The sequence below is a fragment of the Nilaparvata lugens genome, chromosome 6, assembly GCF_014356525.2.
Source record: "Nilaparvata lugens isolate BPH chromosome 6, ASM1435652v1, whole genome shotgun sequence".
Classification (NCBI taxonomy): Eukaryota; Metazoa; Arthropoda; class Insecta; order Hemiptera; family Delphacidae; genus Nilaparvata; species Nilaparvata lugens.
The window spans coordinates 29477682-29549770 of record NC_052509.1 but is presented as its reverse complement, the minus strand read 5'-3'; the positions used below and the strand labels follow the sequence as shown (position 1 = coordinate 29549770).

Here is a 72089-nt window from a genome sequence, read left to right as displayed (position 1 = left end):
AGAAGTAGCTGATTGGATAGAATGTAAATGTTCTATCAGTTCTTCACAACTGGAAATCGAAGATACTGCCAGTGTCATACGAACGTTGAAAGGAAGCTTTTTTGATAAGATGTGGACCAGTGATGAATCAGTTAGAGATTCGTCCAACTGATCGTTTCTGCTCATCAGATCTGTTATAAAATCAGTGTAGGATTGTCTATTTCTACTATCGTAAGTGCATAAAATAATTTCTGACAATGCGTCCATCTGTTTACATTTACTCCAATACTGTTGCAGGAACTGGGAGATGAAGTCCTCCAGGCTGTTGATATCTCGCATCCGGCTCTGGAAAAACATCAGTGGCTCGCCAAGTAGTAGACTGGACAGTTGGAAACGCCACATTAACCAAGAGGTGGGTATCAATTCCTGAATAGCTTTTATTTGATCTATGAATGGTCGGGGTTGCATATGACGGTAGGAATTATCAAATTTTCCAAGACTTTGAAAAAGTTGAGTGCCGTTTACCACTTCATTCGGTGTATACTGCATTCGACTGACTGGGATATTTTCCATGCGTGTTTCTATTCTGGAGACTCGTTCTTCATTTGCGATCCATTTATCATTCATAATTTTCTTATGTGTATTCACTTCATCATACAATCCGGTTAGCTTCAACTGCTGTCCGCCTATAGCATTCTCCAACATGCCGTATCTCTCACTTGATTTTGCCCCCTCCTCCGCTAAATTTGCCATACATGCCTGCACGTTACTTTGTTCCTTGACTATCTCTATTATTTTCTTATTATTTTCCTCCACTTTCGACTCTATCTCGCCCTTATTTTCTAACACCTTTCCCATGACAGTTCCCATGATAGCGGTGCCCAGCTCCTTACCCAATACGTCCACCTGTTTTTCAACTTCCTTTGGTACGTCATCCAACCGTTCATTTATTTGACAGGTGACGTCATCTATACGAGTTTCTAATTTTTTGATGACTGCAGATTGCGTATCTATTTTGGTATCTATTATATTTCTCACTTCCTCCCTGAAGCTAGAAAATTTTTCATCCATAGCTTTGACATCCTGTCTGACTGTTTTGATCTCTTCTTGTAGGACTTTGGCATTTTCTTCCAATTTGTCCTGGATTATTTTGATAGTTTTGCTGTTTTCCCGGGCTGTTTCCGCTCCTTTAGCTTGTCCTGCTAAGAGTTGACTGAACATGAGTTGTATTTCGTTTGTAGACTCATTTGCCATAAGATTGGTAACATAACCGACTGAAGAGTCTAATGTTGTATTGCGTTTTTCCAGGTTGGTGGCGGCTGGCGGTTGACTGGTCACGTCGGATGGCGACTGGGTGGCGGCACTCTCCGTTCCCTCGGCGATGCTTGGAGCGATCTGCGAAGACGCCGGTACCGGGTTGGACGCCCTCACTCCCTCATCTCCCTCAGCCGGACTCTCATCGGAATTAATCGCATCGACGACGTTATCAATCTTCGTAGAAGACAATTGGGCCAAGTTTTGCGGGTCGAAACTGATGGAGCATATGCTGCCTCCCTCTCTCTCTCGTGGGGTCTCCGCGACATTGTCCTGTGGTTGTTGATTGGCCGGTGTCGTAGCTACATAGTTTTGGGGGTGGTCGCTGAAGTAGGAGATTTGCGAGTTAGCTGGTGACTGGTTCATGGTGACGTTATTATGGAATACTTCGAGTAAATAGCCAAGTGTGTTGCCAAGTCTCAGGAATATTAAAATGGATTCAGTGATAGTGCCTATTCTGGATAAAATTGTGTGGTGTTAAAGTTTCAAGTGTCATGTACATATATTACGAAAAGACCTTCGAGTGCTACAGGTACGCTTATCAACATAGACAGATTACGCTAATATAGTTCCTAAAATTTTAGGTAGGGTTTTATCTTCCTTACTAGTAGCTATGCGATTATATTTCAAATAATCTATACCCCTGGTCAGCATACAATATCTAGATTCAAAAATCAAAATCAAAATTTTACTATAGACTTTTATGGAAATTTCCATCCAATTTTTCTCTATTATGAGAATTATGTTATCAAACTCGTGTGATACAGTTTGTCTGTATTTATGCAGCTTGAAAAATTTTAATTTGAAGAGCAACTCAATTATTTTAGCCAGAACTTATAATAGATTATCAGATATATCTTGTTGAATCAACTTCAGATTATACTTCTTGCAGTTTTCAGTTTTATCAATAATTTCATTAATCATTGATAGTGAGATTGAGTAGGTAAGCTTTTCATCACGCTCCACTGGTTGGGTGCCATTGTGTGAAGTTGTGCTCCTTGGAGGGTTTATCTCTTATGATAGAGTCCCACGTTGTGAAGCTATTATGTGAAGTTGTGAATTGTAAATCCTTCACAGATGATACGATGTTTCTGATATTTATAAGAGCAGTCTCTAAATTCCCTCTTTTGCGAATAAATTCACAAAAAATTAAGGCCGTCCGGCTCGCAAAATTACTGGGTTCAAACCTCAGCTCTAGCTCAGTGGTAGAAACATGAATTTTATAAATACAAATAATCACCATAAGGTTCAGTGACCGGTGATTGGTAATTCTTACCGCTGCTTCTATGAAGTTCTTGAAGAATACCAATACGGAAAATAAAAGAATATTTGATGACTGATTACCAGTAACCATGCATCACTAGAGAATAATAAGGACCAACTATAGTTGTTTCTAGTTGATTCTTAAAACGCTCGTCGTGAATACAAGTATTCACCAATATACCCTTCCAAAATTCCTTAGAACTTACAACGCCAGTTCTGGAAGCTCTCTGGATCCTTATATGATATAACTGGAACCTTATTAATATAATTTCTTAATATACTTGTTCTGGCTGATAAAATGAATATCATCAAAGGATGATAAATATTGAGTGCTCTGAATAAGATTAATATCACTTGATTCAATAATTTTAAGTGCTGCAAAATATTTGTTGATATTAAAACAGCTCAAACTGTATATCACGAGATGAACTAGGATAAAATAAATTTCTACGATTTGTATGCTGACATAAAACACAAAATATATTCCCACAAAAAAGATGTGCATAAGATATTCGATAAATCTATAATTCACTTAAATAATCTACTTTTAAAATCTGAATAAATATCACAGGCTTTGCTAATATTCACAATAATGAGTTTCAAATTCATAAATATATTATATTTAATACTGGTACTTAGACTTCCAATCAATATAAAATTCTACCAATAAAAACCTGTTCGGTCTATAAGTTTGATACGATATACTTTGGTCAATTAACAAAATTAATATCTAATAAATTAATATTCAAACATGAGATCTCAGGGATTTATATGAGTTCGGGCTGTGCATGGAAGTAAGCTTCCTACATATATCAAATAAATTTATAAAATGTTCTTATGAACTATGTGATATTGTTCAACACGTGGTGACTCTTAATTTTAATTCAAATTAATTGGAATAGCGCCTTTTTTTAATAATTACCCCCACTGGACGTAGAAAAAACGAGCTCGTTTGGTTTGACTTATCACTCACTGAACTGAAGTTCTAGATGTTCTCGTGGATTGAATTAATTATTTCCAATAATTAATTGGGTAGGCTCCTTTTCGTCACTGCTGGGCTAACGCGTGATCCAGATTTTTATAAGTTTCTTTCGAATTAAAGCTATTTTTATGGGAATCTTTACAATTACGAACTCCTTGACAGCACTGAGTTCACAAATAATTAACATTCAACACAAATACATTACATTTAAAAAAGGGTTTGGCTTAATAGTTCATTAAAAATTTTTAAAAGGAATAAGAAAAAACCCTAAACTCCATGTGCATCCTCTCCGGTCAGGATCTTAAGCCAGAAGAAGGAGGTTTTCAGAAAAATTTGCCTCTTCCTAGAATAATTCTGTAAGCTACTCTCTGATTGGCCTTCAATTTAATAGACTCAATACAATTGGTTGCCTTGGGAATCAGGGCTTCCTCGGCTTTATAATAGAAAAAATTAAATAAAAGAAGTTTTTATACAAATATATGGAGTGTTTATCTTAAATTGAATTCATAAATAAATCGTAACATACGATTTTAATAGATAATACATTTAGTTTTTATATGAGTTTTGTATACTCTTGATTTATCATGCTTTTTTGGATTATAATAAATATTTATACAGAAATAATAGTTGTTTGTAAGTCTACACATCGACTTCCTTTAGTATACATAATATATCCTTTATGAGTGAATTTTATATGATTCAACCGGTCATATGGGTTGATCGAATAATCAGCTGATTCGTTCAGTATTGATTCTGATAATTATCGATTTATCCAAGATCGACTAATTCTTTTCAAAATGTAAACAAGTAACTCTAACCTCAATGTTCATGCATTTTATTTTTTTTATAATCCGCCAATAATAAGTATGCCGCTTTATAATTTTTTGATCTTACCAATGGGTTCTCATAATTATTAAATCACAATAATATATGTTTTCTTATCGTTGTTGATAATGCTATTACTCCTAATCGCTAATAATACTTGATTTGAGTTGATTTACTCTTTGGGTAGGTCTAACCTTCTTTCCAATTTTATAGTTCTATTACATTTCATGGGCTCATTTAAAAATATTTGGTGGTTTTAAATTACCACGTGACACCACTTACCTATGAGGAGGATCTCAAAAATCTAATTCAGGCAAGGAAGCAAAGGGAAGGTGAATTGTTTGACGAATTTCTCGAAGATGTACTGACACTCATGAGGCGTCGAGGAGGTTTCACAGACGAAAATAAATTACAGAGAGTGTATGAGAATCTCCTCCCACGATACAAATTGTATATTCGGCAATCAGATGTTCATAGTATCAATGAATTGGAAAAATTCGCGAGGGAGTATGAACAAATAAAAGCAGAGGAGAAACAGAATAGACAGAATTCAAGAGTTCACATGATTGAGGACACGAAAAAGATTACAAGGCTCAAGGTTGAGACAGTTATAACCCCTACTAGTAACAGACCATCTCTCAGTGAGTCTGAACCCATGTGTGGGCAATACAAGAGACCGGGGCACTGGAAATCACACTGTCCTGATATCCCACCATGTAAAAGGAGCGGAAAGAGAGCACTAAAATGTGTCTGTGATGTGCAGAAGGAGAATAAAACTCCGAACAAGACAGCAGTGATGCGAACGGCACACAGGATTCCTGTGATTGAAGAGTCATCAAGGGACAACAGACTATTCATTACTGTGACAATCGGTGGTAAAAAGTGTCGGGCATTGCTAGATAGTGGCGCTGAAGCTAATTATATGAGTAATGAGGTTTATGAGGTTCTCCAAAAAATAGGGATGATGAGAAAGGTACCAACTCATCACCACGCAATATTAGCTGATGGACAATCTACCCCATTGAATGGGAAGCTGACAACTAATGTAACTATAGGACAAATCCCAGTTCCACTAGTGGTGTCTTTAATGGGAGGACTTGAACAAGAGTTGCTATTAGGCATGGAATTTATGCGTGAAAACAGGGTGAATATTCACACATTCACAAGAGAGGTAGAGTGGGATCCTCCCCAACTGAATCCTACAAGTCCGCTAATAATGTAGCGATCACTCTTATTGGGGACTAAGACAACAGCAGTCCCGACAATATCAGCTGTACAATCCGAATCTCAGGACAACAAGGATCACGACAAAAAGATATTCATGCAGGTTGGTTTGAATGGAGTTGAACTCAATGCTTTGATTGATGCCAGGGCGGAATTCTCATACATTCCAGAACAAGCATCTTCAGGCAACATGGTCGATCATTGGGATGAGATGACCGACTCCGAACGACGTGCTGCTATTCATGCCCCAGCCACCAACACAAGTGGGAACTCTGAGAGGGATGTGACAGAGACAACAGCACCCCCAACGGTCATGGATGTGAATGAGACCAAACCACCCCCCACTGCCATGGATGTGGAGGAGTCCGTGCCACCCTCAATGGATATATGGACGTAGGAGAGCCAACGCAGTGTGTGACTATCAATGAAGTAGTCCCACTGTCTCAGGAACCCACACCAGGTCCCTCAAGGAGGAAGGATCCAGTGTTCTGTAACCGAGTCTCGACACCTGGTAAGCGCAAATGGGCTGGCAAGCCAAGTATAGAAATCCAATTACCAGATGGACGGCGCGTTAATATGTGCCCGTAGACCAGGCATAGATGATGCCCATAGGCAGTGGTATACACCTCTAAAGGTGATGCCTAAGAGGTGTTCACCTCTTAAGGTGATGCCTAGATGGCTCACGCCTTTTAAGGTGGTGCCATAGAGGGCTCCGAACACCCCTCCCATCAAGTAGGTAGGTGTCACAAAGTAAAATTGTGACTAGAAAATAGTTAATAATATTATTGGAAGACACTCGGCTATCAGCAAAGCTAGCCGACTGCTGAGATAAGGAAGGTACCGATGGCGCACCATCCTCTGCGCATCGAGACGATTTCCACTGCCTCTGGCGGCGGCACAACTCCATCCCCTCCACTTTGGGGGAGTATTTAAACGCCAGACGAGCCCCAGACCAGAGCATTCCGCTCATAACCTTCCTGCTCCTTGTACAGCGACCTGTTGACTGCCTTACGTCCCCGACCTCTTGTCCTGGTACAGCGGCCCGTTGGCTGCCGTACGTCCCTAATCTTCCATCTCCCTAAGGCACAGCAGACCGTTGTCTGCCGTCCCTGTCCTTCCATTCCCCCAGGGCACAGTGGACCGTTGTCTGCCGTCCCTGTCCTTCCATCTCCCTAGGGCACAGCAGACCGTTGTCTGCCGTCCCCGTCCTTCCATTCCCCCAGGGCACAGCGGACCGTTGTCTGCCGTCCCTGTCCTTCCATTCCCCCAGGGCACAGCGGACCATTGTCTGCCATCCCTGTCCTTCCATCTCCCTAGGGCACAGCGGACCGTTGTCTGCCGTCCCTGTCCTTCCATCCTCCTAGGGCACAGCGGACCGTTGTCTGCCATCCCTGTCCTCTCATTTCCCCAGGGCACAGCAGACCGTTGTCTGCCGTCCCTGTCCTTCCATTCCCCCAGGGCACAGCTGACCGAACCGTTGTCTGCCGTCCCTGTCCTTCCAATCTCCCCAGGGCACAGCGGACCATTGTCTGCCATCCCTGTCCTCTCATTTCCCCAGGGGACAGCAGACCGTTGTCTGCCGTCCCTGTCCTTCCATTCCCCAGGCACAGCGGACCATTGTCTGCTGTCCCTGTCCTTCCATCTCCCCAGGGCACAGCAGACCGTTGTCTGCCGTCCCTGTCCTTCCATTCCCCCAGGGCACAGCTGACCGAACCGTTGTCTGCCGTCCCTGTCCTTCCAATCTCCCCAGGGCACAGCGGACCATTGTCTGCCATCCCTGTCCTCTCATTTCCCCAGGGCACAGCGGACCATTGTCTGCTGTCCCTGTCCTTCCATCTCCCCAGGGCACAGCAGACTGTTGTCTGCCGTCCCTATTCTTCCTTCTCCACAGGGCACAGCGGACTGTTGTCTGTCGTCCCTATCTTTCCATCTCCCCAGGGCACAGCGGACCGTTGTCTGCCGTCCCTATCCTTCCTCCTTCCCAGGGAACAGGGGACCGTTGTCTGCCGTCCCTATTCTTTATTCTCCCCAGGGCACAGCGGACCGTTGTCTGCCGTCCCTATTCTTCCTTCTCACCAGGGCACAGCGGACTGTTGTCTGCCGTCCCTATTCTTCCTTCTCCCCAGGTCACAGCGGACCATTGTCTGCCATCCCTATCTTTCCATCTTCCCAGGGTACAGCGGACTGTTGTCTGCCGTCTCTATCCTGTCTGTCCTTCCTTTCCCTACTTCACTGGAGCAGAACCGAGGCCCTAAGGCCAATACAAAATTACATCAAAGTGGTGTCATCAGAGAAGAGAGCGACCTTCATGCCGTCAGAAGCACCAGGAGGTGCTGTTCACGCCAGCTGAGGCACAAAGAAGAAGGAAGAGGTACTTCGACTTGCCTCCTTCCCACGCCCACATTACGACTGAGCGAAGTCATCCAGGAGCAACACCTGGGTATGAATCACCCTACCTCTGAAGCTACTCAGGGTATACGTGATAGATTGGCGCCATCACTTGGGGCACGAGGCAACGAAGTAAGAATCATGAGTAAACAGGGAGAGTCCGATTCAGATGCTCAACACCAGGAGCTGACAGAGGATCAGTCGGTCGAGGACATAAACCCCAAGGTGATAGCCGACCCCAGAGTTTCCTGGATCTATAGGTTGAAAAAGGATGAGGCATTCAATCTTCTACAAGATTGGGGCATAGTGTCATCTGGAACACTTGCTAAGTTGAGAAAGTTGTTAGTAGAACAACATAAGAAGATGGCAGTACGTTATCCCAGCCCAAGACCCAGCATAATGAGCGGAAGCAGTGGGGGAACTAAACACTTGGTGACAGGTACCCATACTGAGGTTAGAACCAATATTCACACAAACCCCCTCATGGACCCAGGGGCGGTATGTGACAAGGTAAGAAGCTGGAGACTGTCATTCGATGGCCAATCAGATGCTCCCAGCTTCTTGGAAAGGCTAGACGAGCTACAACAAGCCTATGGGCTCACTGGCAACCAGCTACTAGTTGCGCTGCCTGAATTACTGGTTGGTGAAGCTACTCTATGGATGCGTAATCGTTGTGACCAGTGGAAATCATGGTACAATCTCGTGACAGATTCCAGATCACGCTACTACCCACTTACCTATGAGGAGGATCTCAAAAATCTAATTCAGGCAAGGAAGCAAAGGGAAGGTGAATTGTTTGACGAATTTCTCGAAGATGTACTGACACTCATGAGGCGTCGAGGAGGTTTCACAGACGAAAATAAATTACAGAGAGTGTATAAGAATCTCCTCTCACGGTACAAATTATATATTCTGCAATCAGATGTTCATAGAATCAATGAATTGGAAAAATTCGCGAGGGAGTATGAACAAATAAAAGCAGAGGAGAAACAGAATAGACAGAATTCAAGAGTTCACATGATTGAGGACACGAAAAAGATTACAAGGCTCAAGGTTGAGACAGTTATAACCCCTACTAGTAACAGACCATCTCTTAGTGAGTCTGAACCCATGTGTGGGCAATACAAGAGACCGGGGCACTGGGGATCACACTGTCCCGATATCCCACCATGTAAAAGGAGCGGAAAGAGAGCACTGAAATGTGTCTGTGATGTGCAGAAGGAGAATAAAACTCCGAAAAAGACAGCAGTGATGCGAACGGCACACAGGATTCCTTTGATTGAAGAGTCATCAAGGGACAACAGACTATTCATTACTGTGACAATCGGTGGTAAAAAGTGTCGGGCATTGCTAGATAGTGGCGCTGAAGCTAATTATATGAGTAATGAGGTTTATGAAGTTCTCCAAAAAATAGGGATTATAAGGAAGGTACCAACTCATCACCACGCAATATTAGTTGATGGACGATCTACCCCATTGAATGAGAAGCTGACAACTAATGTAACTATAGGACAAATCACAGTTCCACTAGTGGTGTCTTTAATGGGAGGACTTGAACAAGAGTTGCTATTAGCCATGGAATTCATGCGTGAAAACAGGGTGAATATTCACACATCCACGAGAGAGGTAGAGTGGGATCCTCCCCAACTGAATCCTACAAGTCCGCTAATAATGTCGCGATCTCTCTTATTGAGGACTAAGACAACAGCAGTCCCGACAATATCAGCTGTACAATCCGAATCTCAGGACAACAAGGATCACGAAAAAAAGATATTCATGCAGGTTGGTTTGAATGGAGTTGAACTCCAGGGCACAGCTGACCGTTGTCTGCCGTCCCTATCTTTCCATCTCCTCAGGGCACAGCGGACCGTTGTCTGCCGTCCCTATTCTTCCTTCTCCCCAGGGCACAGCGGACCGTTGTCTGCCGTCCCTATTCTTCCTTCTCCCCAGGGCACAGCGGACCGTTGTCTGCCGTCCCTATCTTTCCATCTCCCCAGGGCACAGCAGACCGTTGTCTGCCGTCCCTATCCTGTCTGTCCTTCCTTTTCCTACTCCACTGGAGCGGAACCGAGGCCATAAGGCCAATACAAAATTACATCAAAGTGGTGTCATCAGAGAAGAGAGCGACCTTCACGCCGTCAGAAGCACCAGGAGGTGCTGTTCACGCCAGCTGAGGCACAAAGAAGAAGGAAGAGGAAATTCGACTTGCCTCCTTTCCCCGCCCACATTACGACTGAGCGAAGTCATCCAGGAGCAACACCTGGGTATCGATCACCCCACCTCTGAAGCTACTCAGGGTATACGTGATAAAATAGATTTTGAATTTCTCTTTCGGGGTCCGTGTATTCTTTGAACCATTTGTGAAGTTATTTGTTGAGTTAAGGCATTGGTTACCTGAAGGATTCTGTCTTGAGAATTCAATCATTATAGGCTGTGACAGCTCGGGCAGTTTAAACCTACATAACTCTATTTTCAGAATTTGAACTGCCCGAACAGTGACAACCTATGATAATTGAATTCTCAAGACAGAATCCTTCAGGTAACCAATGCCTTAACTCAACAACTAACTTCACAAACGGTTCAAAAAATATGGGCCTCGAAAGAAAAATTCAAAATCTTATCAGAACCCATTCAATTTTTAAATGGGTTTTAATGTCATGTATGACATGTATTTATGTAGAAATGTGAAATAAGACAGGAATTGGAGATCAATGTCTTTTGCATAACATAATTATTAAAGTGAAAGCTTATAGTTTTGGAAAATAGAGAATATTTATTTAATCATTCAGAATAACACACTTACAGAAAAGTACCACAGGCTTATAAGCCCAAAACGGTTCCAATTCTAATTTATACAACAGTCCAGATGTAGCTAGGTTATGTGTCACTTAACATTCATCAATTACACACTCAATTTACAATTCAAAACACACAAAAATCATTTTTGAATTAAAAAATACTTCTAAATTGAATTGAATCAATCACAATTAATAGAAAATTCCAAACTTTGAAAAAACTATAAAATTTTGAGACCGAGAAGACAAACACACTATTTAGACTGTTTTAAATAAACACACTTTTTATTCATACAATATTGAAGTATGAAAGATCAGTATTGATGAATACTATATCAAATGCTAATTAAATTTACAGGAACAATCATAGGAAAATTGGATAAATCTACTGTAAAAACTCAATGTTTATTACCATAAATATTCAGCATATTGACCAACACAATCCATCATGTGTTGATTTAATGAGCTATATAATATTGTGCTGGAGACATTATTATAGATTCAACATGAAGTTTCAAGGAACTTTTTTGCAAATATTAGGTACAGTATGTAGGTACTGGTTGGCCCACTTTGTTGAAAATGATTTGTTTACATTGAATGGTTAAAACTATGAGAAATGATGCACACAATGAGATAAAATAGCCTACTCTGGTAGGCTACCATTACAATATAGTTCAACTGTATATTAATTCAAAATTTCATCTTATGATAGATATTCATGAATTTGTATTGCAGCAAGAGCCAATCATCAATAATGTGTTTTGTAGAGTAGTAGAGTTGTGAGTAGTAGACATTTTCACTGTTTGAAATAAACATAACTGCAATCGCCCATTCAAAATCTTTATTGTTTTGAGCATCATGATGGAATTAATATTACTTTCGTCCATAATATATCGACCAGTTAAGGTCACAAGAAGACAATAAAAATTTTATACATACGCAAATAAGAAGTCCCAGAGAGGCCTAGTTGTTATGCATGGCATGATTCTCCTGCATATTATTATGTAATTCCTCTAGATTGTAGTACCTATAATAAAAAGAAATAAAATAAATTGTTTCGTTACAATTTTATTAACACTTCAACCTGAACACCGGTCTGTGAGACCAGAGACAAAATTATTTTTAATTAGTGTATAATATGAAATGAGTGGGTGGTGAGAGCGAGAAAGTTTCTCAGTAATAGCCTAATTGAATTTTTTCCAATTATCGAAAGTAGCCGCTCTCCTTGACTTTAAAACTCCTGAGTGCCCAAAATACGGTCTTCCGACCATTTTTAACAAATGTTCTACCATGTCGAGAGATTCATGTTTTCTTCTCAAAATGTCTTGACCTTATAATAAAATAATCAATCAATATAATCATTAAATTATATAATAACTATAGGTCGGATGATCTTGAATAGGGAGGAGACATTCTCTTCGTTGGTTTAATACTAGTAGTTCTGTAAACAGTAGACCTCGTGCAATTAAAAAATACATGCTCCATCAGAGTGAATTATGTCCTTTCCTGACATGTCGGCGAGATATCGGTGTGTAAACAACTAATGGCAGTTTCAAATGTTGTAACGACAATAATTATTAATATTAATTATAATTATTATCATAAGACTTCTAATAATTTGTTGTAAACAACTATTCTACTATCATTAATAGCTCACCAATAGCTTACCGAGTTGAAAGCAGAGAAATGTCGGGAGAAAATAATAAGCCACTTGGAATGCATCCTTGAAATGCAAAATTTCAAAAAACCGTATGTATTATAAGTCGACGCGAAATTCGAAAAGGAACAATACACCTGTCAAATTTCATGAAAATCTATTGCTGCGTTTCGCTGTAAATGCGGAACATAAATATATATAAACATATTAAGATAAAGAGAACTGCAAAACCGTCGACTTGAATCTTAGACCTCACTTCGCTCGGTCAATTAGATCTTCATACAATTCTGTGGTTGAATTAGACATTTTCGAATTTTAGAATTTGGCATCGCTTTTTTTGATGGAGGGTCAAGACTCAATTTATTTTATACAGACTAATTGACCGAGCGAAGTGAGGTCTAAGATTCAAGTCGACGGTTTTGCATTTCTCTATATATTTCTAAGTTCCGCATTTACGGCGAAACGCGGTAATAGTTTCAATGAAATTTCACAGGTGTATTCCTTTTTAAATTGCGCGTCGACTTATATACAAGTTTTTTTGAAAATTTTGCATTTTAAGGATAATATAAAAGGGAAATAAGCATCCCGCATACGACAATATTGGAGTAAAAATCAGACTATAGAATTATTCATCATAAATCAGTGCTGTCGAGTGGATTATTAATTTCATGCAATTCAATATATCAATGTAACTTAGTAAAAAATCAGCTGTTGTGTGGACTATTAATAACAATTGATAACAATTATAACTATTATTGACAATGAGATAACAATAAAGATTAGATAGCATCAGCTTGTTCTGGCTAAACGGTACAATAACCTAAAAGGAATTGAAAAATTTTTTGCTAATAAATAATATTATTATAAAATTTTGAAGATTGAGGTTAGGTATATACATTCAGTGATCGGCGACCTAACGATCGACCGAGCCAAGTAACGTAGAATCTGACCAAACCCCTTGGCAGAGATCTATTGCAGCAAAACGGTACGCAATTTGAAAGAACGAATGGTCACGTGGCTAACTATTAGGAAGCATGGAATAAGTATTAGTATATAGAATATTAACTAGCATGTAGAGAGCATACTTGAAAAACCTAATAAAAATAATTAAGTGTATCCAGGAAATAGGAGGTTACCAAGCGCATGAATACTGAAACGGTTTGCATGCACCAATAGCATAATGGCAGTTAATAGGCGGCAATAGTATGCCAATTCAAAATATTATATATATTTCTATAAATGTTTGGGATTTATGTAAAATTATTGTATAGTCTATGTTATAGAGATGGCCTGAAGGCAAAGAAATTATTAAACATACAACCTAAGTAATAATTTGATATTTTAGTACAATCTATTTGAACCTTTAATGGCGGAGGACTAGGATATTCAAATTTTATGTAAATTTGAAAGTCGGAAATAAGAATTGTAAAATTGAGGAAGGAGAACCAAGACACTCGCCAGCCAAATGCCACCATGAGAGGACCCTAAATATTTTAGAGCGTAATACCTTGCTATAACTTGTAAAAGCTGAAGTTAGATTGAATTATTAAATTTCTTAAAAGACTTTGTGATGCTCTTATAAAGCAGAAGTCATTCTCAATTTCAAATAATTTTTGTAACCCCTTGGAAGAGACGATTCCGGCTACCATATTCCAGGACCACCAGGAGTTGGATCAACATCAGCGGCTTATAAGAAGATTTCGACACGTGAGTGAGAAATATTGAATTAGTGATGGGCACCCTTAGTGCTTCGAATTATCTAATAATCAAAGCTAGCTCGTCGAAAGGGTTTTCTTATAAATTAAGAATTTAATGAAAAAATACTTGCGCAAGTAAATATAGTATTAAAGGTATTTTATTAAAGGAATAAATGAATCAGTACATTTCAGAAAATTCTAATGAATCAAAGAAGTTTAAAATCTAGGCTATTAATGCATATTCATATGATCTTTAATTTTTGCAATAATTTGCGATAATTTGTTGTAGCTCTAATTCACTAGATGAATTGCTCTACTATTCCATCAGGTGCCGAATCTTGCACCCTGAGATAAAATATATATTCAATACAAAGAAATCTACTAGATACTAGAGAATTTAATATATATATTTGGATTATTAGTTGCCAATTTATCAAGTCGATCTTAAGGAACCTATTTTTAATTGAATTGTCCAAGTCGACAAGTATTAGCAAGCTTATATCGCAGCTACATGCAAAAGGATGTATATGATTTTAACATAAAGGCACATGGTAATGTTTCGTGCTATAAATCTAGAGTATAATGTTTAGCCTGTGATATTTTACTGATTTCAATTATTGTTCTATTTTTATATTATATATTTTTATCGCTCTTTATATTTTTTGCCTTGATCTATTTTTTGCATTATTTGTTAATATATGTATCAAATTGTTTATGGTGTGCAATTTATTTTAATTCCTCAACACTATAGTATAAGTATCATATTTATATATATTTATTTTTTCAATGAATTACAAGAGTTATAGGGGAAGCTCATATCTGGGCCTATAAAGATTTTTATGAGACTATGTCCTATTAAAAAAAACCACGACCTGATTTATATAATTATATCAAATATTTTTCATGCTCTACCGACTGATGCCAAGCAGGAGGCTAATCGTTATTTAAATATAAAGAATAATGTGACATAAAACATGGCGCCCAACGTGGGGCCACGGATACGACATAAAACATGCCGTACCAATGTGGGACTGATGATGAGAGCTGAGCTCATTGAATAATTATTTGAAACTAAGTCAAGACCCATATTGAAGATAATGATTAAGGACAAGTCTAGTCATATTAAAATTTGTTGTGGATGGATGATGAAATTATAGATAACTTATATGAGTATTGAGGAAAACAGGCGAAGTAAACTTTGTATTACTTTTTGGGGAATCAATAGCTTTAAATAAAGAGAAATTATATGTTTTGAAGAAAATTTTGTATTGTTGTTATTGTAAAAAATATATGTTTTATAGAGAGAGATTATATTTTATAAGCCTAAACTGCTATTACTTTCTAGTCAAGAATATATTATGTATTTAAGCCGGTTGGAAAATAAGTCACAGTCTCTAAACTAGTCAGGAATTGATATTCAATATTGGAGGCGCTAGAGCATTATAAAAAACTCAAGTATAAATACCTTATCTTTTTGAATATCCAAACACTTTGCACATAACTGTTTCACTGTAAGTCCCGGTTTGTGTCTCTTTTTTAAGCATTTTCGCATATTATTTATCACTTTTTAATTAGCATTTATCATATTTTACACAATGAATCACACTCCCGCAAACTCTGAAGATTCATATATGTACGGCGGTTGCACAGATCCCACTTTGTCGACTCCCAGCACATCAAACCCCACCATGGTAGATGCCAATACGCCACGAGAAAGGGAACCAGGAAGTGTCGGGTCGATAGTCTTCGATCCACAAGGTCTGCAACCTCTATCATACACTCGAATCGACGCCGCTTACACACCATTGAATCAACGGATAGCAGAGATCAACTTTGAAGGGGGCGAGGAGCAGCCTGCAGAACCCGCATCTCCAAAGGCCGAGTCACATCTGAGTAAACAAAGTCTATTTTCAGTCACAGAGCTAGATCCATTTAAAAAGGTAATAATGGAACAAACTAGCAGTATGTTCAACATTATGTTACAAAACACAATGGATAATATGATGCAGGAGATTAAAAAAGAGAATGCGGCAATAAAAGAGGCAAATAAGCAAACAGTGGAACAGGGCATGAAAGAGACAGCAGGCGCTATAAAATCAGTAGAACGATGGTTGGATACTATTGAGACTGAAGTAGAGAATCATAAGGAAGAATTAAAAGCAATGATAAATCTACAGAAAGAAAGTCAGGATAAAGTTACGGCAGGATTATCGGAAAGGTTGGATACGGTTACCTGTGAACTACACGAAAGGATAGATAACCTAACCACACAAATCACTACACCCATTCAGGATTCAACAACTAACATTAAGGCCGATTGCCATCAAGAAATCAACAAACAAATTACCGTTGCCAATCAAAATTTAACAACTACAGTTGATAAAAATATTAACAGTATTGAAGAAATACAAAATAAACAGATTAATATGTCCACAAAAATGAACCAACTGCAAGGTAGCATCAATCAAAACACAGAAACCTGTAAAGCTTTAAACGGAACTCTACTAATTCAAAAATCCACTCTGACTCAATTAGATCAAGAAGTAAATGCTAATAAAATTACACACAATAGTCAATGGCAGATGGCACAGGAAAAAATAACAGTATTAGAGAATTATATCCAACAACGACCTCAAGGAATTCAAGCAGATAACATCAACTCACATAGTATATTGCAAGGACTGGGTAAATTTGATAATACTGATCGCCATTTGCAACCTCAACCATTCATTGATCAGATAAAATTAGTACAAACTCTTGCACCTACCTCTTGGAGCATGTGGCGTCTTCGTTTGACTAGTTTATTGATTGGCGAACCCCTGATGTTCTTTCGGAGTAGAGCCCATGAATTTACATCATTGGATGAGTTTGTAGCTGTCTTCCTGGAACAGTATTGGAGCAGAAGTAAACAGTTGGACATGCTAGCGGACATCATATCATGCGATTTCAACCCTAACCTAGACGGTGCATGTACCACTTTCGTCACTGCCCTACAGTTCGAAAATTCTCAATTGAGCGAGCCCATTAACGAATCGGCATTAGCAAGTATTATTCTGAAGAAACTACCGTATCAAGTTAGAATGGCACTCGCCACACAACCCATTACTGATTGCAAACAGCTGATAAATCATTTATATGGCATACAGTCTGTGATGGCAATGTCAAACCACCGTTCAGACCAAAGATACACACGGAATCAACACAACTCAAAAAGTAATCAGTATAACAGCCAAAATTATGAACCAGTATCATATGATCGCTACCGATCTGCCCCTCAATTTGAACGCCGCTATGAGCACAAGCAAAATGGTAACTGGAATAATGAAAATTTTCAAAATCACACAACCAACCATTACACCCAGCAGAGCAACCGCAGGAATCACTATGATGGCCGAGATCGATTAAACTCAAATAATAGTCACACTCAGAATAATTACAACAGAAATTACAAACCGCCACCTCAACAAGTAAGCACAATTATACATTAGGCATGCAACAGGATTAAATCAACAAAAAACACGGAACCCAGCACCCAATGACCCGCCACCAGATATACAGAAAACTACATCTAAACAATTATGTCTACATGATACCCCCAATATAACAATATAAGACAGCCTACCATCAAAAACCGCCGCCCACCATGCACTTAAAACGCCCTGTAAGCATCAACCCCTCTTGAGCCTTATGTTCCCCGCCGACGATCCATCACTGCAGGAAGAGCAGCCCGCACATCAAGAGACCGCCACCATGTATCTGCACACCGCACCCGCGCATCATTCGACCCCACCAAGGCACCCCAAGGAACCCAGGATAGAGGACCAAGAGGATGACACCAGGGAGGACGGCCGACATCAGGACAGAGAGGACGGACCACCAGAGAAAAGAGGCATGCACCATAAAGCCTTAACATTTTTCAAAACAGTCAAATTAAATCACAACCGCTTATCTAGATGGTTTCTTGCACTTCAAGAATACGATATCGAATTGACCCATCTGCCAGGAAAGAAAAATCAGACCGCCGACTTTCAATCCAGGGAAATAGATGCTACATATTGTCAAGATACCAACCTGAAATGTTTCGCCATAAAGAGTGGAGAAAGCATACCATACCCTCCCAACATCCAACCACAAATTCATACTGCCGTATTAAGCCCTGAAAGAATCCGCATTGCCCAATACAAAGACCCAAGACTGTCCCGGATCCGCGAATTGATGGAAGAAGGAGCTGCCGAACCGCCCGATTACCTGCGACAGTACACCCGCTACAAAGGATTTATGTTCCACCGACCGGCTACAAATACTATCGACTGGCACCTAATCATCCCCGCTAATATGGAAACAGATTTGATAAAAGAAGCTCACAAACGTATTGGACATTTTGGAACTACGAAGACCCTCCACCTACTAAAAGAAAGCTGTTATTTTAAAAGCATGCATAAAAAATTGGCCAAAAAAAGCTTGTGATATATGCCAGAAAGCCAAATACCCGCAATATCATATCAGGGGCGAAATGAATCCCATTCTCCCCAGTGCATCATTGGAATTGATATCAGTGGATATATATGGTCCATTACCCATGGCACAATACGGAAAAAAATACATATTTGTGCTTACATGTGTTTTTTCAAAAAAAAAAAATGCTATTTCCCATAGGTAAATTGACCGGAGAAGTTTTGGCCCGATGCATAACGGAAAGATGAACAAGTGAAGTAGGAAAGCCTAAACGAATCCTATCCGACAATGCAACCTATTTTTGTAGCAAGCAGTGGAAAGAAATACTTCACCTGGCTAATATTAAATGGTCGAGGACATCTCTTTACAACCCCAGCGCTAATCCAGTAGAGCGACGTATGGCAGAGATCTCTCGTTTTATGCGGACTTACTGTAATGAAAAACACCAACAATGGGTTAGATATATACCATTTTTAGAAGAGTGTTATAATAATAGCCTAAATGAAAGCACTGGTCGTAAGCCTTACAAAATCATATTTGGTAAAAGAAACACTACATTTATCAAAAAGGTAATTGATTTTCCAAGCTCAGAAGTGAACAAATTAACAAACCCTAATATCCATCATCTAGTAAGGTTAAAGCTAGAGCAGAAGGCAAGTAGTAGAAAGAGATTTCACGACCGAGCATATAAAATATTTTCATATAATATTGGAGATGACGTTTTAGTAAAGAGCCACAGGTTATCAAATGCTTTGGAGAAAGTAACTCGTAAATTCTTTTTAATTTATTCAGGGCCATTCACTATCGTAGCCATATCGCATCACAACACAGTCCAGTTGCAAGAGAATGGGAATACGCACATTGTTTGGTGGGAAAATGTAGCCAATATTAAACCATATCACAGAATTTGAAATAAATACGATAAGTAATCAAGGAAAACACCACTATCAAAGAATTACTGACACATCATGATAAATTTAATATTGAGTTGGACCACATGGCAGAAATCCAATGTTTTTATTTCTCCCAACTGTCCAAAGCCTGCAACAAGCAAAAGAATAATTTTTAATTATGTAATCAAATTAGTTACATCAGATAAAAAAGGACACAAGCGGGGATAGAATATTTAAAATTTGTAAATTACCTTTAAAGAGAAAAAATGTAGCAGTTAGGTTAATTGCGAGTTTCGACAACCAGTTATGACGTAAGCAGTATAAATGTAGAACAAGCAGTCAGCTGGTCAAAGCCACCTGAATCGAATGTAGCGCTCAACATATGATTATAAAAAGAAGTATTGTAACCCAAAAATGTTATTTATTACTGTTATTTATTATATTTATCAATGTTAGTATATCCATTTATATGTTTTATATTTATCACCATTAGTTATGCCATGTTTGTTACCGAAAAAACCTAAAGTGAATGCTAGTTACCCAAAACCAAAGAGCCATTAGCAAAAGAAAAAGAAAAGTATTGTACCTGATGTATAGAAAATTATTTATATTAAGACCTAGGAATTACTATAAAATATAAGCCCAGAAGTTTTGTACATCGAAATTATTGTCTGAAAAGAATCAATTATGAGAATCAAGAATGTGTGTAGTTAGGTTGGCGGCCCTGCGAGCGGCGAATTTAAAAATACTATGTTCTAAGCGTTGTAAGGAGGAATGTGTCTAGGGGATTATATTTATGATATTTTTTGTGTGTTGAGGAGGAGAATTTGTTATTGTATGTGATAGAGGTCTAAAGGAGGTGCAGCAGATAGATCTGCGAACTGTGATAAAAGTCTGAGAGTATAATTTATAAATAAAGTATGGAATATATCGATGTATTGAAGGGTGGATTTTCATTAAAAACATTGTGATTCTCAAATATTTTGAATTCAAATCCAGGGGCGCGTGTAAAGTATTCGAAATTTGGGTAGATAAAAATCCCTAGCTGAAGTACTAATAGGTCTGAGTAAAATAACTGGCTAATATCGCCAATGAGATAACAATAAAGATTAGATAGCATCAGCTTGTTCTGGCTAAACGGTACAATAACCTAAAAAGGAATTGAAATAATTTTTTGCTAATAAATAATATTATTATAGAATTTTTGAAGATTGAGGTTAGGAATATACATTCAGTGATCGGCGACCTAACGATCGACCGAGCCAAGTAATGTAGAATCTGACCAAACCCCTTGGCAGAGATCTATTGCAGCAAAACGGTACGCAATTTGAAAGAACGAATGGTCACATGGCTAACTATTAGGAAGCATGAAATAAGTATTAGTATATAGAATATTAACTAGCATGTAGAGAGCATACTTGAAAAACCTAATAAAAATAATTAAGTGTATCCAGGAAATAGGAGGTTACCAAGCGCATGAATACTGGAACGGTTTGCATGCACCAATAGCATAATGGCAGTTAATAGGCGGCAATAGTATGCCAATTCAAAAATATTTATATATATTTCTATAAATGTTTGGGATTTATGTAAAATTATTGTATAGTCTATGTTATAGAGATGGCCTGAAGGCAAAGAAATTATTAAACATACAACCTAAGTAATAATTTGATATTTTAGTACAATCTATTTGAACCTTTAATGGCGGAGGACTAGGATATTCAAATTTTATGTAAATTTGAAAGTCGGAAATAAGAATTGTAAAATTGAGGAAGGAGAACCAAGACACTCGCCAGCCAAATGCCACCATGAGAGGACCCTAAATATTTTAGAGCGTAATACCTTGCTATAACTTGTAAAAGCTAAAGTTAGATTGAATTATTAAATTTCTTAAAAGACTTTGTGATGCTCTTATAAAGCAGAAGTCATTCTCAATTTCAAATAATTTTTGTAACCCCTTGGAAGAGACGATTCCGGCTACCATATTCCAGGACCACCAGGAGTTGGATCGACATCGGCGGCTTATAAGAAGATTTCGACACGTGAGTGAGAAATATTGAATTAGTGATGGGCGCCCTTAGTGCTTCGAATTATCTAATAATCAAAGCTAGCTCGTCGAAAGGGTTTTCTTATAAATTAAGAATTTAATAAAAAATACTTGCGCAAGTAAATATAGTATTAAAGGTATTTTATTAAAGGATAAATGAATCAGTACATTTCAGAAAATTCTAATGAATCAAAGAAGTTTAAAATCTAGGCTATTAATGCATATTCATATGATCTTTAATTTTTGCAATAATTTGCGATAATTTGTTGTAGCTCTAATTCACTAGATGAATTGCTCTACTTATTCCATCAGGTGCCGAATCTTGCACCCTGAGATAAAATATATATTCAATACAAAGAAATCTACTAGATACTAGAGAATTTGATATATATATTTGGATTATTAGTTGCCAATTTATCAAGTCGATCTTAAGGAACCTATTTTTAATTGAATTGTCCAAGTCGACAAGTATTAGCAAGCTAATATCGCAGCTACATGCAAAAGGATGTATATGATTTTAACATAAAGGCACATGGTAACGTTTTGTGCTATAAATTTCGAATATAATGTTTAGCCTGTGATATTTTACTGATTTCAATTATTGTTCTATTTTTATATTATATATTTTTATCGCTCTTTATATTTTTTGCCTTGATCTATTTTTTTTGCATTATTTGTTAATATATGTATCAAATTGTTTATGGTGTGCAATTTATTTTAATTCCTCAACACTATAGTATAAGTATCATATTTATATATATTTATTTTTTTAATGAATTACAAGAGTTATAGGGGAAGCTCATATCTGGGCCTATAAAGATTTTTATGAGACTATGTCCTATTAAAAAAACCACGACCTGATTTATATAATTATATCAAATATTTTCATGCTCTACCGACTGATGCCAAGCAGGAGGCTAATCGTTATTTAAATATAAAGAATAACGTGACAATTTTTATTGAAAAATTTCATTATTCCATATCTTGGCCTAAATGATAATTGAATTGAGTCAATAATGATAGTTCAAAGCACACTTATTGAATGAATAATTTTCTTACTCTCAACAGCTGATCTTGATTCCTCACAATGTTACACGGCTACAAGGTTGTTGAAGATGTAATTATTTTACCATCACTATTATCCACTTATAACGATTTTAATACTGTGCATTTACTCAATTAATTTGATAGTTTCGGCTCTGCTATACAAATACTTTTACATTGAATTATTATTAAGAGTGTTCTCCATTGATTTGTATAGTTTGTTAGTTGTGTGTTTCGTTTTTTTTCAGTTTTAAGTCCAACATCATGTACCAGAGTGTTTCAGAAGGAATCCGTAATTGTTAGGAATTACTCTTAGTGATTTATTGTTCAGAACTGTTATCACGAATATTGTGTAGTAGCAATGAAAGTACAAATTGATATTGAATCTACATCAAATGTATAGTGTCGTACACAATGAATTAGAAAATGAATGAGTATAAAAATAGTTACACATACTCACTAATCTAGTTGAAGTGATCATTATACAGAGTGTTCCAGGAAGACTTTCAAGTATGGTTCCGGCTGCCAAACTGACACATAATGTCTTATAATGATTGGACCTAATCAATTCACCCTCGCTACCCCTAGAACCGTTCTCTTGTATTTTAACCCCATTCATTCAAAAGAATAATCAAGTTGAAATACAAGATGCTGGCTGAAGGTTTAGCGAGGGTGAATTTAGAGTTCAAAATTGAATATCTCTTGTCAGTTTGGCAGCAGGAACAGGAACAATACTTGAAAGTCTTTCTTGTAACAATCTGTATAATGACCACTTCAACTAGATTAGTAGGTATGTGTAACTATTTATACTGAAGTGGAATAACTAATGCATTGTGTACGACAATATACATTTGAAGTAGATTCAATAAATGTGTACTTTCATTGCTACTACATAATAGTCGCGATAACAGTTCTGAACAATTACTGAAACAATATTGCTTTATTATTTCCACTGTAATGTCTGTTAGAACTGCAATACTGATAGTTTCATCTACGAGAGATATTTGTTGCATTAACAGTAAGTATATTATTGAGTTTACCAAATCTAATTGGAAATACAACAGAAAAACGTATTTACTACAACTAGACATATAGTAAATGCTACAAAAACGATAGTTACAGCCACATCATTGAGATGTCGGAGATACTATTCAGGCTGTTTACGCAACATGAGAGTATCAATAACTGGACTTATAAATACCGTAGTTCATTTCACTAGACATACTTGTTATTTATACGTGAGGGCTATAGTGAATGCCAACAGAATCCAACAATGAAGTTAACATTTGATGGTATGTTCAACTATACACATAGGTAGAAGAATTGCTTACGATATTCACTTCAACTAGACAGATAGTAACTTGAAAGATCTTCCCTTGTAAATATTAAGTTAGTTTTGGTTCACACTACTAGACATCTAGTTATTTAAAATAACTTGTATGGTAAATCTGACTTAACTGATTAGTACTCCCACAATCCTTTTACGATTATATTATGCAATTATAATAGAGGTAGAATAATGACGTCACAGTATCTATGACGTCACAAATCTTACTATACCGTATAGTTGGAAATACCAAACACTTCAACCAGATCAATCAATCAATCAATCATATTTATTCATCAAATGTACAAGTACATTGAATATTGTCACATACACATGTCACATAAAACAGAGAAAATCAAAAGAACAAAACATCACACAAATACAGTCAATGTCAAAATAGCATAAAATTACTCCTGAACAAATTCCTGAAAGGAGTACAAAGACATTCCCACCAAATAGTCCTTCAGATGAGCTTTGAAACATCCTATATTTTCTATAGACTTCAAATTACTAGGCAGCATGCTAAAGTATCTATCACCCATATAAGTTGTCCTCTTTTCAAAGATTTCCAAGTTATGTCTTTGAACAATTCTTCCTGATCGTGTGTTATGACAATGTGATTTACTATTTCTCAGTTCAAAATCAGTAGATTTTCTATAGTACATTATAACATCATTAATATATTGCCCATGAATTGCTAATATGCCTAGCTGGAGGAAAATATGTTTAACAGAGTCATTCCTTTTGATTTTCATAATAATTCTTAGTGATCGTTTTTGTTGAATTATAGTATTTTATCGAGATTTCTCTCGGAAGTGCAGCCGTAGAAACATAGACCGTAAGCTATATTTGAATGTATCAATGCATGGTAAATGGCTTCTAAAGCGTTGAGACCGCACACATTGGACATTCGCCTAAGAGCATACAGGCCTGGGGATATTTTTTTAATCACATGACAGACGTGATTGTTCCATGACAGGTGTTCATCTAACACTAATCCCAGGAGTTTTGTGGCATTCTTTTGCCCTATACTTTTACCTTGACATTTTATATCTGGACATGAAACATTTCTGCTCTGGTTTGTTGAGAACGGGTCCACTACCGATTTTTTGGAATTCAGGAGAAGAATTCTTTTCGTCCCTAAAGCTTGCAGGAAAATTAATATTAAATTAGTACTTGAAGATTGGAATGAAAGCGTCATATTTCTCATCTACTACAGATTGATAAACTTCTATCCAATCAATCTGGAGCAAATCTTTGAAAAGAATTTTTAAATTACCATCATCAAACTCACGGCTAAGTTCTCTTATAGTTTTAATTTTCTGTCTTTTAATATTAAAAGTTTCAAACAGCTGAACGTCATGGTCAGGAATGTGGGTGATAACACCATACATTATTCTTATTTATATTGGTCATACAATTGTCTATTGCAGTTTCAGAAGATTCGGTAATTCTCGTGGCAAAATACACCTTATAGGTCATATTAAACATTTTTAGTACATTTATGAACTTATGATACGTGACATTTTTTTCCAAAACATTGATATTTATATCACCCACCAATACAACATTCTTATACTTCCTGCATAAAATTTCAAGTAAAATTTCCAACTTGTCTAAAAAAAGGGTCTAAAAAGCAATGCTGTGGCGTTCTATATAAACAACCCAGAACAAAGGAGAAATGATTGGCAATAGAGAATTCTGTAACACAGCACTCAAATTCTTTCTCCTTAGTGATTAAATGTATTGCCGGTAGGTTTATGCCTCTACTTATCAAATCTCTCTCCTTATTCATGAAAATCATCACTCCACCCCCCACATTATTGGCTCTACAAAATTTGGAAATTAACTTATAATTGGGTATATTTAACAAAGCTGATTCAGCTTCTTATTCAGCTTCTTCAGCTGAGCAACTTATGCTCAGAAATTGCTAATATATCTGGTTTGATCTCTTCCAGGTTAATTTTTAATAGATCTAGCCGTGATGGCAAATTTTACACATTCTGATGCATTATTACAATTTTATCATCTTCAATTTTTATTGCATTAAGTCCATTTTTTCCAAGAAGTGTAAACTTGAGGTTATCATTCATCAAAGGTGAAATAACTAAGTCAGGAATCCTAACACTCTTGTACACTTTCGCATTGCCTTTAATATTTATCGGTGAGGGTGGGAAATCTATGCTAAAAAATTAATTCTATCACTTAAAGAGTTTCTATTCGAACAGATAGAACTGTCTTCACTACATTGTCCAAACTTCAATGGTATTGGCTGAGCAGGTGTCTCTGTTGTGGTGTCACTGAGTCCCGAAGCGATCTTTAGTATGGTGTCCGCAACATATTTTTTTTCCCGGGATGGCTCAGGTGAAGACCATGAGATGTATGCAATCGTCGCCCCAAAGAACCCAAATCCGAATGAGAGAAATGTTTACATATTTGTTTCAAACGTGCATTGGTTTTAGCGATTTCCTTATTCACACAAGACCATCGAGGTAGATCATGTCGGTGCGGAATTGAAAAGATTAAAGCATTTGTGTGCTGCAGGTCCATAATTCTCCGTTTGCACGATTGGATCAAGCTATCAGCTTCATTGCAAGCCACATCATTTGTTCCGGCTATAATAACCGCAAGGTCTCGCTTGCTCATATCGTGGCATATACTTTTACAATCTTCGATGACTTTTTCGAATTTCGCTCCTGGTTTCAACATATCGAAAGCTTGATGATTACTCATTGACCGGGTTCTATTAGCCACCTGCCTTCCTCGACTGTCCGAGAAACATCTTATTTTAACTTTTTTATTATACGAATTCACGTTTGAATGACTAGGTTTTCGTGAGTTGGATTGATTCATAGATTGGCTGGTTCTGTAGGATTTCCCACCTTGTTCAGTTGGATCTATAGCACTAACGGAAACATTCAAACATTCAATGTTTGAGAAGCCAAGTTATTATTTTCTCGCCCTCTCAATTTTTTCCTCCATCTCTACGCTATCTTCCCAACGACGCTGCCTCAACTCTATCAATTCGAGCTCTTTACCCTTCAATTCGTCATGAAGATTTGAGCAATTTGCACATGTCATTTTAGTTTTTGTTTGAGTTGATACGTCAACCAAAGTCTTACATTCCACAGCTTCTACCCTATTCACTTCAAGAATTTTATTTTCAGAATTTATCTTCAACTCATTAATCAAATCCGAATTGATAGCTTCTAGATATGCTATACGCGATTTTAAGGAATTTATTTCCTCTTCTGCCCTCTCTTGATTGCACAGAGTCTTCGAAACATTCCTTTCTTCTGTTTCTTTCTACCTCCAATTGTCTCGATAATTGTTTATTTTCTTCCGATAGGTTCTCCAGATTATTAATCAATTAGTTGTTATCTGATAAAGAGTTGTCAAGTTCATTTAGGACTCCAACTAAATCTGGAGATTGTCTGGAATCTCTAATGATTACGGCCAAATCTATTACTGTTTCATCATATAAGTCATCTTTCAAATTTCTCAAATCAGATTGAACACCTTGAATCAACTTCTCGAGTCTACGGCGTGTCGTCATTTTCTATGAGATTGGTAGGGATTATAGAGAGTAGGATAATACTGGAAGGAATGTAGAAGATATTTGCCGAGAGAGCAGTCAAGGCGGCAGAGGAAGCTCCTGAATATTGTTGTGGAAGGAAGAAGTAGGATTCAAAATTCGCCCGCCTTTTAGAAGACTTATTGCGAGCTAGAATGGATAAGCTGATAAGTACAACGGTGGGTTGTCATGGCAACCAAAGGACGCTACTGTTGCTCACTAAAGCCGGCTAATGTTGTCTGAGTAGGAAAGAAGATAACGTATAAGATTCTTGTTCCTTAGGCTAGATAATCGGAAACCGAACCGGTAAACAGTTAGTTGTTGTTCTGCTCCTATACCCAAAAACACAGCTGGTCGTATTTGACAGGAACCAACAATCGAAACACTGACAAAAACTGAGATGATGTGTTAACCTGACAAAATGTTTGAATTTGAATATGGATCATTCCACGAATACTCACAGTTCATGCACGTCACTGGTAAGAACACTTATGAACAATTATGTTTGGTTACTGATATGAGTGAATTTAACACCTCTAGAAAATAATTAACTGATAATTTCAACAATTTTAAAGAGCTTATTGTGACAATACCATTCAGACCAAGGCAGTCATGCCAACTCCAACAGACAGAGATTGTAGATGTGATCAGATGTCTAACCGTCGATATTCTTGTGGTTAAGCCGGTTGGTTCTACCAGATTCTGGTAGCTTATTTTTCTCAGTGCCCCAGCCCACATTGCTAGTTAAACATTAAAGCTTCCCGATCAAAGGCTTTTTCGAATAGTCAAGCTTGTTAGAGATATCTTAAAATACGGCAATCCGAACTATTTTAAAGATCATCTCAAATTTGTCTCTGAAGGTAGAAGGATAGATGCTCCACATACTAGAACAGGAGAAAGTACTTTAAGGATACCCAATCATCCAACTACTATTTTCACAAAATCCTTCTTAGTCAGTGCCTGTCGTGCATGGAACGCACTTCCTGTTTCTATCAGGTCCATAGAGAGCCGAGCGAGCTTCATCCTGACTTTAAAAAAACATATTTTGGAACAAATGACTGAAACTGTCCGGCCCTAGAACGATCACATGACAACCAACCCTCACCCATCCCACCAATAAACCTTAAAACCTGTTATACGAATTCACGTTTGAATGACTAGGTTTTCGTGAGTTGGATTGATTCATAGATTGGCTGGTTCTGTAGGATTTCCCACCTTGTTCAGTTGGATCTATAGCACTAACGGAAACATTCAAACATTCAATGTTTGAGAAGCCAAGTTATTATTTTCTCGCCCTCTCAATTTTTTCCTCCATCTCTACGCTATCTTCCCAACGACGCTGCCTCAACTCTATCAATTCGAGCTCTTTACCCTTCAATTCGTCATGAAGATTTGAGCAATTTGCACATGTCATTTTAGTTTTTGTTTGAGTTGATACGTCAACCAAAGTCTTACATTCCACAGCTTCTACCCTATTCACTTCAAGAATTTTATTTTCAGAATTTATCTTCAACTCATTAATCAAATCCGAATTGATCCGAATTAGCTTCTAGATATGCTATACGCGATTTTAAGGAATTTATTTCCTCTTCTGCCCTCTCTTGATTGCACAGAGTCTTCGAAACATTCCTTTCTTCTGTTTCTTTCTACCTCCAATTGTCTCGATAATTGTTTATTTTCTTCCGATAGGTTCTCCAGATTATTAATCAATTAGTTGTTATCTGATAAAGAGTTGTCAAGTTCATTTAGGACTCCAACTAAATCTGGAGATTGTCTGGAATCTCTAATGATTACGGCCAAATCTATTACTGTTTCATCATATAAGTCATCTTTCAAATTTCTCAAATCAGATTGAACACCTTGAATCAACTTCTCGAGTCTACGGCGTGTCGTCATTTTCTATGAGATTGGTAGGGATTATAGAGAGTAGGATAATACTGGAAGGAATGTAGAAGATATTTGCCGAGAGAGCAGTCAAGGCGGCAGAGGAAGCTCCTGAATATTGTTGTGGAAGGAAGAAGTAGGATTCAAAATTCGCCCGCCTTTTAGAAGACTTATTGCGAGCTAGAATGGATAAGCTGATAAGTACAACGGTGGGTTGTCATGGCAACCAAAGGACGCTACTGTTGCTCACTAAAGCCGGCTAATGTTGTCTGAGTAGGAAAGAAGATAACGTATAAGATTCTTGTTCCTTAGGCTAGATAATCGGAAACCGAACCGGTAAACAGTTAGTTGTTGTTCTGCTCCTATACCCAAAAACACAGCTGGTCGTATTTGACAGGAACCAACAATCGAAACACTGACAAAAACTGAGATGATGTGTTAACCTGACAAAATGTTTGAATTTGAATATGGATCATTCCACGAATACTCACAGTTCATGCACGTCACTGGTAAGAACACTTATGAACAATTATGTTTGGTTACTGATATGAGTGAATTTAACACCTCTAGAAAATAATTAACTGATAATTTCAACAATTTTAAAGAGCTTATTGTGACAATACCATTCAGACCAAGGCAGTCATGCCAACTCCAACAGACAGAGATTGTAGATGTGATCAGATGTCTAACCGTCGATATTCTTGTGGTTAAGCCGGTTGGTTCTACCAGATTCTGGTAGCTTATTTTTCTCAGTGCCCCAGCCCACATTGCTAGTTAAACATTAAAGCTTCCCGATCAAAGGCTTTTTCGAATAGTCAAGCTTGTTAGAGATATCTTAAAATACGGCAATCCGAACTATTTTAAAGATCATCTCAAATTTGTCTCTGAAGGTAGAAGGATAGATGCTCCACATACTAGAACAGGAGAAAGTACTTTAAGGATACCCAATCATCGAACTACTATTTTCACAAAATCCTTCTTAGTCAGTGCCTGTCGTGCATGGAACGCACTTCCTGTTTCTATCAGGTCCATAGAGAGCCGAGCGAGCTTCATCCTGACTTTAAAAAAACATATTTTGGAACAAATGACTGAAACTGTCCGGCCCTAGAACGATCACATGACAACCAACCCTCACCCATCCCACCAATAAACCTTAAAACCTGTTATAGAATGAATTGTATATTTATTTATATATAATTATATATATATATATATATATTATATATATATATATATATATGTATATTACTGAAAGTTGATAACCCTGATCTACTTTCAGCCTACTTCATTTTATAAATCAATAATTTGATCTTATCTACCTATATGATTATTCTACTTTATCAATTTTATGTTTTTTTTCTCTTAAATATTCATATTAATTGAAATTTTTACAATATTTCCATTAATAAATACATCCTCAGTTTAATTGATGAAATTAACTTTTTTGTAGAGAGCTAGTGGGAAGGATTTTTTAAATTCTTTCCGAAGAATGGACATTGATATATCCAAAGCTCCACCAAATTTATGTAGATGCATAACAATATAATTATCTAGGCCTATAGTTATTATATTACAAATTGCTTTTTCATATCATATACAGTTCAATAATTATTCTCTCACTCTTATATATTATCACAGAATTACTACAGAAGGCTAGCGGAATAGGACATACTGTTCATGCGTAATCGAGGTAGTTCCTTTGCCAGATTGTAGACTGCACGCAGAACCCTACTCCGGTCTCGCTCACCCCCCTTCCGCACTCCGTCATCACAACAACTCTATCACCCACTCCACTGACAGGTAGTCGCCCCTCACTCCTTCACACTATCACACACACACACACACACACACACCACACAGATGCACACACACAGTCAACTCGGCACCAGACACCTGTCAACATGTGAAGCAATTATAGCAATTATAGGACTATTGTGATAATAATATTATTCAACCGCCTTCTGTTTTCTTTGCATTTCATCCCAACATTCTCACAGCTGAATCATGACTGTATCATTTATATTACTCTGTGTTCTGTAAGAATGAGAATTCTATGTAAAGAAGAAGTAAAGGAATAAGAAAAAGAGAAGTAGAAGAAGAAGAAAATATGAAGTTTTCAGTTCATCATCTTCTAAATATTTATTATTTTCTATCACTATTGTATAGTATATCTTCATCTTTCTTATCCTCTTCTCCTCCTTCATGATCCACTAATTCTTATTTCTCTCATATGCTACTCCTTCTTCTTCTTTTTCTCTTCCTCCTCGTAGAAGAAGAAGAAGAAGAAGAAGAAGAAGAAGATGTCTTCCTTCTTCTTCCACTATCTAATCTTCTTCATGTTCTACCACTTCTTATTTCTATCTTGCTACTCCTTCCCATTCTTCTCTTTCTTCAATGAGAAGAAGAAAAAATAAGAAGAAGAAGGAGAAGAAGAGGAAGAATAGAATGATGGAGAAGAGGAGAAGAAAAAGAAGAAGATGAGTAGATGATAAGAATAAAATGACGATTTTGAGTAGAAGAAGAAGAATAAATAATAGAACATGATGACAAAAAGATAATAGTAAGAAGCAGAAGAAGGAGAAAAAGAAGAAGAGCTACAACATGATGATGAAGAAAAATAAGTAGGAGATGAAGAGAATAAGATAACATGAGAAAAGAAGAAGAAGCTGATGTATTACTATTATTACATTCATTTAAACTACATAAGTCACCCTATCCATAATATTTGGTGAAGCTGAATTTTTGCAGGATGTTAGTATACATGATTAATAGCCTGGAATCACAATATACTCATTTTTCTCTCACTTGCTCTATAAGGTCAACTTTTGTAAAGATATCCAATACTCCAGAATCATTACCCTAAAAATGTTGCGTTTTCGGAACTAATTATCAAAACTGCCCTTTTTCACTATCTCGTAACTGGACTATTATTAACTAATGAGCTGTTTAACATGCATTTGAACATGAAGATTCTGAATTTATCACTTTTATACCCTGGCCACCATGGGCGCCGACTTATCAAAATCTTTGGGTGGGCTCATTGGTTAGGGGTCTGGGGAGGGGTTTTTTTCCATATAATTGATCAGAATTTTTTATGGACTCAGCCACCCCGAAATATTTTTTGGGTGGGTTCCACAGCCTACCTACCTACCTACCCAGACCTTATGGAGTCGGCATCAGTGCTGGTCACTTTTTTGAAAACTGAGTATCGTACCATTATAATATAATGGAGAACTTCGTTTCTCTGATACCTTTTTGGCTATTGCATTTTGTGTTTCACACAGAAAGGACTTGTCACGGTTGATTATAAGAATCGTTCAATGGTGGGTGTTGAAAACACTGATGTCTCTCTTGAATGCTTGCTACCATCGGACTCCCCAATGCTTAATGCCCCCAAACAGAAAACTCTAACGGTGTAACATCCGGGTTGTGGGCATATTGTTCCATTCAATTAACCTTGGTAAACTCACACAGAAAACACACGCAATTCATTAGATGTCAATTAAAGGAAGAAACTTTGTAATCAGAAATCAGACCCATGTTTCCATTTCGCCAATCAACTTTCAATGTTATTTTATAACAATAATAAACATCATCAATATAATGCAATGCTAATTTTAAGATCTGTTTAGCAAGATTAATAATAAATTTGGAGACACATTAGAGCTCGTTTCACTTTCATTGCACTTAATAAAATTATTATTTATTTTATTGTTATAACATATTAATATTTATTATCACGTAATATCATGAAACTAGTTTATGAATTTCCTACTGGACTGACTGCTAAAAAAAGTATCAGAAAAGAAGAGAAATGAACATCATAACTTGATATTTGACCGAACGAAGTGAGGTCTAAGATTCATGTCGACGGTTAGGCATTTCTCTTAATGTTTACATGTTAGAATGTTTACATGTTTAAATGTTCAAATGTTTATAAGTTGCGCATTTACGGCGAAACGCGGTAATAGATTTTCATGAAATTTGACAGGTATGTTCCTTTTTAATTGCGCGTCGACGTATATACAAGGTTTTTGGAAATTTTGCATTTCAAGGATAATATGAAAGGTAGAAGGAGCCTCCTTCATAAGTCGATATTACAGTAAAAGTCAGATTAAAGAATTATTCATCATAAATCAGCTGACAAGTGATTACACAGATGTGTGGAGAAGCCAGTCTATTGCTGTATTTCCATAAGGTCTATAGTTTCAATCAGGTGGATGAGAATACTGCGTGAGGTCTACTGTTCACAAAACTGCTAGTAGTTCTGTGAACAGTAGACCTCGCGCAGTTATACACCAACTATTCATTTGATCAGATCATGCTTACACAAGATTTAATTATCATATAACGCTCTCCGGAATTTAGCGCGAGAAAACCAGAAGACATCTAGGCGCCAGACGAGCTGTTATAAGTTCTTTGCATCCTATTTATTAGGATAAATGATCAAAACTGTTTTAAATAAGGAATGCCGATATCCAAAAGCACAACTTTTTACAGAATTTACAGTTTTAAATGTAAGGCAATTGTACATTAAATCTTTATTGATCTACATAAAAACTAATAAACTTAAAATTTTATCAGATATTTTACATACCTATCCTACACGGTATAGAGCTAACTTCGGTTTTGCGACGCCGCAGGTGGTTCATGGAGTGGAGCTGAGGACACCTTTTTATTTGGCTCAAATGGTCTATCGTAATTTGCCCGCTGAGATAAGAACTGATATGGATGAATGCAGTGTGGCTGCATTCAAGAGTAAGGTGGAGGGGTGGCTATACCGCCTGGGCTGGGAGTCGTCAGAAAGCCTGCTTCAGTCTGTTTATTGGCACTAAGATCATCTCTATTAATTTGATAGCTTTTCTTATACATACATAGATTTTTTTTTCATTTTTGAGAGCTTATAAATTTTCATAACTTACCTTTCTTCTCTTTATATTTACCACATACTTTATTTAATCGTTTATAGATTTACACATCTTCATTACTATATCCTTTTCAATAGTCACTGTGGAATCGGCTGGTTTCTGTTCCTCGGTAACTTTTTATATGAAAAGCTACCATTATTTTTTACAATAAGTATATACAAAATATATTCCACTCATGCAATCTCAAGAATTTATTCATATTCCAATTCTCGAATCTGTATAATATATATGTTACTCTTTTCAATCTTTTTCTGTTTATGAAATTTCGTCAATGTACAATGTAATAGGTAATTTTTAATTTCATAATTATAATACAAACTATCTTATACTTACCTTCCTCTTGTTAAAGTCGGACATTCTATTACCTATATAATATTATGAATAGACTATTGGCTACCCACTGTAACAGGAACCCACCCCCTACACTCAGACGAATAGTCTTGTAGGGGTATTCCAGTAAAACATGCTCTGTATTACAATGTTATCTGTTTTTTGTATGGAGTAAAGAATATTTGAATTTGAATTTGATAACACTCACATCATAAAAGCGTTATAAACTGAATAAATTGCAATTTTCAAAAATATCTTAAATTATGCCCAACTATTCTCTCCGATTATAGGAAAATAATGTGGAGTTTGGAAGAAATTGGAATTTACCACACATTATCCTGTTTTAAGTGTATGAGAGTTAAATTTCTAGAATAGAAATGCCCTCCGAGTTGGTTGAAGAGGTTGTCATCCTTTCGTAGTCTTTCAAACAGGCATTCAACCAATCCACTTGTCTTAGAGAATTATCATTTTTTCAGAAGGAATATATATTGTAGGGTACTTATAGTATGAATTCATAATCATACATATACTTTTCAATTAATGATTCATTTTTATTAAATACATTATTATTGGATCATGAAGAGTTGGTTTTCCTTTTCACAAATAAAAAATAAAGAATGAGAGTTTAACAATAAGAGAACAAGTATCATTTGAGAATTCCTCTCACAAATTATAAATGAGAAATATGTGTTTCACAATACGAGAGCAAGTATTCAATACAATTCTCAATAATTACTGAAAATTCCCGACGCGGTATGCATGCTTTAATATAATTATATTCACCCTTATATTTTGTTGTAGTTTCTAATTAGAGAGATTCAACCAGAAAACTATTTCCTGATCAAGTATATGGAAGCCATAATTTTTCTGAAAAAAGAGATTCTCCTCCTAATAATAGTTAACAATAGTTAACACTCACACTTCCTCCTACTCCATCACCTCCTTCTTCCCCTACTTCTTCTTCTTTTTCTTCTTCCCCTTCTTCTTCTTCTTCTTCCTCTTCTTCTCCTTCCTCTTCTTCTTATTCTTCTTCTTCTTCTCCTTCTCCTCCTCTTCCTTCAGCTCCACCACCACCATTTTTATCTTCATTTTATTCATCTTAATCTTATTCTCCTTCTGCAGAGGAAGAAGAAATGAAGATGAGAATGGAGGAGGAAGAGGAAGAGAACGTGAAGAAGATGAAGAGCTGAGAATAATAATAAAATCTTCTTATTTTTCTCATTATTCTTATCATCCTCCTTTTCTTCTCCTTATCATATTAAAGAACTTATCATATCAACAGATTATAGAAAAATAGAAATTATATATATTCATAATTCAGCTCTAGTGTTGTCAGAGCAGAAAGCTACATGTCACAAAGGAATGAAATTGTTTGTCTTTTATAATAGGCCACTAATTGGCCTTTGGTTGTGCTTGCAATAATTATTATTGTTGAGGCTTCCTCAGAAATGAGTTGAAAGCCTGGCAGGCTGCCAGATGCAGCTATAAAAAACCGGATCAAAAGACTGACACTCTCCTTCCATATTCCCATGCCAGCCCACTTTTCTCCTTCCACTCATTTCAAGCCGTTACAAGCGACTGTTGACATGCTTATGCAATCTGGTGGGACAATGCAGAACTAACTTATGCTAACTTATGCGTGATATTATAAATGCACTACGTTGTTATTCTCATTATAGGAGTTTTCTCTGATATTATGTAAATTTATCTATAATTTTGCTGTATTGTAAGCTATTGTATATAAGTGTATAACTTAAGCCAGTATATATTGTTATCTACATGAATAAAGTACTCAATCAATCAATCAATTGTAACTTACATGAATAAATAACTCTCGTCTGATAGCATTATTTTTCAATCATAAGAATGATGTCCATTTTTCCCTTATGAATACTATAAGTATGATACATTGCCAGCGCATGAATCTAGGTTTTGCTAACCTTGTCAGATTGCCCTAGTGGGAGAGATCCATAGAAATCAATAGAAAAACTCTATTGATATCAATAGGTACTCATGGATATCAATACATGCTCATGGATATCAATGGAAATCCATGGATACCAATAGAAATCACGGTAAATACAGTCAATGAACTTATATTGATATCACTACAAGTTTAGTGATATCAATAGAAGTTCATGTATACCAATAGAAATCACGGTAAATACAGTCAATGAACTTATATTGATATCACTGCAAGTTTAGTGATATCAATAGAAGCTCATGGATATCAATAGAAATCCATGGATACCAATAGAAATCACGGTAAATACAGTCAATGAACTTATATTGATATCACTACAAGTTTAGTGATGTCAATCGGAGTCCATGGATTGCGGTAATTTTAAATGCAGTTTAAAACTGAATAATTTTGGCAAATTTTCAATTTTCCCGAAACAATGTATTTTTGATGACTGATTTGGGTGTAGAAGTGAATTTCCAGCACTTTTTGTCTCCTGCAAAAATCGTCTACAGGGCACCATTAACAATATATAGACCTTTTGCGGTAATTTTAAATGCAGTTAAAAACTTAGATTATTTTTGGCAGATTCTCAATTTTCCCGGAACAATGTATTTTTGATGAGTGATTCGGGTGTAGAAGTGAATTTCCAGTACATTTTGTCCTCTGCGAAAATCCTGTCAGACGTGCCGTTAACGTGCTACTGACGTTAAAATTTTTAAAAAAAATTTGTATTTGATCATGGAAAATTCTAAAAAAAATCATGTACGATTCTGTTCATATTGTCAATCTTATCCTAGAATTTCAAATGATTCTATCCAAAATTGGAGAAGTTATACAACTTTTTCAAATTATATCAAAGTTTATGAGGAAAATCGTGCAGTATCTGAACTATACACACTTGAACTTTGAATGATTTCAATTCAAATAATAACTACTTCTACTATTTATCGATCCCAACATTATTTCAGTGTCAAGCACAAATGTCCCCCATAAAAATCATTAACCCGCACCTGAAATAACATTTTTTTAAATAAGATTGTCAATATCATTAATTTTGAAATTCCCACCATCCATTGGTCTACTATGGTATCGAATTAAAATATCAACATATTTTTATACTATGAGATAAACGTATCGAAGTTTCAACAATCGATATATCAAACAAACAAATTCCAACTTTTTTCTGGGGCAAACTGGTTTTATTGCATCAAACAATGTAGAAATTAGGACAGTATTCCACTCTTACTTATTTGAAATATGTAATTTGAATAATGCATTCCCAAACAAGTTTGGAAATATATAATTATGAATAATCGAATATCGATGATATATTGATATTTTCATAGTAGGTTTATCGATAATGGGTTTAGGGGTTTAGTTCCCATCAATTTAGATTGATGGGAAGGCGGTTGTTGGTCAATGCCCAGGGAATGCTTCGGGTTCGGCATTGTAACATTTAGATCGTAACGGTTTTTTGGTATCTGTTGTTTTGTGATTTTTGTGAAAGATCAGGTTTAAGGTAAGTCAAGTGATTTTGTTTTTATTGATGTACTGTATAATGGAAGAATACATTTATTATAGTCTTAGATACTTGGACTATATTTATTTAAATGATAAACTTTTTGATAGACTAGGCACATAACCTCAAAGCCTCATATCATAGCCTAAATGAATTATTTATGAAATAATTTTAATAATAATAAAAGTACGGTAAGCCTCTTAAATCTATCAGTGCTGGAAATGAACGTTTATTATTCTAGGCAGACACATTCCAGGGGAATGCCAGCACATATAAATTGAAATGTGTAACAAAAATGTCTTAACTTGTTGTAGTTCAGTCACTGAATCATTTTATATATTTGAAAAAAATACTTACTTTTCTTGGAGTATTGGGGAATTCATTTTACTCCTGAGGAGCAAAATATCTGCCTGATGAAGCTCCTCCTCAGGAGTGAAATGCATTCCTCAATACTCCAAGAAAAGAAAGTGTTTTTTTTCTTCAATTGTTATAAGTAACACAGTGTCTGAACTACAACAAAGTTTTTGTATAGAATATAGTGTCTTGTCATGGAAAGCAACATCAATTTCAAAAATATCTTTTTAGCGTAAATAATTCATGTCACCACATAGGTAGGCTACTAGCCTAATCTACACTCATCTTAATATAATGAACTTAATAGCAATATATGACTGTGGATAGATGGATTCGGATGACTAATGGCTAGATAAATTTTAATGGAAGCGAGCATTATTATAAAATATCTTTTTTTTATACTTCGAATAATTTTGAATAGTTTATTTGAATTGATGTAGCCTAGTAGATATCATTTAATTGCTTTCTATTAGAATTTATTCAGTTGTTTGCTGGTGCGGCAGGCTTTATTTAGACTTTTTCAACAAGCAAGTGATTCATCTATTTATATTAATAGCTCTATTTCTTATTCCAATTTAGAAAAACTATAGTTGTAGTCCTCTAGGTTTGTTGGTTATAACTGGAGTAAGCACATCACCTGTCAGTACCTTTAGCTGAGTCGTTGTCTGTTATTATTATTAGTGAACGAATCCCCAATTAAATGCTGTAAATCACCCCGAATACTTCTGCTACTGCAAATATTGAGGGTAAACAGCTAGATGGAATTTCTTTCTAGATCTTTCTTATCTTTTCTAGATAGGAGGTTCAAGAGCTAACATACAATATCAGCACAGTTGTAATAATATTCTTGGTACCAAGAACTGCTGCTTTCTTCATCATTCTCATATGCCAGTTTTCCTATTAGTTTTATTGTAATTATTATATTATACTAACAATGATTTTATTTCTCTTCAGGAGGCTAAGGCTGTTAAACAATTTAAAAAAGAGGCAATGAATTCAACACAAAAGAACTTTTGAATTTGACAACACAGACCAAGAGGAAAAGTTTCAAAAGAAGCCTGTTTGTAAAAAGTGATGATGATGTCTGCGAGAGTGATTATGAAGCATCGCTGGTAGACAACAGCGACGATGAAGTTGTGCCAAAAAAAAGTATATAATCCTAAAAAAAAAAACATGAAGACCTAAAAAGGAAAGAAGAAGACAGATATAAGTCGTTGAGTTCTAAATACAGAAAAGTCAAGGATCAGTTGGAAAAAGTATCTGAGTTTAATATAATACTTGAAACAAAACTTTTAAAACCTACTATTCTAACCAAATCAGAAACAAATATTGATGTAAGTGATCAAACACCAAAAATTCCTGCTTCGATTGGTGAAAGCATTTTCTTGAGTACAATGACGACATCACCCAAAGGAAGCTCAAGCAAACATTCGCCACCATCTACTCTGTGTACATTTCCAGAAATGAATCTGACAAAACTTACTGAAATGGAGGAATCTTTTACTGTGAGTATAATATACTAATTCATTTGTTATTCTGCTCTTTTAAGATGCGTACAGATTTAAGCGCCGCAAACATGAGCAATTCACTTTTAATCAGCTCATGCCAAGCTTTTTATATCTGTATCTTACCGTTTCTGTAAAAATAAAGATATAATCAGCTGATTAAAAGTGAATTGCTCATGTTCACGGCGCGTATATCTGTACGCATCTTTAGGTATCTTACAAGCCAAAGACATACATGTATTTGTTAATTATATGATTGTAGGCTAACATTTTTTTGGTTGTTAAGAGATAGCCCATGCACGTTTTGGAGAAGGCAGTGTATAAACTTCTTAACTTACTTTTGTATTATAAGGTGTTAACCATTATTTTAGAGTATTTTTATTCACCAGACATCAAAAATAACTAATATTTCGGAAGAACATCCAGTATAGAACCCCTCTAATCCGTTACCTTACGGAATGCAAAGGAAGTTTGATTAACGGAATATAATATTCTCACCACCACATATATTCAGTTATCAATTAGTTCTACTTTAAATTATTACCTTTCCATTGCAATATTTTTCCTGTTCACATGCCTAAGCTCTAAATTGCTTTCACTAGGCCTGTCTAAAAAAATCAGGAATTTATAGGTTACATTAATATCAGTTTCAGTCCTATAAAGCCAGATGACTACTAGTTTCAGGTTGCTAAAATCCCACTATCAAATTGTAGTAAGGCATTTATTAATTAGATTAGTACATGGTTCTAATCAAGACTCTCTCAAACACAGACTAACACAAATTACATTTTAATTTGATTGAGGTTTAGAAGTGGAACTATGTAGGTAGCACAGGAGACACACTGTAACTGCTAGAGAAGATGATAACTGAATGCTGAACTATGATTTGATCTGAAAATTACAATTTCATAATGAATAGGCCTGTATGAATACTCGAAACTCGATACTCCCCAAAAAATGGATAGTTAAAGAAGTAAGTGTTTTTTAGTCACATATTTTAAAATCCATCGTTGGAGACACCCTTTTAAAACTTACATTAATCCTAGCAGAGGATAAAGATATAGGATCATATTTATTGAACGAGTGTTAACAAGTTCTCCCTTTCGACTTACTGGAGGTCAAAGTTGTTTTCTGTCTGTTTGTTTCTACAATCACTTTAAAGAATTGATCAATAAGCTTCAAATTTTGAACACATATTCTTCAAACGTTTTCACAGGTCAAGTTTGTTGGACAACAAAATTGATTCATTCCTTCGTCCTCTTCAAGGATATAACTTACAAATAACATTGAATGTGCATAAGAAGAAAATTTGTTTGATTTATCCTTTAGTTAGCTGGAATAAGATTTCATGTTATTTCTATGATCATTTCATTCATTTAAAAAAGTAATGCTATTCAGATTAATTGCTAAAGTCGCTGTCCATCTGTGGGTTTGCTTGTTTGTGAGAATTATGGAAACAACTCAATATTTTTTCTTTTCCTAGGATAATTGAATAGGTTTCATTAGGAATCCTATTTGAATTGAAAGAACCCTTTGTAATTAAACTTTGTGCAAGTGCATTTATAATTTCTAGATTATTTTGTTTATTCACTTGCTCTTTTTTGTGTATTTATCATCATAATATTTCTTTGTGAGGAAATTGAATCTTCCAATGCATGTACTCTTACTATTGATATTATCTGTTTTTCTAAACATACAAGTTTACTGTCTTATGAGATAGTTTTGAAATTAACTTTTAAAACAATTTCTTGATTGCAAAAGTGTTCTGTGCATACTCATATATATATACATTCATACAGTACTGTCTTTTTAGTGTTGGGCTACATTTGAATATAAATCTGAGTACCCTTTTTAAATTATTTCGTCACAACATGTTTCTGCTACTAATGCATTAGTATTTATTTATTCTCCAATCACTTGAAAATGACATTAGTAGCCAAAACATGTCTTGAAGAAATAATTTAAAAAGGGTACTCAGATTTATATTCATACAGTATGTATGTGATTATGTAAGGAAACTATCTTTCTTCCTATTTTTCTGTGAGAGTTTTCATCATTAGCCAAATTTCTCAAATACATTTTCTGTAGGTTTTTTAAAATATTTCTTAGAAGAGCTTAAGCTGCATGTAGATTTTAAAATCAGAATGATATAGCGAGCTCTTCAGCCCAGGGGGCTAACTAGTTAACGTACTTATGGTTGTACACTACCTGGTAGCAAAGAAGTTCATTGGGATGCAGCCAATGTAACGAGGAGCACGGCGTCGACAAGAGTGACCCTCTCACGGTCATAGCTCAGGCATCAACTTTTTAAAAACCACTCAAGGCTACATTACACGGATCTTTTTTGCAAGCCTGGTGGGAATGAACTTTCAATAATGAGCTCCAATTCCCATTAAAATTCAAGCACTGCGTTAGAGTGGGAAACAATTTGGCAACCACATGGGCTGTGCATTGGTATATTCAAGATGACGTTCAACTGCAGGCTCAACCTCCAACTTCTCTGCTGCCAGGTAGTTTAGTTGCATTGTACCCACCATTGATATTAATTTCCTTTCACGTGAGGGAGAGTCATGCATATTTAAATACATTTTTAGGTTATTAAATAAATTTGCTGGTAGATTAAGTCATGAAATAAAATCCTTATTTTCTAATTTCTTAAGATTTTAATAACCTACTTTGAACTGTTATTTGTTCTAGAAATGTTCAAACGACGGATCCTCCAGGAGAATCCGAATGCTTCGAGAAGTGAGATGGAATTAAGATGCGCTAGCATTAACCAGTACATTGCTCAAAAGATCGCAACCCTAAACAGAAAAAGCTTCAAATCTCCTGGAGCACACCCAGATAAGGACATATTAATTCATGAATAATATATATGCAATTTAATGTTTCTTCATAAATAATATAATAATATATGAGCTACTTTAATAATCAATTTGCATTTTAATCATGGCTCAATTATTTACATTCCTCAATTTTTGTCAATAAACATCTATTCACTGGATCTAATTTACTTATATTTATTAGATAATTCTTAAACTGGTATACTTCCTTGTCTGATGCTAGTCACAGCTGAGTTAGAATTCTAATATTTGCAAATGGTATCTTCATCCTATTAAGCTGCTATACGAGATTTGAAAGGTTTTTTTCTATAAAGGGGACAGGTTGATTATGGATGGCTATTGATCTGTATTGATATTAATACATTGTTATCCATGGATTTCTATTGATCTGTATTTATATCAATAATTATTTGGGCCAATACACATCAATAGGTATCCATGGATTTATATTGATGTGTATTGATATCAATACAGCTGGGGATGTATTGATATCCATGGATCTATATTGATATGTATTGATATCAATAGGTATTTGGGCCAATACACATCAATAGGTATCCATGGATTTATATTGATGTGTACTGATATCAATACAGCTGGGGATGTATTGATATCCATGGATCTATATTGATATGTATTGATATCAATAGGTATTTGGGCCAATACACATCAATAGGTATCCATGGATTTATATTGATGTGTATTGATATCAATAAAGCTGGGGATGTATTGATATCCATGGATCTATATTGATACGTATTGATATCAATAGGTATTTGGGCCAATACACATCAATAGGTATCCATGGATTTATATTGATGTGTATTGATATCAATACAGCTGAGGATGTATTGATATCCATGGATGTGTATTGGCCCAAATACCTATTGATATCAATACATTTTTTTTCTATTGATCTCTATTGATCACTTCCACTAGGGTGAAAAGGGTTATTTCCGTTTGAAGAATGTATATGTTAATTGACATTCTTGCATGTAGGCTATCCTATTATTTATCTATTATTCATAAATAATAGATTGTATTCATTTATTGTATTGTTCTCAATTTGACAAAATAGAATTCATTTGATACCTATCAATAATTTTACAGTGAATAAATCATTGAATAATAATTAGGTATATTGTCAATGATTTGAATAATTAGGCTAGAAGATATTAGGCCAGCTAATATAATGAAATTTTACTCACATAATCTAAGTTTATCAAACCAATGTAATCCTTTTCTCATACTCACCGACAAGCAGTTATTACAGTTCCATCTGTGTACGAGTATTATCGCAGGTGAAACATTTCATTTGGTATTATATAATCAAGCAAATTCAACAAGTAAATTCCAAGCGAACAAAGCACCTCATCAAGGACATCCATGAATGATAATTATAACTAGTCCTATGCCACTTTTAATCTAGTGGAGACCTTCCACTAGAGCGAATTTCCATCTCCACTTGCCGAGCTATAAAGAGGAATTCACACTTTTTGGCATTCTCACCAAACAAAATTTGAATTTGACCAAACAACTTGATCTGATTTTGCTTGTTGAGAATTCTAGTACTCCGTTCTCTGCAGGTGCTATTCAGGCGTGGTATATAGGTATAATTTGATGCGGTTCATCCATCGGAGTTAGCAGAATTGCTCAGTGAGTGGAGGTTTTTCAAAGCGAAAGTGTGTTTTTAGGAGGCGATAAAAAGATAGTAATGGAGCGCACAGCTATATGCTGCTTTCGGAAGCGATAAACCTGGTTTTGGTGCTGAGCTGCTGGAAGAACGCGACGCAGTGCGGCGCATAGGCGAATGAAATGGGCAACAGCGGCCATAGCTGTGTACAGTCCCCGTCCTGTATCTTTGCCTATCGGCGGAGGGCCACGAGAAGTCGATACAGGCCGTTCAAAAACATTGACCATTTTAAAAAATGTTCTAATTTTGCTCCAAAATCAATCAAATACCATGAAACTAAACATGACGCATCTTTTTTGTCCTTTGAACTTTTGACGTAAATTCATCATTCCGAAGATAAATGGAATTTAATAAGAATTTGACTTGACTTGAAAATAATGTTCCCATTTCATTACCAAAACAGTTACTCTCGAACTAGTCATCAGAAATCAATGAAATTTCCGCAATATCATGAGAATTGTTGGAGGATACCAATAATGTCAATAAAGTTCAAATTCGAGCAACGATTCAGTGTGAACGAGGTATATAAGTCGTAAAATTTACAACTTCAAATTTCCATGTCATGAAAAAGTTACGTATCGAGAAAAATTTTTGTTTTTGATTTTTTGTGTATATATATCGCGTATGAAATGTAGAGAATTAATTGAATTTATTTTTAAAGAAAAAATCATGTAACTAGGTCTTTCCGCTGAGATTCTGCAGAGCGTTTAAGTTACGCGTATATCTATTAGGCTGAGCCTTTTAGTCTGAATTTTGGCCATAGTAGGCTACACAGCTACACTTGAAAAATATTATCCACTACCTGAAAAATAGTAATCACTACCGGCTCCTGAAAAAAAGAAGTAAAACAATCGCACACGCAAAAACGCGTTTTAATAGGGACTTTGAAAATATCCTCACGCTAACGAAATATGCATATAATATAAGTATCGAGCAGACAGTTCGCTAGAGACTGAAACAAATACAGTGCAACGGCATGCATATCCCCCCCGAGGGGTACCTTGCCTATCTGCCGGTTCAAGGTCGCGTAGGCAAAGCTACAGGACGACTACTGTACTCAGCCGTAAGGGGATTCACCACGAGTGAAGCGTATTACCGAATGCAAACACACAAACTCTTCTCACACTAGCTCAAAAACTGTCACTTGCTCTCTCACTCATTCACCCTCACGCATTCTTCTTATACATCCATCTCACTTCCTCATTTTCACTGTGAGCGATTTTCAACAAATTTATCACCTTAACAGACTGACAATATTTATTGTTATTGAAAAACTTGGGTGTTATGAAAATGTTTTATCATTTTTACTCAGTTTACTTATTTCCAATCAAAACTTCATTGTTCTTGACATTATTTGTCTAATTCAACCATGATATCCCAAATTTTTTTTCTTCAATCCCACGTTTTTCTATGCAAAATATGTACTTTGCTACCAAAGTTAGTAGGCAGAGTTAGTCTGTCTACTACCGTAGCTTTGCTACAATCACATTATCATAGTATGGTTACAGGGGAAAAAATTGATTTGTTGAAGCTAAATATGATTAATTTCATAAATTATCATGAATACATCTTTCTTCCCTATTGATCATTGTATCCAACCTGAAATAAATATTATCTGAGAATTAGTATAGAATTCTCTTTACTGAAAATGTAGGTACGTGACTTTCAGCAACAAAACATCTATATCACTTCAACTTATGTCACTGTTAGACGATTCCAATCTCAACTCATCATTATGAGTGCTAGACAGCTCTTCTAGCAAGGATTTAAGGTTTTCCAACTCAAATCAACTGGTCACAAGTTCACCTCATTTTCCCACTGTTAGTTTAGTGTGACTATACGTAACTCTAGGACAGAATGGGAATAACACCTATCATAACCTCTTGAAGAGCACTGTAATACAATAAGGAATAGAAAAAATTAAAATTAAAATTTGAACCGATATTTTGTCTATAATTAATGGCAATTTCAATTCTATATGAATGACTATTTCTTATTCATTGAACAAGAATGAATTTCAAATTGTATATTTCAACTGTTAAGTGAGTGAATTATGAGACTAATTATAGCGACAGTAGCTGATTTCATGCGAATGTCACTCTCATTCCATGAAACTGCATGTTTCCTTTCAAATTTGAAAAATTACTCAAATAATGGCCACATCTATTTAGTAGCAAATGTTTGCTTCTACCAACGAGTTTGTCAGATTGAAGTTTCCATTCAGAGTATTTGTAACCCTGGAAAAAAATTCAAGCACTGACAAAGTTTATACAGTCGTTTTGTTCCAGCAAATGTCAAGCCTGATGAGTATCACAAATGTCGCAGTTCGCCGAACGCCGTCAACTGTTAAGGGCGCAGAGGGCGCAAGTAATCCATGAAGGATACAGCTGCAAGGTATTAGATGGAGCTCGACTTGTGAATTAAACATGGCGGCCGGCGACTGTCGCATGTGTGAGCGCTTCCGTAAGCGGCCATACACATGCAAATGATGGCAATTCCACCGACGACAACAATACTGTGCCGGACCGGCCCCTTTCAGACGTCTGAATGGACCGGCGCTAAATGCATGTAAACGGATACGTCCGTCCCTCCTTTTCCTCGAGCTTATTGCGTCGTTTCCTTCAGACCGTGGTCACGCTCTCACGTCGTATTTGGGGTCAAAAACCACCTCATCCAACCCATCCAACCCAGGGTTAGCCTTCAACCCCTTGGCCTCAAGCCGACCGACATTACTTTCAAGACGTACAAAACGACTGTAGCAGCAGCCTTCTTGTTGCATGCTCTGTACTCTATGTTCATGCATCATGTATGAGTTGCTAGTTATGGGTAACCGTTGGAAAATTGGTTGCGTCGTGTATGATGTGGCTTCTATTCACACATGTCTTTTCAACTTGCTCAAAAGTCAGGGGTGAGCTGGAGTTGGAAGTATGTTCATTAAATGTTGAAGGGAATTGTAAATTGTTGTGAAATGGGAGCTTGATTTGATCCTGTGCTATGTGACTTCTTTTCATAACAAAATTATACTATAGAAATTGGATTATGTTCATGAATAACAATGTGAGGACGATTCACCAAACAAATAAACTCGGATTGAGACTTCAAAGAAAAACAGGCAATCGGAATGGAAAGCAACTGTGAAATAATAATTCTATTCAAGAAATGTCTTCAATTAAATATTCTATTTTCCTGTTGTTATAATGACAATTGAGACTGGATAATTTTCTCCAACTCATCCTGACCTACTCTCTGAATTCGACGTAATATAAATCTACAAATGGAAATTATTTGAAATAATGGATCAGCCATTACCAAGAGTTAACCAAAATCGCTTCCCGATATTTCATAACCCGCCTGAATCTGTAGGTCCACTCATCTTCCATGCTTATTGTTATTGTTCCATGCTTATCTTGTTGCATTGTCTTGGACCATCAGCATTACCTTATATTACCTTATACGTGGAATATTAACTCCGTGATTACCAAATTGATATACACCACATTTTCTTGTACCTTCAGTCCATTCCAGACCATCACGAATAAGTTACTATTCAGCTCCGGAAATACCAACTGGATATTCTGTACACTCCTCTATTCCATTAACACTACGGAGCCAGGATACTGAGGAAGGAATGCCTGATATTGAAGCAACAACGGTAGGCTGCGAATCAAACAGGTCGGGTGACCCTCGAGCCTGGAGTTCATCAGGTGGGGCCCCCCTCTGCAACCTGTGGGCACATTAGGGCAGAGGGTGAGGGGGCACCTGTTGACTGATATTCCCTCCCGCCAGTAGATGCCAAAACAAGACTTCGCTTTTTTGGGGTTGCTTAATGTTTAGGAGAAGTCAACATCACTAGCTGGACTTGTAACGACACTCTAGTGCACCAACTGAGATTTCTAATATGATCCAGGATATGCACTAAAACTATCATGAAGCATGTAAATTATTCTTCCAAAAGTCAAGAGTAACAGAGTTACTAACGGTTGATAAGACCAATCACGAGTGTTTACTGATTTCTTGTAGAAATTAATGTGTGTGTTGCTAATGAGTACCAATTGGTCTTAGATCAAGCAGCTGCGTACAGACTTACACGTGATTCTTAAACATGTATTCGCTAATTACGGTGATCAAGATCAAAACGCGAGCTTGCAATGAGCTTCATTGTTTTCGGCGAGAGCTCAGCCAGTTCGTTGCGCGCGAACCGGAATTGAACGACCAATGATCATCTTGCGTACCGCTCTTGTTCCGCTTGTGTGTCACGCAGCGGGTGAGTTTGTACATACCTTTTTATACGCGAAGATTTCGTGTTTCTTATGGAAATTAGATTGGACTCTTGAAGAACTCTAAAAAAGCTTCAAATTCCATGTTTATTTTCAGTGGGCAACAACTATTCTAATAAAAAATGGACTTGATACCAGCTTGATAATAGTGGATTGGAAAAGGATGAATACTACGTCTAATCGACGTAAGTTATCGAATTTTATCACATTAGGTACTGTATGTTACCTACTTTCAAATTACCAAATTTACAGCACAGATTTGTAGTGTAATCAACACCATATTTTCATATTAAGATTGATGTACATATGATCTAATAGAGTAATAAATCTAATAGAACTAAGAGAACCAATAGAGTTGATTCCACTTTATATACTAGTAGTTCTGTGAACAGTAGACCTCGCGCAGTTATAAACCGCAGCATCCTCTTATACTGTCCATCAGAGTAAATCCTGTCTGTATGTCGTGTCTGCGAGATATCGGTGTGAAAACGGCTAATGGCTGTTGGGGTTGGTGTATCAAAAATGCTAACATCAAAAACTGATCTCCTTCAAGACATACTGGCAACAGGACAGCCCAAGTTCAAAGCAGAGAATGTTCGAGAGACAATACTATGTTATCTTAGTTATTAATTGCATGCGTTATTGCACGCAATGAATAGTTCATTTATTTATTTATCCACAATGGAGAAAACGGATTTCCCCAAATATGTCTCCTCAACAATAAAAATTGTACAGATACAAACGTATATAATATGTTTGTTCGTAATAATACGAACTTATGCAATAATAAATAATACAAACAAAAAAATACCACCTAACTCAAATATGAAAAATACAAAGATTTCAAATACTTATGAAGAAAGTAAAAATGAAACAAATTGTGAATTCAAAATCCCAAAACTTATAAAAATTAAAGAATATAATAACAATAATAATGAACAAAAATATTATCAATAGAATGAATAACATTTTTAACTTAACGACATCCCAAACCATAAGCACATCCACACTGATACACCAACTATTTATTCGATCAGATCATGCTTACATAAGATTTAATTATCATATAAGGCTTTCCAGAATTTAGCGCGAGAGAACCAGAAGACATCTATGAACCCAGACAAGCTGTTATAAGTTCTTTGCATCCTATTTTATAGTAGACTAGCAGGGCACCCGTGCTTCGCTACGGGAATTGAAAGATAAGATTATTTTTGTGAACCATTTATAATCTAGTATCTACCAAAATATTGTTATAATCGTTCTTGAGATTAGGCCACAACTTGGCATGAAAACTATTGAGTCAAATTATTCGATTTTGGATTGATGTGTTGGAAGTGCTCTGTAGAATAGTAGTCCAATTGAAGCGAATTTTGTTGAATATTGGGCAGGGTTCAAGAGTCAACCTCTACTTTATTCATTGACAATTAATATTTCCCGTTGACAGTTATCAAATTAGCAGTGATCATGTTATTCTTGTTCTTGCTTGATGCAATTGAAGATTAAATTCCAAATTAAGTTGATTCGGGATTTGATGACTCTGGTATCCATGGATCTCTTGCTTATTCTGGAATTTTTGGCATAGCCTGTCGCTTACGTCTCGTTTCACTCATCCAAAAGTGTAAAAGCTGCATTCATATATGAAAGTCCATAATAGTTAGTATCACATTTATTGTAGCTAAATTCTCATGTTCTGAATTTTACTATCATAAATATTGAAGTGGGATCATTTTAATTTGAATTTGCATAAATCTGAATAGAATTCATTCACTTTGATTATTGACTACCATTATATGATTTCTTTCTGATATTATCATGAAACCGAAAGCTTAGGGATGAGAATTTGAATATAAACTAACATTTAAGTTAATTCCATTTCTATCCTAATTGACTACTTCAGTATTTACTTGTGATCTATCAATATCAATAGGTTTGTCTTGTGTCATGTAATGACATCATGAAGGGAAATGGGAGCAGCTAATGGAATATTATGTTTTTTCGATTTAGTTTTCAGCTGATTTTGAAACATGAGAATATCAGGCCCAGTATCACAAAACCATGTTCAATTTCAATCACGATTAAATTTCATGAGAATTGAACAGAGCAGGGCTTTTTTTAATAGATGGCTTCTCTCATTGGTTCTCGTGGTATTTAGTCCAGAATAGGAATTAACAGTGCAACTGGCTCTCTCGAGGTCATGGCTGCGTACAAACATAGAGCAACAGAGGAACCAATACAACAGAAACTAAAGAAATCGGTCACATATCTATCACCTCACAATGAACATTACATTCAACTACCATATGTTTGGAGAGATCGATTATAAATTCTTTTGCTATCATCCTGTCACTTTCTGAACCTATTATAACAGATATTTCAAGAATACTGCAATGTTTTAAAAAAAGGTCGCCAAATTTGGTAACTGAACTACAGCTATTATAATTTTTTTCATTTGCTCACACTCTCTTACGTTTTCAACAGACTATGGAGAACTTTTTTCTGATCAGCTGCTACTTGAGGGACCAATAATCCTTTCTCAAGGAACTCCAGCAAATTCTTCCAGAGTTGAGACCTGTACCAAAATAATGTTTTTTGTCACAAATCCACTATATTCTTGATTTATTCAAAATCGTTAGAGCCGTTTTCGAGATCCGTCCGACATACATACATATCCACAGATACACATATTCAAACAGAAATTACTTACTAAGTATAATTGACTTCAATGATCATGATTCCATTCAATGAGAGCTTATTTCACATAATAATAACAGCTGGCATCAAACGCAAAAATGTCAAACATGATTGAAATTGAAACAGTAGCAATCATCAACATTATTATCTTTATCTGATCTGAAGTAACCAAATTATAGTAATATTCACATAAATGTGTCACGTCAGCATTGTTTGAATAGGGAGCATTGATGCTATTATAATGAGAAATACAGTCAACGAACTGTTATGCATATTCTCCATTATTTATAACGAAAGATACCTTCTATTTTTTCCCAGTCGTAATCAGACCTTCGTAGAGTGCAGATCATAGCGAATAATCAGTGTAGAGTAGTATTAGTAGTGAAAGTGGAACAAGTGGTGTCAACACCAACAACCAGCAGTTTACTCAGCAGTTTTTCACAGTGAAAACTACTCAACGTTTTTTCTGAGTGAAAAGTGTGTCACCAAATTTTTCGTTTGAACATTGCTCTCTTTAAAAATTAGGTTCTGTTTCTTCAAAAAACAATTATCAAACTATCAATAAATTATGGTGTTTTGGATCTATCAGCCTCAAGATGATCCATTCGCCAATAAATACGCCAACAAAACTACCACCATCCGCGCAGCTACAATACGAGGAAGAGGAGGAAAAGGATGAAATGGATATGCCTCCCGAATTGCCACCGAAAAGTAAAAACGATAGCGGAATACGTTTCGAGGTACATTCTCTTAAAAATATACAAGAGGAATTTCTAAAATGGGGGAGTGAAATTATCGTGAAAAAAAGTATCCAGAAAGGACTATGATTCGTTTTTAAATGTGTGCAATGAACTTAACATCACTATCGAAAGAATAGACGTTAAGCAAAATATACAAGACTAGCAGGAACCCGTGCTTCACAAGGATTTGTTGTAAAACTTGACGTAATGAAATTTTGAAGAATTAGAAATAGGCCTATAACCATCCTTGGTTATAAAGAATCGATATGCAAAATTTCAAGTTAATTAGTCCAGACATGATGATGCGTCAAACATAATTTTCCTATCCCGTACGTGCATAAGCCAGCTCTTAACTTTATATAATTATTATAGATATAGTTAACGACTGACTACAAGAGATAGGACTATGGAAGAGAATAGTGGTGAAACTATGATAGCACCAGAAGTGTCTCAAACACAATAGTAGGTACTACATGAACTTTTTGAAAGTGATTTGAAAAAATGTTAAAACAACAGAACTGAATCCTTATCATTCTACCTCCATTTAGAGACGAAGCTTTTGTTTGAGCCGAATGAAAATCTATTTATAAAAAAATGAATGTGTGTTTGTGTGTTTGTTTGTATGTTTGTCTTTTCCCTGTAGACTTGAAAACTACTTGACATAATGGCATGAAACTTTGGGAATATGTTGTGTGAATATTGGGGATGGTTTCTGAACAGAAATTTTAATAGGGGTGGCTAATAATAATTATTTATTAATCTATTTTACAGACCTATGTTTTCGAAATTTTCGGCCGAGCAGCTACCGAAGAGCGGAAAGATGATCATGATTCAAGATCATATTATTGTGATAATATGATTTAGCATCTAAAGTTACCAGCTGTAATAAAATACGTCACCCTATGATAAATTGTGTACTGGTATTATAACGGTAGTTTGGAGTTGAAGTGTAGTTGATTGGTACCAGCTGTTGATAATGGTTCCTTAGAAGACCTATACATATAATTATCACTCCCGTATCATTGAGAAACTGGAAAATGTTGAAAAAAAATTATTCACCTAATGGAAGAGAGTTGTTCATATTGCATTCATCAATAATTACTGAAGAATGAAAGAATAATTTAATTTTTTTTTTGAATTTAGCTAAGCTTATATTCATCCTAAAATGGAAATAATAATTATGAAATTCTTTGTGACTCATCGTACATCGCATATTTCCTGGACCATATATCGACAATCTACAGCTATGAAAAATTGAATTCATCTTTGAAACCTGATAGATATTACTACCAATTGATTGAGAAGAATAATATGTTTCCGGAATAATGAATGCTGCATGACTAAGCATATAGGAAGTCCGTATTGAGACGTAAATGAAAATATCGATTGTCAGATAAATTTAATGATTCACCAAATAAAGTCAAGTGTGACATGAGATACATTGGCAGTACGAAGTTTGTCGGGTAAGCTAGTTGTAAATTAAGCTTTACTATTAATAGTCAACGCTGAAAAAGACAGGCTCAATCACCAGAAATACTATAAATTCTATGAGGGAGCAGTAAGCCATTAATTTTGAGTAGTTCGATTACTTCCATTATGGACACTGGATACATTATGGACAATCAATACGTATTAAATTTATTAGCTACCGTACAGAATAAAAAACTTTTGATTGCAATGACCCCGACTACTATATTATGAATAACCATTTGGATGAAATATAAGGAATCACTCGCATCTCTCATGAACCCGTAATTTGTATTCACAAAATATTAACAACAAAATTCAGTTATATTCAATAAACTCACGGCTAGTACTCAAGTTTGTCTTTTTCTGGCCGTGCTACAAATAAATGTATGTAAATATCAACACCTTCATTCAAAGACATATTAACTGCATGCGTTTTTATATTGCCGATACAGCATCCATAAAATTGCAGATTGATTATTCAGCAGTCTCAAAAAACTGTTCTATAGTGAGGTCCACGTTATAATGACAGTATTTGATCAACTTTGGTTTTGCTATCCTTGTCTATCATTTGACAAAACCGGTGGTAATATCCTTTTCTAGGTCCACAACGATGCCAATTATGTTTTTGACAGTGTAGAAATATAACTAATTAATACACAGAATCGGCATCGCTATTCTTCTATTTTTATCCACTGCCATTATAACGTGGACCTCACTATAGCTGAAAAATATTAATAATCCATGCCACGTGTAGGCCTATACATTGCATCAGGAAAACGAAGTTCAAAACTATGGTTTTCCTAAACATATGTTTTTGATATAATTTCTTTGATGCAGCTGTTCCATATTCACCATTAACAGAGTTTGTGAAAATGAAAATATTCATTGATTACCAAAACAATACTTTTATTATATTAATAATAATGATAATAATATCATCAAACATAGTTATCAATTATCAGAAAAATATTATTGAGGTTAAGTGGAATCAGGTAGAAAGCAATAATAGAACAGATGTTCTTTTTCAAATTTCTATCATATTATTTTGTTATTTTCAATGTTTACAACATAAGAATATCACATGTCAATAAATAAATTATCTCATTTCCATATGGCGTTCACCGTACCATGTTCATAAGCTTACTTAGTTGGATCCTTTTTCATCCTTTGAAACCCTTAGAGGCAAAATATCTCAAAATCCGTTCTTAGTGCGCATCTAGCATGTTTGAAGAATATTTTTGCGAAATTTTAAGTCTGTAGGCTAAGTAGTTTGGGCTGGAGTGTGATTTTCCATGAAAATTTTTGAAAAATAACCTCTTCTGGACCCCCTATGTGCTCCTGGTCAGAATTTTTCTGCATAGGTCTAAATTTTTTTCATAGCTGAACAAAAAAGTTCCTTATGACTTTGCTGTGAAATGAGCGGTTAAAAAGTACAAAATTTTGGGGGGCCCCAGCTCCCTCAGGGGGGAAAAATTTCTGAAGATCCTTCCTTAGTGGATGTTTTGAGGCTACCATAAACAATTGTGCAAAATTTCAAGTTTTTAGGCTTAGTAGTTTGGGCTGTGGTGTGATATCAGTCTGTCGGGGCTTAGCCTTTTATATATATACTAGCAAGAACCCGTGCTTCGCAAGGGTCTATTTTAAAACTTGACAAAATGAAAACTTGACGTAATGAATTATATAAATCTAAAGTGTAGGTCATATCTAAATTCACAAAGAGCTCGATTCTTGTTGGCAAAATAGATGTTATTCAATGCAGAAATCATTGTTATTTTACTAAAAGATAGGATAAAATGAATAGTTCTCTTTCAGGGGGAGTTTTGACAACCCACAAAACTCATTTTTCATTTGAAGAAATAATATCAAAAAGGTGCATAGGACCTTACTTTTTTGTTCAGCTTGCCAAAATACCCCTCATTTCAATATTAAAATTTTCGACTGACTGTACAGTGAGTCAATCATTCTACAGTATCAAGGCTTGAATAAATTTGAAATTTTAATTAAATAAAAATGGTAGAGAATAATTATTATGTAGATATCAACACCTTTATTTAAAGACATATTAACTGCATGCGTTTTCATATTGCCGATACAGCATTGATAAAACTGTAGACGTTTATTTAGCAGTCTCAAAAAACTTTTCTAGCTGAAAAATTAATAATACATGCCACGTGTAGGCTTATACATTGTATCAGGAAAACGAAGTTCAAAACTATGGTTTTCCTAAACATATGTTTTTGAGATAATTTCTTTGATGCAGCTGTTCCACATTCACCATTATAAATTATACAGAGTTTGTGAAAATAAAAATATTTATTGATTACCATAACAATACTATTATTATATTAATGATAATAATTAATTATCAAAACAATACTTTTATTATATCAATAATTATAATATTATTAAACATATCTATCAATTATCAGAACATTATTATTGAGGTTGAGTGGAATCAGGTAGAAAGCAATAACAGAACAGATGTTCTTTTTTGAATTTCTATCATATTATTTTGTTATTTCCAATGATTACAACATATGTTAGAATATCACATGTCAATAAATAAATTATCTCATTTCCATATGGCACTCACCTTACCCTGTTCATAACCTTACTTAATAGGATCCTTTTCCATCCTTTGAAACCCTTAGAGGCAAAATATCTCAAAATCCGTTCTTAGTGCGCGTCTAGCATGTTTGAAGAATATTTGTGCAAAGTTTCAAGTCTGTAGGACAATTAGTTTGAGCTGTAGTGTGATTTTACATCAAAATTTTCGAAAAATGCCCTCTCCTGGACCCCCCTGTGCTCCTGATCGAGATTTTTCTGCATAGATCTAATTTTTCTTTATAGCTGAACAAAAAAGTTCCTCATGACTTTGCTGTGAAATGAGTGGTTCAAAAGTACAAAATTTTGGGGGGGCCCCAGCTCCCTCAGGGGGGCAAATTTCTGAAAATCCTTTCTTAGTGGATGTTTTCAGGCTACCATAAACAATCGTGCGAAATTTCAAGCTTTTAGGCTCAGTAGTTTGGGCTGTGGTGTGATTTCAGTCTGTCGGGGCTTAGCCTTTTATAAGTATAGAGAAGATAACAACGCGGAAATGTTTGGGTAAATTCACACTCTGGAGCAGAGTGTGAATAAACTAGCAAGTGAAGTTGCAAAAAGCCACAACAAGCAGATCTTATTTGCTGAGGCCGTGCAACTGCCAAAGAAGAGGACCGCACCTCCTACATTATCGAGTGCCGCCTCCACTGCTGCAGCCAGGGAGTCTCCGCCTCGGACCAAGAAGCTGTCGCCCAAGGAGAATGTGATCATCCTGAAGCCAGCAAAAATAAATGGAACGGAAAAGGAACAAAGCGGAAAAATTCGAAAAAAACAATAAGAAGAACATCACCCGTGAACAAAATTTGAACATTAAAAAAGCCGTTGATGTCCGTGGTGGGAGTGTGCTGTTGGTGCTTCACCCAAGGGCTAATAAGGAAAATGTTTTGGATGATAAGGTCCTGCAACATCCAAACATAAAGGTAAGTGAGCCACAATCCAAATTGCCAAGAATAATTCTGTATCACGTCGCTGCAGATATAACTGCTGCTGAATTGGCAAACGATGTGTTTGAGAGAAATCTCGAGTCATCGTCATTGAGTAGTGAAAATTTCTTGAAAAACTTCAGGCCGATTTTTATAATAGGACCGAAAAACAAAAACACCATGCACTGGGTAGTGGAGTGCACTGGTGAATTAGGAAAAGAATTTATTAACAAATCGCGGATTGGTATTGATTGGAGGGTGTGCCGAGTTGGAGACTATGGGTGCGTACACAAAGAAAGCTGGTTGCCGGCGCTGGAAAACCAGCAGCTTGCTCCTCGAGCTTATAAGCGCGGTAAAAGCTTGAAGCCGTACATAAAGAAAGCTGGTAACAAGCGCGACAAGTCAGTTCACTTTGAGCAGTGTCAAAGATGTCTTCGTCTAGTGATGATGTGTTGACCACTCGCAGACTGAGCCAGTTGCTGGAAACCGGCTACAAGAATGTTCTCTTCATACTTGTTTGCCGGTTGACGCCGGCAGCTCGCGCTTGTTGCGCTTGTTGAGCCGGCACCGGCGTTTACTGTGTACGGGCACACTTGAAACCATGTTAAGTTCTTCTCAAGCCGGGACGCGCTTACAGCGGCTGGTTTTCCGGCGCCGGCAACCAGCTTTCTTTGTGTACGCACCCTATGTTGCCGTCTCTCGTTGCTTCAAGTGCCAAAAAATTGGACATATCAGTAAGCATTGCACTCAAGCACAAAACACCTGTGCTCACTGTTTCACTACAGGACATGATGTTAAAGAGTGCCCTAATAGAGACATAAAGCCCTCATGTTTGAATTGCCGCAATGATAAAAAAGCTTTCGATCACAAAGTAGGTGACAGAGAGTGCCCTTCCTATCAAAAAGCGTTACAACAAATAATTGATAGAACTGATTATGGAATCTGAAAGAAAAATATCCAATATACTGAGGATAAATAAAAATAATAGTGATAGTAAAATCAAGCAATCAACCCAACACAAAATGATTACTTTAAATTCCATCCTTAACAAAATTGATGGTTTCTACGTAACAACTAATACTGATAGAAGTGAGATAAGTCTGGTTTATAATTTTGGTAGAGGGTTGATGTTATGATATCTTCTACAAAAAAATAAATAGTGTTGAAACATCCAAAGGTCTCTCTCTGCTTAGAAATAAAAAATATTTCTCTCTTGAAGAATGGAATCACCTGAATGTGTTACAGGATTCTAATTGTATAAGAGTTTTGTTTTCTGATAAAAACATTCCTATTTTCATATTGGATGATGGTGGAAATGGGGTACTTATTGATCTTATGAATAAAATAAATGATTGGAGTAAATTCAATTACCCTTTGATGATAGGAATTGATTCTTTTAACAATCTTGGTGAAACTTATTTTGATATTCCTGCCACTGAACTATTGAGTACTGTCATAGGAGCTAGAGATTTGAAGTTTATTTTTTATTATCGAGGTTATTGTGAAATTAATTTTCTTAATATACCTGAGCTATCTGATAGTATGGGAGTTGAATACCCTATAGGATTCTTTGAAGGTAATAATAAACGTGAAGCATTCATAAACTCTATGATTGAATTACGGACCCTACTTCAAAACGCTGATAACAAAAATGCTTAAATATATAAAAATATTCTTCTCAGGATCACGCATAGAAACATGTCAATATCAGGTGATGAACTAATAAGCGTCCTGAATAACAAAATGAACATCTATGATAATAATTTGGAAAGATTCCTATTCAAGACAAACTCTAAATACCGAATGGGTATTGCTTGGAGCAGGGTGGAAGTTACGTAGAATTTCAAGAGGATACTTTAAAATTCTATACTAAAGAACGATATGTTTTAGTCACACGTAATACTACACTTATGCTGAATAGCGAATTAATAAAAACTATAAATAGAATAACTCTTCATGAGTGTAAACTTCCTAAAATAAAGTGGTATGACGGTGTTCCCGGCTGTGGTAAATCTTACTTTATAGTCTCGCATCATGAGCCTGGCAAGGATCTAGTAATCACTCAAACACGGGCAGGTATTAAAGCAATCTGTGAAACTGTCATTGAATGGTATGGTCGGTAACATTGTAATCGTCCTAAGCTTGATTACAGGACAGTTGGCTCATATATAATGAATCATAATCAGAATAAAACATACGATAGAGTTTTTATTGATGAAGCTCTACTTATGCATGCGGGTTACATCGGTTTTATTGCTAACTTGAGTAAGGCCTCAGAAATAATTGTCGTTGGTGACGCAAACCAAATACCCTATATTGAGAGATAGTAATTATGCCACAAGATGGCATAAGATTTCAGAATTCCGCGAACCTTTTACAAAACAAACGGTAACTCATAGATGTCCTATCGATGTTTGTTTTGTCCTTTCCACTGTCTATGAAAATATTACGACACTTAATAAAAGAGCTATCTCAATTCTGCCTACTTACAGAAATGGGGAATACCATCTGATACAACCCGACACTTTGATATTAACATTCACCCAAGAGGAACAACTTATGGTGGGTGATACTATAAAGTGGAAAGAGGATGTTGCACTTCACACAATCCATGAAGCACAAGGGCTAACTCATAAAAATGTTATTCTTATCAGAATTGAGTACAAGGAGAATGAAATCTATAACAGCATGCCCCATGCGATTGTCGCTTCGTCTAGACACACTGAAACTTTCAGGTAGTTAACAACCAGTCTTGTAGATGATGCTGTGGACAAACTAATTGAGAAACTTAAATTCATGGATAGTGAGTGGCTTGTTAAATGGAACAAGGAAAAGAGAAGTGGACCTGATGATAGAAGTTATGAGTGACACTGAAGAAGTTCTGAATATTTTAGAAACAGAAAATGAAACAGATGTAATCGACGATTATTTGAACTATCACTTTCACGAGGACAGAAATAAAGATGCTGAGTGTTTCAATATTATGTCTATGAATATACGTAGTTTGAATGCTAATTTCGATAAGTTTATTTGCTGCCTTAATGAATTGAAAACTGATATTCACATTATAATATTAATGGAGACCTGGTTGACTGCAGATATGCCGTTCATTTCCAACATTCCTGGATATACGGCAATAAATAAGTACACTAAACAGAATAAATGTGATGGATTATGCATGTACATAAAATATTGTACATAAAGATTGTAACATTTGAACATTTAAACATTTAAACATTTAAACATTTAAACATTTAAACATTTAAACATTAACATTAAACATTAAACATTTAAACATTTAAACATTTAAACATTTAAACATTAAACATTTAACATTAAACATTTAAACATTTAAACATTTAAACATTAAACATTTAAACATTTAAACATTTAAACATTTAAACATTTAAACATTTAAACATTTAAACATTTAAACATTTAAACATTTAAACATTAAACATTTAAACATTTAAACATTTAAACATTAAACATTTAAACATTTAAACATTTAAACATTTAAACATTTAACATTAAACATTAAACATTTAAACATTTAAACATTAAACATTTAAAATTTAAACATTAAACATTAAACATTTAAACATTTAAACATTAAACATTTAAACATTTAAACATTAAAACATTTGAACATTTAAACATTTAAACATTTAAACATTTAACATTTAAACATTTAAACATTAAACATTTAAACATTTAAACTTAAACATTTAAACATTTAAACATTTAAACATTTAAACATTTAACATTTAAACATTAAACATTTAAACATTTAAACATTTAAACATTTAAACATTTAAACATTAAAACATTTGAACATTTAAACATTTAAACATTTAACATTTAAACATTTAACATTTAAACATTTAAACATTTAAACATTTAAACATTTAAACATTTAAACATTTAAACATTTAAACATTTAAACATTTAAACATTTAAACATTTAAACAATTAAACATTTAAACATTTAACATTTAAACATTTAAACATTTAAACATTTAAACATTTAAACATTTAACATTGAAACATTTAAACATTTAACATTTAAACATTTAAACATCTAAACATTTAAACATTTAAAACATTTAAACATTTAACATTTAACATTAAACATTTAAACATTTAAAACATTTAAACATTTAAACATTTAAACATTTAAACATTTAAACATTTAAAACATTTAAACATTTAAACATTTAAACATTGAAACATTTAAACATTAAACATTTAAACATTTAACATTTAACATTTAAACATTTAACTTTAAACATTTAAACATTTAACATTTGAACATTTAACATTTGAACATTTAAACAAACATTCAAACATTTAAACATTGAACATTTAAACATTTAAACTTTAACATTTAAACATTAAACATTTAAACATTTAACATTTAAACATTTAAACATTTAAAACATTTAAACATTTAACATTTAACATTTAAACATTCAAACATTAAACATTTAAACATTTAAACATTTAACATTTAAACATCTAAACATTTAAAACATTTAAACATTTAAACATTTACACATTTAAACATTTAACATTTAAACATTCAACATTTAAAACATTTAAACATTAAACATTTAAAACATTTTAAACATTTAAACATTGAACATTTAAACAAACATTCAAACATTTAAACATTTAAAATTTAAACATTAAACATTTAAACATTTAAACATTTAAACATTTAAACATTTAAACATTAAACATTTAAACATCTAAACATCTTAACATTTATACATTTAAACATTTAACATTTAAACATTTAAACATTTAAACATTTAAACATTTAAACATTTAAACATTTAACATTTGAACATTTAAACATTCAAACATTTAAACATTTAAACATTTAAACATTTAAACATTTAAACATTTAAACATTTAAACATTTAAACATTTATACATTTAACATTTAAACATTCAAACATCTAAACATCTTAACATTTATACATTCAAACATTTAACATTAAACATTTAAACATTAACATTTAAACATTTAAACATTTAAACATTTAAACATTTAAACATTTAAACATTAAACATTTAAACATTTAAACATTTAAACATTTAACATTTAAACATTTAAACATTTAACATTTAAACATTAAACATTTAAACATTTAAACATTTAAACATTTAAACATTTAAACATTTAAACATTTAAAACATTTAAACATTTAAACATTTAAACATTTAAACATTAAACATTAAACATTTAAACATTTAAACATTTAAACATTTAAACATTTGAACATTTAAACATTTGAACATTTAATCATTCAAACATTTAAACATTTAAACATTAAAACATTTAAACATTTTAACATTTGAACATCTAAACATCTAAACATCTAAACATTTAAACATTTAAACATTTTAACATTTGAACATTTGAACATTTGAACATTTAAACATTTAAACATTTGAACATTCAAACAATGTCATGTTATTTCTTTCAATAACGAGCTGCCCTGCTTGGCTGCACTCGGTAGAGCATGAATAACAAAAAATATAACCCTTATTGTGGTTCTTAGAATAATAATAATACCAATTTCTTACTGGCTCGCCCAGGAGCTCCCGCAGTTCTCTGCTCTCGCCGGTTACTGACGTCGGCTGCTCCAACAGTTCACAATTTCTGTGACTGATTTGTCGAATTTCGCAAATACAGATGCGAGAATTTGCACTGCTGCAACTTAATGTTATGATTTTGAGATTCTTCAAATCGGATTTAATGATACTGGATAATTTCTATAAATCTCTGGAACGTATTATTTTCAAAGATTTGATAATCAATGCTGTATATCGCTGTCTTAACCAACTTATTCGGTGAAGAATATAGTCGGATGGTAATAATATTTCATTACTGGTAACTAAATGGATTAAAACTTGATTGGTCATGCATGGTGACAGGGAAATAAATAAAGGATACACCATCAAAATTGATACATATATTACACAAAATATCCACAAATAAACAAATATATATAGAGCAAAGAGTATGAAAATAAAAATAAGAACAAATATATATATATCAAAAAATATCACAGATTAGCTCACTTATTAGGTTTTTTGCTTTTAGCATGAGAAATTACCATGTGCTCCTTGAATCATCAATCATATGCATTTAGATTATGCAGCTCAGTTATCGACTTGCTGTTGCTTGTCGAATAGAATCTCATATACTTTCTTTCCAAATCAATATAAATAATTAATTGATAAATTATAAATCTCAAATATATTGATATAATATATCTCAGGGCTAAAGGTTCGGCCTCTGATGGAAATTAGATAAATCAATTTATCCAGTGAACATGAGCTTCATTTATATCTTTATAATTTACTAATAAAAAATTGATGATTGAGTGAGCATATACATATCATAACATTAAATTTAAATAATTATTTCATCTGTGCATACTTAGGAATGAAAATCTGATATAAATTCTATATTTTCTGCACTGTAATTTCTTTCGAAGCGTAGATTGGGGCCCCAAATTTTTAAAACTCACGTGAAACTCCTTGGCAGTCGTGGTTTTTCCTTTAGATCAAATTTGTTTGATCGGCGGCGGGTCCAGGCTTCGGTTTCAGCACGTGTGGAATTTTTAATTAAATATCTCCTCCACCAAATTAATTATGGAATAATTAAACTTGAATTTCTCAAATTATCGATTGATGATATAAATTTACAAATACTGGACAAATTAGCCCAAAAATATTGGCTCACAGATAAAACATATAAAATCGAACAAAATTTCACAAATAGGTCTTTGGTGACTTTTAACAAGGTCTTACTGGTGAGGCTTTCAAAAGGGAAGTGCAATGTCTTCTTCTAAGCCTTTTGTCTAGAACCTTTTCTCTGAGAATCTCTGTGTAATTAATTTGCATGAAAATTTGCCATTGGTAGAATGATTATTCATGACAGTAAAATATAATTCCCTTAATTACAATAATAACTTAATTTGTATAATTCTTTAAACTGCTTAATTCTCTAGTCAGAGTTCCTCTATACAGTGTACATGTACTAGCATATATGATAAGGCAGGTTTGTTGTCTGATAACAGATTAACATATGATGTTCTCAAACGATCACCCTTTTGGTGCTATTTCCATGACATATGATTGGCTTGGACTTGCCAAAGAGATTCATCACCATGTGGTTCAGTTGAAACAACAATTTATAATTTAATATTCCTATACAATTCTTATTATGTTTGAAACTGTTATAATTAATTTTTGCTGCTCTTATCAATAATACAATATTCATGCTTCGACCTAGTTAGTTACAATAATACCTGACATTATAATATAATTTTGTGAATAATAAATAGTTTCAACAATAATACATAATTATATTTTATTTTTTATTTGAAATTCTTGGTCCTTCATCAATAGTTCTTAATTTTAGAAATAATATTACAGCTTGCATGAAAACCTGGCATGACATTTTATAATTTATATTGAATCAGTCAGCTGTGTTTGAGCTGCTACAAAACATCTGATCAATAGTAAACAAAAGTGTTACTTCCAAAATCCAATGAGAAATTCATAAATGATTTGTACTCAATTTGCAAAATAATTATAGTTCTATTAAATAATTCTTTGAAAAAATTTGTAGTACAGAACAGTACTTTTATCTTATACTCAGGTGTTGATAAGGAAGCCTTATCGCTTGGTCGCTAACTATTCGTTCAGCAGATCTTTCATTCTATAAGGGTAATTAAAATTTTTCTGGTTGATTCTCTCCTCTCATGAGATTTATTCAAAAGTTTCATCACACAAAAGCCCCCAGGATATTTTAAAAAGGTTATTGGAAGACGAGTCGAAACAATGACTATTTGATAAATCTGATATTGTGATGAATACACCATTTTATCTCCTTACTTCTACAAAACTTCATACTTAACACTAGAAACAATATATCGTGCACTTTTGGATACGAGGAAATAAATAATTGATTGTTCCTTTCATTTGGATACAATCTAAATACAATAATTAATGAGGTCTCTTTGGATCCTCCATTAAACAACTTCACAACTTCTCTCCTCTCATGAGATTTATTCAAAAGTTTCATCACACAAAAGCCCCCGGATATTAAAGGGTGGCATAATACCCATTCAAGGGTGGCTTATGAGCAGACCCACAACTATAACAAATATAACAAAAAATTCACATATTATCCTCTTAGGATTCTAGCAATATTTGTGACAAATATAGATTTTCATTATTATACAAGTTTTGACTCTTTGTCTGGGCTTTTACATATATATTCGGGTGAGAACATGATTAACTTCGGTGACTTAACAATTGTCTACCACTTGATTCGATCAATTCCTCTGTATGCTTGGTATGTTGTGTACAAGCAGGGTTACACTTGATGTGATTTTTGATTTTCATCAATGCTGATTACAAATACTGTATTTTCAAGACTATTTTCATTGATTTGGATTACATTTCCTGATCTTTTGATGCAACAACAATAAATTTCATATTTAAAGGCAAGAATTTCTTTTTCTTTTGAGCTTTTTAGAGATACATTTAGATGACATTGAACATTGTGCAATGTGAACATTTGTGCAATTCAACATAAATAATATATTTTTGGTTGCATTTTTATTTATACTTCCACATTAAATAATAGCTTACAATAATTAACAACAATATTGCTTTGATTTATCACAATTTGCTCTGTGATCTCGCACACATTGGCTGGTGTGAATAAAAATTATCGAACAGGCTTTGGTTCTAAATTGATTTCTTTATCGATTCCATATTTCGAGGTTATATTTACGCATTTATTCAAATAAACCTTGTTTATTTTCTTTCTTCCTATTCACTACTAACTCCATCTTATTTCTAATTTACAAATATTTTCCGTTGATAATACAATTTTTGTTTCTGTTTTTCAGTTGTGCAGATGGTACTGGGTGATTTTTTCTGTGATGACTGTAGCACGAGGCAGATGGCTTGATCAAGTTGGTAATTTTTAAAGTTGTTTCATAGTTTTATTTTCTTCTTTTGTTGAAGTTGATTTCGATTTCTTCATTTGAGGTGGATTGATAATATTTCCTTATTAGCTGAGATGCGGCGAAGTTTAGGTTATGTTGATTAGGCTGCAGTAGAAAGATGCCAATCTGCAAAGATGTGACTTGATGGTTAGGCTGTGACTATGAAAAATTTGATAATTTGTGTAATTCACAACATAGCTTCCAGTTAATTCAAAAATTATTTCTTTCTTAAGCCCCCATCTAGATTTGATTTCGGTGTTATTCAAGGTCCAATTCCAATTCACAACTATCCGTTTTATTAAACTTTGCTTAAAACGAATGTGCCTGTGGTGTAAATCAATTCTTACAAACGCATTTCCTCTCTGTTGGCTGGTGACATGCAGTTTGATATTCTTAAACCTGACATGTCCATAATGTGTGCGGATGCTTGTTGACAATATTTTCCTTCTCAGCATGCTGGCATGTAGTCTGCTTGGTTTTAACCGGACATGACTGCGGTGGTTGTAGGTCCTTCTTGATATTGTCTTCCTTTTTTCTTGCATGTTGGTACAAGGTTTGATGTAGGATTTCAGCCTTATATGATGGCGGTGTAAATGAACTCTATTGGATGGTTTTCTTCTTTGACGTATTGTAATCCTTCTTGTTTGTTGTTTTGATTCATGGGTTTTCGGTTTTGGTTGTGATTCTGATTTGTTGTGGGTTTTTGTTTTATTTCTATTGTTTTGTAGACGATCTTCATGAGTACTGGGTTTATCTGTTGCAGGTGCGGTCCTCGGTGGATGGATGGTGATGTGGGCGGTTGGTGGTCCAGGCTGCTCTTCAACTCGGCCGGCAACGTCCTTGAACTCCTGGTGTTCTGCGCGCGGTGGTACGAGCTGTTCCTCTATGCCATGGGTGACATCCTCGGCTTGGCGGGTGATGTCGTCCGGCTCCTCTCGGTGTTCTGCGGGGTGCGGTGCGACTTCAGTCTTAATATTCCTGGTAGGTTGGTCCTCCATACATGTGTCATGTTCGCTTGCCTGTTTTATGACCTCCTCTTCGAGTATGTTTACTTACACATGCATGGGCTCGATCACTGGTCCAATATTGACTCCCGTTGCATGACACTTCTCCTCAATTTGCCGTCCTGACATCCTGCTTTCCTCCACAGCTCCTTCCAACTTTTGATCTAGCTTCTCTAAACCTTGTTCATTTACTTTCCTCATCTGTTGGATTTCCTTCTTCAATTCTCCCTTTGTTTGTTTGTTGTCTTTATTTAGTTCTCTCCTTGCTTGTTTGTTTTCTTTAATCATATTGTTTAGTGTTTCATTTATTTGTTTCCCTTCTTTAATTATATTGGTCATTGTTTCATGTACACCGTTCAATGCTTCCACGATGATGCTCATCTCTAGCACGGAAAGGGTGGGTGTGTGGTCTTTGGTCGGCGGCAGGAATTCTGTGGTGTAAGGCGCAGACGTCTGGATTTCTGGAATGGTGGTACATGGGCGTTTCTCCCGCGCAAACTCCTCTGTCCTTGAAGTCGCTGATGTGGGCTCCAGGATGCAGTGTGGTTCTTCCATAATTTATTGGATGGTATAACAATGCAAGTGCATTGAAACGACTGCAAACATGTGAGGTCATGTGAATGATTACAAATGGATGATGATCAAAGATTGAATAGTGTAAAAAATTCGTTCAAATGAAAGAATACAAAAGTGTGATTCAATAATATGTGTGATAAAAATGTGGATCGAATCAGCAATATCGTTAACATAAAACAATGATAAGATGCAAAGAGAAATAATGGATATTCAATAATACAGGTATGCCTATATAATTTTATTATTCTTATTATTATAAGTATTTCAATATTATAAATTCCTGCCATAATTATATTTAGGGCTAGTATTTCTCGCAAAATTTTATATAAAAAGCAGTGATGCTCTGCTTGAATTACTCCACAATATATCCATGACTTAATTTTACTTCCCCTTTTATATTCTAAAAAAATTTGAAAATGCAGTAAATGAATTTAATCCTCCTTTCTGTAAATTTTTATAAACTGCTTTGATATAGACCTGATGCTCTTAAAATAATATGACCTTTTCTTATGGTGTTTCTTATACCTATGACTTATAATATGAGCAATTTTCAAATGACAACAATAGTGAAATTCTGAGTTCGATTCTTCCTTTGAAAAATTCATCAATCAACAAATTTCTCTTGTTCAAAGATTGTGTATGGTACGTCTTGCTGTTTTATATCTCAGAGAACAGTTGATATTAAATTCAAAGAAATTCACAATCATGAATTTTTCACAAAATTTTCCCGTTGTCAGCGCTATAGTATACTGAACAACAATATGATCCTCGTAGTCGAGGATCATCCAACTCATCAATGCCTATCACTTTGGGTGCCAAATCATGTAAAGCGGTATTTTACACACCTCACACATGTATAATCATGTAAAGCTTTTCCTGGGGGAGTCCCTCTTGCCTCCAAGGATAGGTCGATACACATATAATGAATCTTGTACTGAGTCACCAGTATTGAGGTTATAAATTTTGAAACTGTGTGCGTGGACGCTAAGTGAATACCAGAATGATTGATTCACTACAAGATTCGATACAATCGTCTGAATTGCGGGAGGCATACACATTCACTCACCCTTGATTCTTCCTATGACAGATTGTATAGTGATAAAATTGAATCAGTCAGCTGTGTTTGAGCTGCTACAAAACATCTGATCAATAGTAAACAAGAGTGTAACCTCCAAAATTCAATGAGCAATTCATAAACGATTTGTACTCAATTTGCAAAATAATCATAATTCTATTGAATAATTCTTTGAAAAAAAGTGTAGTTCAGAATAGTTCTTTTATATTATACTCAGGTGTTGATAAGGAAGCCTTATCGCTCGGTTGCTAACTATTTGTTAAGCAGATCTCTCATTCTATAAGGGTAATTACAATTTTTCTGGTTGATTCTCTCCTCTCATGAGATTTATTCAAAAGTTTCATCACAATAAATATATTTCTTGTTAACTGTAACTCACATGCCAAAATTCACAAGATGATGATGGCGATCCGAATTTCCCATCGTCTTGGGTTTTCTCGTGGCCGAAGTTGTCCTCTTCAAGGGAATAAATAAATATCTGTATGACTTACACCTTAATACGGCCTCACTAAGTCTTATGAAAATTTTTTATTGAATTCAAACTTGAATCTTTCAAACGTACAATTATTAACAAAAAAGGGACTTGTGCTCTATAAAATTAGTGGTGTTCCATGGTGACATCTGGCAAGCAAGTGGGCTCTGATCTACCCCTATTCTCTAAGATCATACTTCTGTATTCCAAATTTGCATATTATTTAAATATTCAACTACTACACCATTATATAATCAAATAGTCCGTGTCAATCTGCTAGGCTATTACCTATATCTTATGTGTTATATTTTATTATTACTCAGATAACATCCGGTACATGAACTGTGTAGTGAAAACTTACGAATTCTTATTATTTATATGAATTAGAAGAGTTATTTCTGAATCGACTTGTTATTACCACCAATCAGCCACTGCAATTTGATTGGCTCATCTGAAAATTACAGATGTATCCATGGACCTGATAGAATATACACACTTCCTTCATATTTTTATTTATTTTATGTATTTTGTACATGCTCATTTTACACATTAAATTTTTTTAAGTTCATTGAGTTGTTTTTCCATTTATAATAACACGCCATGTGGTTACCAAATCCTCTGGTTGAATGCTATTTGTTCACAACTAAAATTTGCCAAAGGTGTCTGGCTGAATTTCAAATTATATGGCTTGATCGATTATTTAGGTCACCATTAAGTATTCTAGCCTAACCTCAAAATTTCATCATTTTATATAATTCAATGAATAGCGAATGAAATCCTTTTCTATTTGGCTGTTCGATTTGTAGCCAGGATACCCGTTATTATCTAATCTATCACTTATTGATATCGCACTCGGCGATAACAAAACAGCTGTTTGCTAGAGCCCTATAGAAAATCTTCTCGTTAAGCGATTTTGCTTGCTATTCAGGATAATTCGTTATGACAATTAAACATTTGAACATTTAAAAATTAAAACATTCAAACATTTGAACATTTAAACATTCAAACATTTTAACATTTGAACATTTAAACATTTAAACATTTAAACATTTAAACATTAAAACATTTAAACTTTTAAACATTTAAACATTTAAACATTTTAACATTAAACATTTAAACATTTAAACATTTAAACATTCAAACATTTAAACATTTAAACATTTAAACATTTAAACATTTAAACATTTAAACATTTAAACATTTAAACATTTAAACATTTAAACATTTAAACATTTAAACATTTAAACATTTAAACATTTAAACATTTAAACATTTAAACATTTAAACATTTAAACATTTAAACATTTAAACATTTAAACATTTAAACATTTAAACATTTAAACATTTAAACATTTAAACATTAAACATTTAAACATTTAAACATTCAAACATTTAAACATTTAAACATTTAAACATTATACATTTAAACATTTAAACATTTAAACATTTAAACATTCAAACATTTAAACATTTAAACATTTAAACATTTAAACATTTGAACATTCAAACATTTAAACATTTAAACATTTAAACATTTAAACATTCAAACATTTAAACATTTAAACATTTAAACATTTAAACATTTAAACATTTAAACATTTAAACATTTAAACATTTAAACATTTAAACATTTAAACATTTAAACATTTAAACATTTAAACATTTAAACATTTAAACATTTAAACATTTAAACATTCAAACATTTAAACATTTAAACATTTAAACATTTAAACATTTGAACATTTAAACATTTTAACATTTAAACATTCAAACATTTAAACATTTAAACATTTAAACATTCAAACATTTAAACATCTAAACATTTAAACATTTGAACATTTAAACATTCAAACATCTAAACATTTAAACATTAAAACATTTAAACATGTCACGTTATTTCTTTCAATAACGAGCTGCCCTGCTTGGCTGCAGCCGGTAGAGCATTAATAACAAAAAATGTAACGCTCATTGTGGTTCTTAGAATAATAATAATACCAATTTCTTACTGGCTCGCGCAGGAGCTCCCGCAGTTCTCTGCTCTTGCTGGTTACTGACGTCGGCTGCTCCAACAGTTCACAATTTCTGTGACTGATTTGTCGAATTCCGCAAATACAGATGCGAGAATTTGCACTGCTGCAACTTAATGTTATGATTTTGAGATTCTTCAAATCGGATTTGATGATACTGGATAATTTATATAAATCTCTGGAACGTATTATTTTCAAAGATTTGATAATCAATGCTGTATATCGCTGTCTTAACCAACTTATTCAGTGAAGAATATAGTCGGATGGTGATTAATATTTCATTAATGGTAACTAAATAGATTATAACAAGATTGGTCATGCATGGTGACAGGGAAATAAATAAAGGATACACCATCAAAATTGATTCAAATCTATTACACAAAATATCAACGAATAAACAAATATATATAGAGCAACGAGTATGAAAATGAAAATAAGAACAAATATATATATCAAAAAATATCACAGATTAGCTCACTTATTAGGTTTTTTGCTTGTAGCACGAAAAATTACCATGTGCTCCTTGAATCATCAATCATATGCATTTAGATTATGCATCTCAGTTATCGACCTGCTGTTGCTTGTCGAATAGGATCTCATATACTTTCTTTCCAAATCAATATAAATAATTAATTGATAACAGATAAATCTCAAATTATATTAATATAATATATCTCAGGGCTAAAGGTTCGGCCTCCGATGGAAATTA

The 72089-nt window shown here is 34.7% G+C and overlaps 1 long non-coding RNA gene across 1 annotated transcript; it reads left to right on the top strand.

Annotated features, from left to right (window-relative positions):
• The first annotated feature begins 37706 nt into the window (after positions 1 to 37706).
• On the top strand, positions 37707 to 42893 carry LOC120351884. Its single transcript, XR_005571604.1, has 3 exons — positions 37707 to 38088; positions 39397 to 39947; positions 42645 to 42893. It is a non-coding gene; the product is annotated as an uncharacterized LOC120351884 (long non-coding RNA).
• Positions 42894 to 72089: the final 29196 nt, after the last annotated feature.